Source organism: Hippoglossus stenolepis, chromosome 8 (genome assembly GCF_022539355.2).
Source record: "Hippoglossus stenolepis isolate QCI-W04-F060 chromosome 8, HSTE1.2, whole genome shotgun sequence".
NCBI classification, from domain to species: Eukaryota; Metazoa; Chordata; class Actinopteri; order Pleuronectiformes; family Pleuronectidae; genus Hippoglossus; species Hippoglossus stenolepis.
In genome coordinates, this window is record NC_061490.1 from 2,619,091 (window position 1) to 2,691,179 (window position 72,089).

General features: G+C 40.7%; 3 protein-coding genes across 5 annotated transcripts in view; 2 read left to right on the forward strand and 1 right to left on the reverse strand.

Moving 5' to 3' along the window:
• The window catches only part of LOC118114289 (furin-like protease kpc-1), a 173,044-nt gene extending 170,326 nt beyond the window's left edge, over positions 1–2,718 (forward strand). For both annotated transcript variants that reach the window (XM_035164652.1, XM_035164653.2), the window contains exon 19: positions 2,471–2,718. In XM_035164652.1, coding sequence (XP_035020543.1) covers positions 2,471–2,695 — 225 coding nt within the window. In that variant the 3' untranslated portion in view covers positions 2,696–2,718. The remainder of the gene's footprint in view (positions 1–2,470) is intronic.
• Positions 2,719–10,653: 7,935 nt separating this feature from the next.
• pou3f2b (POU class 3 homeobox 2b) lies at positions 10,654–14,243 on the forward strand. Its single transcript, XM_035164655.2, has one exon. The coding sequence runs from the start codon at positions 10,654–10,656 to the stop codon at positions 11,938–11,940; it is 1,287 nt and encodes a 428-aa protein (XP_035020546.1). The 3' UTR covers positions 11,941–14,243.
• Positions 14,244–21,881: 7,638 nt separating this feature from the next.
• On the reverse strand, positions 21,882–41,474 carry fbxl4 (F-box and leucine-rich repeat protein 4). 2 transcript variants are annotated; one of them, XM_035163415.2, is made up of 9 exons: positions 41,402–41,474; positions 38,973–39,609; positions 35,316–35,652; positions 33,074–33,318; positions 32,605–32,818; positions 29,709–29,780; positions 28,003–28,127; positions 27,154–27,341; positions 21,882–26,232 (listed from the first exon to the last, which is right to left on the reverse strand). In XM_035163415.2, the coding sequence occupies exons 1-9, from the start codon at positions 41,472–41,474 to the stop codon at positions 26,069–26,071; spliced, it is 2,055 nt and encodes a 684-aa protein (XP_035019306.1). In that variant the 3' UTR covers positions 21,882–26,068. The 2 variants fall into 2 exon arrangements, with proteins under 2 accessions (XP_035019306.1, XP_035019307.1); XM_035163416.2 differs by having other exon boundaries at positions 41,282–41,438.
• Between the last annotated feature and the right edge of the window lie 30,615 nt (positions 41,475–72,089).

Sequence of the window (72,089 nt, forward strand, 5' to 3'; positions counted from 1 at the left end):
ACAAGAAAAAAAACAAAGAACTTCACATAAAAGCCAACAAATTCAGCCCTGTCAGTCGTGGTATTTGGGGCAGCCAGAAATATGACTTATAATATAATGACGATACATGGTAGAAAAATGTCTTAGATTGGAGGTGGTCAAAGTAGACAGTCAGGGATTAATGATGGAATATATTCCATTATTACCTTCGCCAAGGGCGTTATGTTTTCATCCGTGTCTGTTTGTTTGTTGGTTTGGTTTGTATTTCGAGGAAACTTGGTGAAGGATACAGTATGGGTCTGCGAAGAACCCATTACATCCGGATTAGGGGGCAGATCCAGGATTTTCTTTTCACTTTCTTTAGCATTGTCAGATTGTATATTTTTTTACAGTTTTCGTGGATCTTGATGAAAAAAATCAGGCACATTTAGGGGGCTAATATTTAAGAATAGAATATTAATTTGACATTTTATTTTATTTTTAGAGGTGCAAACAGTCTGGTCCTCACTAGATGGATGAATGGTTGGGGAACTGAGTCCAGCTTCAAATCAAACAGGTGTTTATCTCCTGAGAAGAGGGGTGCACTTCCTGTAGGACAGGCCTGGACCACTGCTATGTTTATCAGTTGTTTGTGCCTGAGACCTGTTATCAAGTTCAGCAGCAAACTTCTGTCTCAACTCAATTTCAACCTCACTCTATATTTCTGCTCAGATTTGTTGCTCCTTTGCTGCTCTCCCTGTCTTACTTGTACCGTTCTCGGCTCTTTACCAGCAACGGCATACGTCGCCGTTTATTTTGGCGCTGGAGTTCTCTTTTCACTCCATGTCTTTTTATAGTTTTGTCGTTCATAGCGTACTCCCCGCTGTGCTTCTATTTTCATGAATGCTGTGAGAAATAATTGAAAGCGTCGTGTATGCTGCCGTCTGTTGCCGCGCTCTCACTTCCTCGTGCCTGGTAAATACTGTATCACTGAAACCTCTGCTGCAAGCTACCGGCTCAGGCTTCCTCGCAGCTCTGGGACGTTAAAGCTTGCTGAAAACTTGAGTCCAGATCAAATCGTAACTGGTGTCTAAATGTCACTCCTGTGGACAGAGACAGTTTTTGGTTGATTTCAAATTCAGCTGTTTGTCCCCGTCTTTTTCCCTGAGAAAACAGAGTTGAGTCAGTTTCTTTGAACTGTTCATGTCCTGTTTCTCTCCTCTTTTAATCCATGACATCCATAAGGAGGAGTAAAATGATGTCAAAGGAGTCACAGCCCCTGCTGCAAGTGGTGCTGGTGTGAAATACAACAGATGGAGGACCTCAAGGAGTCTTAACAAGCATGAACAATGTACCACAACAACTATAAATAAAATCATGGCTTTTTACAGTCAGGCTAAAGGGCTACTTCACAGATTTATCTCATGGGGAGTACGAGTCTGTAAAAAGAATAGAACATAATATCTTCTGTGGCTCCCGAAGAGCTGCTAGTGGGGAAAAAACTTTGATGTCATCAGATTTGGGGATGGAGACAGAAACCCTCCGTTAAATATGACATGACCTCTGACTTTCAGAAAGTTGATTGGATACTTTTACAGTTTATTGTGTCATTGTATGGGGGGAAAATAGGAGAAAACAATCAACCAATTAATTGATTATTTAATTACTCAATAATTTCACACCTTCCGTCATTAAGTGACTCCTCAATTACGTTCTGTCATCCTGGGTTTTAACCTCAGAAACAGGAAAATATGTGTGATTCTTCACTTTTTCACCTTTTATTCGTCTTTAACACAAATATGTGTTTCATCACCCAGATGTGGAAGATCCCTGGAAACTTATTGTGTTAACAAGACGCCAAATACAATTGAACTACATCATCAAATGGAAAAACCTACTTTAGTCAAGTTTCCAACCAAATGCAAATGAAACCAAATTTCTGGAACACGTGGATGGAATCAACATGTATTTAAAAAAATTCTGTGACCGTTTGAGGTTTATTTTTTCTTGCATGATTAACAGTTGACAGCGACTGTTTACTGTTCGGGGGAGTGAAGAGAAAACTGTGATTTTAAGAATAAGATACCATTTGGAACCAAAATGCCTGTGCTCTTTCTTTTCCACCTAAAACAACTGAGAGTAAAGTTGTTAAACAGAAAAATATTTGACAATGATTTGGATTTTTGGGATTATAAATATATTCTTTGCATCATTTTATTTTTCTTTATTTTATGTTCTTACTTTCCATATTGATCCTTAGTTCCAGCTTCTACATGTGAGCATTTGTTGCTTTTTCATGTAGCCTGATAGTAAATGAAGTATCTCTGGCAGTATGAAGATGTATTTCTGTGCTTTAGAAAAAGGGCCTTTCTGACAATATATTGAATTATTAATTAAACAATAATGGTGAAAATAACATGTAGATTTTCTGATCTTTAATATAATTGCTATATGTAACCCTAGATCAAGTTTTCTTGTGTCATTCTCTCATCACCCACTTCATTTCCAACAGTTACATCAGACGAATGTACGGAAGTCCTCCACGAGACCTGCTGCTGCTGTGAAGACATGTCATGAGACAGAGACCATTCCAGATGATGTGATGGGAGAGATCAGACCCTTACCACTGCAGAGTCTGCAGGATGCTGTCATGGTGGAGTTGCAGCCGTCAGACTCTTCAGATCCGGGGGGTGGAGGAGCTGTGAGCGGAGAGGCAGGGGACGGGACGAGGCAATAGGTAGAGAAGTGAAGAAACAAATATGAACCATTGTCAAATAAAGACTGTTGTTTTTCACAGTGCAGTTGTCACTTGATCATGAATCAACCCCATGTACTGCATCTTGACCGTGTGGCCTCACCTCTGTGTCAGCAGAGATCATTTATTTTAGATTCCTAACTTCTCCACAGCCACAGAAACACACACACACATGCACATTTGTCTCTCTATAGTTGTGAGGACAGTCATTGGCCTAATACCTCCCCTAGCTCCTAACCTTAACCATCACATCTAAATGCCTAACCCTAACCCAAATCTAATTCTAAACCTAAAACCAAGTCTTAACAACCTTTTGAATTTGTGAGGACAAGCCAAAATGTCCTCACAACGCGCACACACACACACACACACACACACACACACACACACACACATATAAATCCTTCCAGGAAAACAAATAGTCCCAGGAGCAGGTCTCAGCACTCATCTGTACTCTTCGTTTGCCTCGGGAAGTTGCAAAGGTTAGTGAAAGATATGTTTGTCTTTTTCCACTTCAGTGAAGGGTGAATTCAGCTCAGTGCAATAAGGAATGGATTACCCATTTATTAAAGGGGCTGTGTCACTCCTCATTGAGTTGGACAAATAACAAATTAATTTCTAGCCGCCTAATTTCTCTCTGTTCTCCACTGAATTTCCGATAACGTTGAATTGCAAGCCGTGTGAGCTCCCTCAACTTTTTATCAATTCATTAAAAATGTGCCACTGCGGAGATGCTACAGAGGAAATTCTGCAACTTTCTCTCCAGACGTGTCCTTAGCCACCCTAAACTGTACACAAACAGACCCAGTGAAGTGTTTCACAGAAATGAAGATGTTAAAAACACCAGCAACCAAAGGAAAAGTGTTGGAAAAAGTCAAGTTTTTGCCATTTTAGAATAAGCCAGGAACTTTTTGTCCAGTGCTTCCCAGTATGAAGCAAAGAATAATAGTGCCTTTTCCCCAGTCAACTGCAGGTCTGTAGGTAGTGGCGTTTTGTAAAGTAGCAGTAGTGTATTGACAGGGCAGTATTGATGTTTCAATTAGAGCAGCGTTACATAGTGCCGCAGCATGGTAACATGGTGCGTCTCCTGCCATCTGCTCTGCCTCCACGTCTGATGAACGAGGCACGTGGGGCTAATCGAGCCGCACATGAGCGATGGGACCACGAGATCTGTCTCACACACACACACACACACACCCACACACTTATCCTATACGCACGTCCTTATGCAGAAAAATGGGGGGAAGGACGAGGCAGAGCTCCTCAGCCCCGCTGTTCAAACAGCCTTCAGAAAGCTTGTGATTCCTCCCTTTCTCCCTGCACATGTGCCACAGGAGCAGCCAGCAGCTTATTTCTCTTATACAAGGAAACAGGCAAACGCACCAGACGCGAGTTAAAAATCTTCAAAAGCTCATCTGATGGAAAGACAAAAAAGGCAATGGCCTCTGCCAGGTTTTCTCGTGCTGGGACAGTCTGAAATAACAGTGTGCATTATGCCTGGCGTTACTGGCTGCCAAACCACACGAATCAAAGGCCTCATTGTGTGGATTACCTCGTTAATCTGTTGATGCCATTAAGTAGTATTGCAGGTGATAATGTGCCAGTTTTTTTTTCCCCCCTCTCTTCTCTTATTGGGGAGGTGTAGTGTTCGCTTAGTAATCTGCTTTAAACGCTTTCTGGGGAAGGAGACTTTCTGAAACCCAGCCAAGAGAACTCTGCTATCATGGAGAGCTTTCCCTTAATACAGCAGAGGGAACTGACTCACTGATGCAAACAGGGACGAGCGAGGGAGCTACACCCGCCCAACGCCACTTGTTGAAATATATGACTGTATGAATAATGAAAGAGGAAAAGGAAAGCGATATTACTAGAGCAGTCCCACAATGGCATCCATCACAGAAGTGCCTCATCGCTCTTCTTCTTCTTCTTCTTCTGTTTCCTCCTACAACAACTCCACGTTGTGCCTCTAACCAAAGCTGTGCTCTGCGCCTGCCTGAGCTCATACACTTTAGAGGTGAAACCAGAAAGAAAGAGAGGGATAAAGAGACAGAAAGAGAGAAAGACAGAGGGAAAGGGACAGAAAGAGAGGTAATCCTCCCTTTTTTCTGCTCCCCGGGGTGGTCTCTTCATCCAGGGCCTCAAAGAGGGACAGAATACACCTCCCTGCTACAATGGAGGGAACCCACAGGGCTGTTGCTATCTGTGTGTGTGTGTGTGTGTGTGTGTGTGTGTGTGTGTGTGTGTGTGTGTGTGTGTGTGTGTGTGTGTGTGTGTGTGTGTGTGTTGTGTGTGTGGGGTGCAGCTTTAAGCAGGCCTTTGAGTGGCCTAATTGCATTGGAATACAGCAGTGTGAGAGAGCTGGCTCAGATCACGGCGGGCTGCTGGAGGGGTTAGCGCCCGCACCTCGACATCCACACTCAGCAAAAGAGCCCCGGCACAATGCACACAATTAATGCTCTCCCTCTCGTTAACTCGCTCCCCACTTTTTGTCCTCTCCTACTTTCCTCTCATTCTCCTCCCTCTCGTCCCATATCTTTCTCTCCCTCCACCCTCCCCTCGGTGTGTCGTCACTCACCCACTGTATACAACCTGTCAGTCTGCCTCTCTTTGATGCACACAACAATTACAGTAAGAATGTGAGGCGTGGGTAGGCTTCCGTTATGTAAGACGGGAAAACGGGCCTCAGCAAGGACGTTTGATATCTGAGTAACTCATCTGAAATAAATAAAAAACACCAACATGACGTCTTATAGTCTGTGAGCAATGATCTGAGCTCGATGGAAAAGTGTTAAATGTTTTGCCTTTAACTATATAGACTTACAGCAACAGAGCTGACCATTCAAATAAACAGTTTTATATAAATTGAATAACATTGGTCCAGTTTGATTTCCGAGGTCTGAGCCAAACAAGTCAAAGTTGTTGCAGGTGGTTTAGCTGCAGAGCAAAGAGGAAACCGTTTAGTCATGATTGTTCCCTGACGATGAGACTGTAATAAACCAGTAATGCTCCTACAGGGATGTGTGGTGTCTTTATGGTGATAAATACTGAAGTTGTTAAGATCTTATTGTACTTACTTGAGTTTTTATACCTTACAGTAATAGCACGTTATTGAGAAATGAGTCTGACTTATTTTATATATAAATATATATCTCAACATTGTTCAACCTTCTCAAATATAACTATTTGCTAGTTTTTCTCAACTTCTATGATACTAAACTAAACGTGTTTGGGCTTTGGACGGTTGCTAAGAAATAACAAGTGATTTAAAGACATCACTTCCAGTTTTAAGAAATAGAAAAGCCCTACTTTGAAGAAAAGAATGTGTCTGATAGATTTCCCTTACGTTGTTAAAATTGCAATTACTTAAATTACTCAGCACAAGATCCTACTTAGCTTGAAAGTCCATTCTGATACATGCTGATTATTCATGTCTCCACATCATAGTTGTGAGTTGTATATTGGACGGTGTTATGCTTCAAAACTGGTTGAGCACGTCTTCAGTAGACCAGTGTGTAAACACCCTGTAGTGTCACACTCTGCACCTGCATGAACCTGCACAGTGACGATCAGACATCCAACTCAAGGAACAATAAACAAATCCTATTTTTGAGTGGAGGGGCCTTTAAATGTTCTACTTTGGGAATTTTTTTGTATTTCTCTATATTACACACTGCCAATTCCCAGTGGTGTTTGTAATGTCCCTGATTATATATACTATATGTACTACTTACTGTATCCTCCCTCAGCAGCCGACAGTGGAGAGTTCATTAAATGAGTCACACACACACAGACAGATTCCAGTCCCTCTCCTCCTCTGAATCCAACTGTCCTTGTCTTTAAATGGGACTCAGTGGACTGTGTGTGGACCAATCAATGCTTTTTAAAAACATATCATATTTAACCATCCGCTCCTTTGATTTTCTTCATTACACGAGCCGTGTCTTAATAAAATCTAATTATTTCCGCTCGCAGGACGCTTTCTGCTGAGAAATTGGCAGAGGGATGTGAGCTGATGTATGGGGAGACAGTCGCCTAATTAGAGCGTTAGAAATTGAATCTTTACAGCACACGGGTCATATAATTATCCTACTGTTAATTTAACGCTTACATTCTCTGCTGTTCATTTTTATTCCCTTAAATGTAGTTTGGCAGCAGCCCTCAGCGCTCCACGCTGGATTTTTACAGTAGAAGAGGAGGCAGCATGGTCCCTTAATCTGGCCCCTCTGAATGACTGAATAACTGAGGACCCTGCAGTCCAAATAACAAGGCTCGCATCATTTATGCATTGTTAAGCCCTGTAATTGAAACAAGCCATAGTTTGCATATTACACCATTAAAATAATGTGCTTTGCGTTTCTCCCAACACGACTATTTAAGCCTGTGTGGCGATGTGGTAATTCCTTGAATTACAGCCTAATTACCACAATGTTCTTTTGATTTGGCCGATTTCAATGTTATGCCACAATAATGTTCAATATTACCAGGATGAATTACTGAACCGTGTCTGGAAACTTTTCCGCGTATGACTTAAATTCTGGGTTCTGCGTGTGCCACCAGTGCAGCTGGATTCACATCCAAAAAGGATTATTAGCCTATGAAATGAGACCCATTAAAGGCCCAATCAGTAATGCTTAATTGAAGAGCTGGAGTTACACATGGAATATAAGCGTTGTGTGTGATTCTGTAGGCCTGGTTTATATGACTGTTTACTGATATCATTCATGTAAACAGTCCAACACGTTGTTAACTTGCGCTGTTGTTTACTGTTTATCCTCACAACAAAGGACATGTTAATTACAAATCATATGAATATATTATATTGAAAATATTGTTATGTTTGGGGGGTTTCTATGTTTTTCAGACACACAATGTGCCTTTAAAGGATGAATATAACATAACTATGCGTTTGTTTTGCAATTTGATGGCCATTAATTCACAGATAATTACAGTTTAAAGCAGCTTAAATGGGAAATGCTTTGTATTTATATAGTGTTTATGTGGTCTTCATGACCACTCAAAGCACTTTACAGTACAGTTAGCCATTCATACAGTGCATCTATTAGCAGCACCTTTTTTTTTCTATGAGGGGGAATCGGGGTTCAGCATCTTGCCCGAGGACACTTCGGCATGCAGATGGGGAAGACTGAGATCGAACTGCCGACCTTCTGGTTGGAGGACAACCGCTCTACCCGCCACAGCCGCGTGTGAAATCAAAATCCAACCCAGGTCATATAAAGCAGAGAATAGAGAACATCTTATAATTAGCACTTGTCCTTTGTTACATGCCGCTGTATTGTTCTCACACCTCACATGACGTGTGTCCCTGTGTGAACTTTTTGAATAAATTTACGATGCTAAGAATGATTTGTCTGTCTGCACATTCACTCTCTGGACTTTTCTGTTTTCACTGCACATTTTGAATTATTTTCGTTGGAAATATTTCTTATAAACTGCTTTTTTTATTGACTTTTAATTTTACTCCCAGGTCCAAGTTATTAAAGAAAAATGTTTAATTACAGTTTCAGTCATTTGCATAGTTTGGAAGTTATAAATTGTGGATATTGAAGAACAGTGTGCATTGATTTATAGGTTTAATTTGTGGGCAGTGTGTATTACTTTATTTCTGTAGGACTGAATTGTTATAGGCCTTAGACTAAAAGTGCTTTTTAATTACACATATACAGGAGGAATTATTAATACATCTGAACATTCACAATTAAGGGTTTGCTTCAGAAGTGGAAAGTTGGCGTTAGAAGTTTTGTTTGTAATTTCTTTTTTTCACACAGTTTGCTTTATCTCACTGGAGTGTGAGGAGCAGCTTTGAGGACAGACATAATCTCTCTCATCTTTTTCACTTGCTCGGGCCCTTTCTCCCTCTCAGGGCCCTGTGCTCTTTACTCCTCCCTCCTTTATCCCAGCGAAGGCTTTGTCCCTACACCAGAGAGCCTTTCTCTCTAAATAGAGGCCTTTAGATAGTCCAGGGACGGGTGTGGGGGTTGGAGGGGGGCGAGGGGCAGCGACGCAACCGCCGTTGTTTCATTTACCTCTCCCTATGGCAACCAGCAGTGGTCGGCCAGGAATGTCCCCTCTCTGGACAAAGTCCTGGTCCCCGAAGCTGACACCGAGGGGGACGACAGCTGGGATGGGATGGAAAGCTGCCCTCCTTACCCCTGGACCAGAGGCCTGAGTCTAGACTTAATCCTCCTCTACACTTGTGTCTCTCCTCACTTTAAGGGAATGATGAGTGGCCAAAGAGGTTTTTCACACACTATTAACTCTAAAATAGTTTGTATATACGACCAGAAAAATCATTTCTGAATCTCTTGGTGTTAAAAAGAATCCTGGAAGGATCCCAGTGCTGCTGCACCACGCTCTGCTGGTCCCACATAGAACCTATTCAGTGCTGTAAACAACCATTTAGAGCACACACATCTACATTTACCAAAGGAACATTGCAGGGACAAAGGCGCAAAAAAATAACTTTTTTAAAATATACATCTTTTAAGTCAGTCATGATACAAAATCTCAGCCCCAATCCGGGCACCTTCTTTCTTTCTATGTGTAGCCTCTCTTACTGAGATGGAGCTTGTAAAATTGACTTTACAGCCTATTTGGACACAAAACTTTATTTGATTATTTCATGGGATGTTTAAAGTTTTTAATTCAAGACATATGAAACTTCACTGTGGGGAGAAATATACAAGTCTACACTTTTATTTGTATTATAGGAAAGTGCAGCCAATTAACCAATTAATTATTTTTAAAAATGCAAACACACTAAAAAGAAAATAACAGACTGATGTTAGCACTCAGTGTAAGTGTCACCTTTTCAAATGACAAATGGCTCCATTTGAACAAACAATAAATCTTAAAACCTGCATCTTCTGAATGCAGATCAGGTGCAGTCAGGAGCAGGCTGCATGTCAACAAATGAGGTCCATGTACTGCTCAGTCGCAATTTAATCCAATTTATTGCTGTTTAATCGTCAGGACTTTTTATATTAAATAAAATTATTTGATTTAATCGTGTCTTCTTTCATCTTTTTACATGGTTTTATTCCTCTTACACTGTACTTTAGGGCTTACATCCAGAAAATCATTTTGAAGTTTAGGCTGTAATACAGTGTGTTTTTTATTTGCTGTTTTAAAACCAGTTTGAATAAATTGTATATATTATTATTACTATATAATATTATATTAAAATTATAATTATTTTGTCTCACACGTACATAACTGGCAAAAATGTCCAAATTTAAATCTGAACTTTAATAAGAGTAATGTAGCAGTAATGGTTGATTGATTCTCCTTAAGAATCGGGTTACATCAATAATTTAATTCACACACATTTACACACACACACATTACACTGCACAAAATAATACAATTGTATTAATTAATAAGCACACACCTAATAACGTCTCAGCAGAACTCGTGAAAACACTCATCTGTACTTTTCTGTCCAGCAGCTCCAGTTTGCAGCCTGACCTGTTGTATTCTGCAGATAAACATGAACATGCTCTGAAATCCAGCTTCCTTTGTCGCAAAAGTGGACGCTGTCTGATCACATCAGGATGTTGCACACACGTTTCCAGCATTTTATGGCATAAACGTGCGCGTAATCACAGCCAACTCTTAAAAACAAAAAGTAGCCCAATGATTAGACATACACATCAGAGGAAACCCTGCTCTCCACGACCTAGCTTGCACCCACAGCCAGAGTCTTGATACAACATGGTTATCAAAGTAAATCAACTGTATCTTACAGTTGCACTGCTCATCCCGGTGCTCCGTCTCCCCACGCTGCACTCCGGCTCTCCGCATCCACGGGAGCCTCAGCTCGCACCTCTCCGACAAAGAGAGTAGTGTTTGCGGAGACTTCCCCGCAGCCAATCGCCGTACCGTTGCCCCTGGTAACCACGTCCATCATCTTTGCCCGTCCAATGAGTGGCAGGGGCGGGGCGGAGTCCAGGTGCGCCTCGGCGTACACTTGGCAGAGCGCCTGGGAGCCGCCTGTGGGCAGGAGAGGATCTGTCAAATGCGAGGTTCCTATAATAAGAGCGACCAGTCCGGCTCCGAAAGTCATGGCGACCGCAGCGTCTAACCACTACAACATACTCACCTCCAGCGCATCCATCGTGCACTCGGAGCCTGGCAGCATGCAGCAAGCCACGGCGTACCGGGACGCACAGAGCCTGTTGCAGGGCGACTACCCGCTCCAGAGCAACAGCCACACGCTCAGCCACGCACACCAGTGGATCACGGCGCTGTCCCACGGAGAGGGAGCCCCGTGGTCCTCCAGCCCGCTCGGCGCGGAGCAGGACATCAAACCCACGGTGCAGGGCGCCCGGGACGAGATGCACAACTCCAGCAGCAACCTGCAGCACCAGTCGCGGCCGCCCCACCTGGTGCACCAGACGCACGGGAACCACCACGACAGCCGGGCGTGGAGAACCACCACCGCGGCGCACATACCGAGCATGGCGACGACGAACGGCCAAAGCCTTATTTACTCCCAGCCGGGCTTCAGCGTGAACGGGCTGATCCCGAGCAGCGGGCAGGGGATGCACCACCACAACCTAAGAGACAGTCATGACGACCACCACAGCCCGCACCTCAGCGACCACGGCCACCCGCCGTCCCAGCATCAGCACCAGCACCAGCCGGGGAGCCACCACGACCACTCGGACGAGGATACGCCGACCTCGGACGACCTGGAGCAGTTCGCCAAACAGTTCAAACAGCGGAGGATCAAGCTGGGCTTCACGCAGGCGGACGTGGGACTCGCCCTGGGGACCCTGTACGGAAATGTGTTTTCCCAAACCACCATATGCAGGTTTGAGGCCCTGCAGCTCAGCTTCAAAAACATGTGCAAGCTGAAGCCTCTGTTGAACAAGTGGCTGGAGGAGGCGGACTCCACCTCGGGCAGCCCGACCAGCCTGGACAAAATCGCTGCGCAGGGCAGGAAAAGGAAAAAACGGACTTCAATCGAGGTAAGCGTAAAGGGAGCGTTGGAGAGCCATTTTTTGAAGAGCCCTAAACCGGCAGCGTCGGAAATAATCGGCCTGGCGGACAGTCTGCACCTGGAGAAAGAGGTGGTGAGGGTTTGGTTTTGTAACAGGAGACAGAAGGAGAAACGCATGACTCCTCCCGGAGGAGCTCTGCCAGGGAGCGAGGATGTGTACGGGGACACGCCGCCGCACCACGGGGTCCAGACCCCGGTCCAATGAACTCAGCCGGACCGCTCCTCCAGGACTTGTTTATCCTTTTTATTTATCCCCGAGGGTATATATAAATCACTGGACTATGAAGCGATATAGTGGTGTTTTATGTATGATAGATTGCAGTGAGTACTCACACAATATCTGCAGTGAATCTGTGAGACACGGCGAGTGAGTGAGGGGAGGACAGGACATTTGTTTTCCTCTCCCAGAGCTAAAGGAACATAAGCCTGTGTTGTGTTCTCCGAGGATACATGGCCAGCACTGTGACTCCAGTCGACGCAGTTTCGAGGTGTAGCCCCCATTGTGTTATTGAAATCATACTTGACGAAAACAAAAGTAGAGGGAGGGGAAGGATGGCATACGTGTTTTTTAGACGACAGGCATAGCTCAGCGGTTTCCATTTGCCACTTTTTTTTAATTTTTTAAATCCAATTCAACATTTATTTTGTCCTGTGCGTAAAAGGGAGAGCAGAGGCGTTTTAGTTTTGTAGCTCTACACTGTGCGTCCAGCAGTGGATGGATAGATGGGTGGGTGGGTGTCGCAGTGGGGGTCAAAGGAGCTGCGTTAATGGAGTAAACTGGGGGCCAGTGGAGGCTGCGGCCCCAGTCCAGTGGAGTCCAGCTGAGGGTGAGCATCGGCCGAGTCCCATCTGTCAGCCAGGCAGCACAGAGCCGCTCTGCGCTGCGGGAGGAACTCTGCTGGAAGCTGCAGGCCATTCAGCTCTTATTTATTCTGAGAGGATGTGGTCATGGACATTATTATTATTATTATTATTATTATTATTATTATTATTATTATTATTATTATTATTAAGTTCACTGGCTGACCTCTCCAGTGGCCTGCAGTGCAGTCGGACCCTGACCAAGTATTACCGAGATATTCCATGATATTCTTCACAAAACCAGCGTTAAATAATATAAATAATATTAAATTCCCTCTGAGAGTTTCCCAGCTCAGGCTCCGTGGCGATTGATTTGATTATCTGGCACTTTTCCCACAACAGGATGGGCTATAGATATTAGCCTATAGATATATCTATAGAGATATATGTCAGCAACTCTCACAGAAATTTTGGATCCACTTTTGTAAATATTGTATAACTTTGAAAAGTCATGGCTTCATCCCTTTTTTGTTTCTTTCTTCACTGGGGCACTTTTTTGGATCGATGTTTTCAAAAACAAGCGGGCTGAGTTTTCAAAAATCCAGTTCTCATTCATAGCCTACCTACTGCCTTGTACTTGTGTGCTATTTAACGTTTTTATTTTTTATTTTGTTGCCGAGGTTATGCTCGTTTGCGGTTTTATAATTTTCTGTTTTAATTTGACTCTGAAGACGTGTTTTAAAAAAACATCTCACGTGGAATTAGTTTAATTTTGATCAATTGTCCGATGAGTTCTTTTTTTTTTTGTGAAACTACATTAGATTGTGTTTCCAATCAAATTACTGTCTGAATTCAGATTTAACATTACTGTCAAACCATAAATGAATCAGGACAAAAACAGCGAGATCGCCACCATGATTAGTGGGTTTGAAAAAGAAAGTAAATAATAATGATACATTTCTCAAATTTAAATTTCAAATCACACTTGGTGACATTCCAAAAATTGCAGCATATGATCAAAATTATTATTATTATTATTATTGTTATTATTATTATTATTATTATTATTATTATTATTACTATTATTATTATTATTATTATTTGTTCGTGAGCTTGTTGCCATGCGTTTAATTTCAGCCATTTTGTTTATCTTCGTGCTTTATTCTGGGGGAAATTGTTCGGAGAACTTTTATTTTGTTTTTTAATGAGATTGTAATTTATTCTACGGTGGGTTTTTATATAAGTGACACAAAGAGCAAGATATATATGAAATGACAGCGAAGAGGCTTTTGTTTTGAAGGGAAGGAGGGATACTTTGTTTTTTATTTTGTTTTATTTGACTTTAGTTTTTCCAGCGGCATTGCCACAGCCTGGACCGGTACAGTTAAATGTACATATACATATTTTCTCCGCACAGCATATTGTTATTTTTGTATTATTTTATCTTATCTTGTCTTATCCTTTTTTTTTCAAACACAGATATCCAGGGATGTGTTTTTCCTCTCTCATGTGGGAACAGAATTTCTCTTCTTGTTTTGTTTTTTCATGCCATTGAGATGTTTTCCTCGGTAGCTTTAATGAATCGATCCAAGTTTAAATTCACGTTGTGGGACGTAGACCTGACCTGTAGCAATCCGACGCCGTTTTCTTCTGGTTTTGGTTGAATCGCCTGCTGTTAAACCTTTATTTTTATTTTGTATGTTTTGATGGGGGTCGGGGTGGGGGGGGCTCTGTGGGCTCTGTCATATTCGCTGGATGAACTTGGGGTGAAGCAGAGGAGACAAATGCCTGTAGGTGTTTCATCACTTGACACATGAACAACGGACTTGCACATTTTTAAATAATGGGGTTGATATTAAACAGCTTTTTTCCAACGTCAAGGCTAAATGTATTTTTTTACCCAAACCTGAAAGATGATGATGATGATGATGATGATGATGATGATGATGATGATGATGATGATGATGCAGTGAGTTCACTGTCTGCTCTGCAGCTGTGGTGTTAAAAAAAAGAAAAAAAGAAAAAGAAAAAAATCTGTCTCTTGCTTTGAGCCCATTGGTCTGGGCGGAATTAATGGTGGGGAGAAAATCAGGGTTGATGAATGGAAGATTATGAGCCGATGATGTGTTGTTTCTGCCCCGGGCTGATTTTAAATCGACTGGCTCTGGCTGAGAAAACCTCCGCTTCAATGTAAGGTTAAATTAGGGGTTCCCAAAGTAAGGTGCGAGGACCCACAGTGGTCCAAGGGTGGGCTGAACGTGGCCCAGCAGATTTGGGTTTCACTGCCATTTCACTGAGACTTAAAGGTATGACTTTGTCTGTTGTATGCTCACAGTATTGGGAACTAAAAAACCACAAGCATAGAAATCATTTAAAAAAACCAACAACTATTAAAACTATAAAGTTGAGGTTTTGTTTAGTTTTTTTAAGACGCAAAAAACAAACAAAACTTTTTTTTATTTATTCCACGTAATAAAACAAGTGGTGATCATACCTTATTCATTTGATGGTTCATTCATATCAGTCTCAATCCAAAAATATAAGCTCTCCATCACATCAATGGCAAAACTTGAATGAGCAAGCCTCTTGACTTATCTGTGAGTCTACTAAACCAAACATGTGTACTCCCAATTCTGATACAGATAATGATAAATAAAAAGAAATAAAACAAAGGTTTTATTTCTTAAATAATATTAATCAATTTCAGAAGATAAAAACTTGCTTCATTTGGGACTTTTTGGGCTGTAAGTCTGGAGAGATTTACAGCCCAAAAAGTCCCAAACAAAGCAACTTTTTAATCTTCTGAAATAAATTCAAAAACCCAGACTTTGTGAGACGTATCATGGATCATTAGATTTAAATAACTGCCTCCTGCTATTCAACAAAACCTATTGTATTCAATTTACTCCATAATATTCCCTCATCACCACAGAAATGATCTGGATCAATAGATAAAGAAATACCCCTAAGAGGAAAAAGAAATCCACTATAATATTTCTATAGGGACTTATAGTGACAGTGATATTGACAGTGGTGACCGTGGTGGCATTTCCCCATTCTCCAGTGTGTCATTTCTCCATAATACTCCCAGAGGAATGTATGGTGTGATCGGATTCTAGTTGATTTTATTTTGAAGCTAATGGCCATAATGCACAGTCGCTATTTCCTTTACACCTCCTCTTTTGACTAAAAGATATATATACAAAAATAATGTTTTGCCCTCTGTGGCTCTTATAATAATATTAATTCCTATTCATTTCACCTCCGTTTCACTCCACAAACGGCCGGCCTCTGTCCTGATGTTTGCAGCAGTAGTGAGGAAGAAGAGTAGAAACTGAGATTTACAGTGCACACCTCAGCATCATTATTGATACATGAGAAGGATCACTTGGGTAATTGATAGCTGATTTCCCAATAATCATTAACAAAAAGCAGGGTGCTCCCTTGGATCATAAATCCATTGAACTGAGAGAATAAACAGAACAGACTATTTTTACTGGCTGTTGCGATGAATGATTTCCTGTGGGGACTTCATGTGTGACTATGTAAACATGTTTGTACTTGCAGAAGCTATTGACACTTTCTTTCTACTGTGGACAAAACCATGACATAAAAAGTTACAATTTTCTCAAGTGAAAAATGTGTAGGCTGGGCATAACGTTCCAATAATACACAGGATTAGAGCAGCCTATGTGGCTTCTTATTCAGAATGTGTAGTCAGCGGTAACATGCATTTTTCTCAGCCGACATTTTGACTTGAGGCCCAGATGTTCGTGAAATCATTAACAATAACTCTGTTGTTAATGTTCATTTCATTATTTAAACCCATGCTTTATTGTTTCATGTCAAAATGTCCCTATATGTTTAATTTGCCTCCATGTAGGCTGATAAGCACAGCTGATGTTATCTCTCTTTAATGCACTACAGTGGCTCCAGATTACAGCACAATACCACGCGATCCTTTCCACATGCTGTTATGTTGCTGATGCAGGGGAAATGAGACGCTGACCCTCTGTGCATCATCGTGACCGTTTGACCTGCCATTTGGACGCCTGGCATGAAATGACACCCTGACATAAAGGCCTCTCTCTGATCTGTGAAGTGGACCTTTGTGGAGCCCAGTAATCAAAAATAAAAAGTGTGCCCTCCTGCCCTTCACCCACTCTCTGGCAGATGCAATTAATAGCGCGTCGCGTTAATTACACCTTCCTTTTTATTTAGGTGACTTGAAATTTCCCATTAGGCTTCCAGGGAAGGAAAAAAAAAAAAACTCCACTGTTGTGGTGCTGAGGAGAAACAACAGAGAGGGGGGATAGTTGGTGCTCTAGCGCCATCTAGTGACACCATCACAACCCAAGAGTGAGTCCGAGCTGTCATGTTATAACACTGTGAGGACTGATTCAAACTTCAAATCTATAAAATCATTAAATGAGGACAGAATCATGTTTGTAAGAGTAGAGTTTGTGGTCTAATATTTTACTTTGGGGAAGTTTGCAGAATCAGATTTTATTTAGTATTTGATCAAAGGCAGTAGAAGCCTTCACAACAAGGTTAGCTGGTATTAAATGAATACAATAAGATGATGATTAAAAGACCAACACTATACACAGTCAATAGAGATCAAAGATCTTTGTAGCACTAAATCACACTTTCTCAAACTGCGTTCGATGACACAGTCCACTGTCAGTCCCTGTAGGACATATGGACATTTTGTGGAGCTGTTTTATAAGAAAAAAAGTGTCATATTTTTACATTGATTTCTCTGTTGCTATTAATCTCCCTGACACAAATAGATCAGACATCATCACATGATTATCATATAATTCTGAAGTAAAAATTACACTTTCAACATTAGTTTTCTCTTTTCAAATAAATTAACATAAAGATATCTTATCAAGTGTTTGCTTTTATGGACAAGAGCAAAACGTGAAACTTGAGAAATTCAACTCAACATGACCATGTTATGATTACATTTAACATAGTTATGAAATATTTTAAAAGATGAATAAATGGATACATAACTATAGGTTATATAAACATTAGAGAAAATATCACAGTCTCACAATATCCACTTAATCATTCATTAGTGTTTTTTGTTTGTCTGTCTGTTAGCAGCATTACACAAACACCACTAAACAGATTACCATGAAACTTGGTCAAAGGATGTGTGGATCTGGATCTGGGGACGAATCCAGGAATATTGGGGTTAGGGTTTGTTTTTATTTTATTTGACAATGAATTTTTGCAAATTTCGAAAGAAATAATATAAAGATCTCGATGCAAAAATCAGGCATATTTAGAGAGGTGTGTGTAATTAGCAGTGGGCTTGACTGGATTTAAGTGTGTTTAAGGGGCCTTGGTGGAGGTATGCACTCTACTGTGTGCCATTCTAGTTCCTCTAAGTGATAGAGACGAGCAACACATTTTGGATTTTATTAACCAACTCAAAATGTTTAACGGTTGGGAAGATTATAAATTAAAAAATTCTAACTTCTGGTTTCTGATTCTCAAACCTGAGAATTTGCTGCTTTTTTAATCATTGTGTGAATGTGAATTAATGGGTAAACAAGCAGTGAGCCTCGTTGTCAAACCACATTCAGACGGGTCGCAAGAGTAAATAATGTAATAAATGATGCCTGAGTTCCATTGAGCTGCTTCAGTTTCTGGGCTGTAGCTCACTGAGACACTCAAGACCAGAGTGAATGTAATAAATGACACCTATGCTTTTCCTACTGTGACAAGTAAAACGTTCTGCAGTAAAAAAGAGCAGTGGAAGACCTCACCTCAGGCTCTGAAGACTCGCAATGGCCATTTTAAACTGGGTTGTCACATTAGTAGACTAAACAATGAATCGTAAAATGATACGACAATCAATAATGACAATTATCATACAAGCAGCCCCAGATCAATAATAGGAGTACGATAATCATGCCAACCCATCACTGGTTGCAGAGAGCTTCTTACCAAACTTCACATCTCAGCCTCACAGTTTTGTGCCTGTTGTTACAAGGTGGCCAGATGAAAAGCAGCTAAATGTGAAAGGACATCTCAGCCTGTCGAGCCTGTTCAGACGAGCCGGAAACCACATCGTGCTGAGTGTCAGCTCCAACTGTCTGAAGAGTCTTTGACACACGTTGTGATCAGGTTATCACGAGGAGACCTGCACATCATCTTCTCTCCTCCCTGGCTTCTCATCGGTTTGTCCCGCAGCTGCTCCACAACATTATGTTTTCAGAGACAGAGTTGGCCATGCCTGCAGCAATAGGTGCTGTAATTAAGTGAGACCATACACCATATATATATATCAAGTAAAGCATACACATCCTGGTGTCAAGATGTGCTTAAAGTACCAATACTGACTCAGCAGTTTTAGTCCTGTCGCGAAAAACATTGTGTAATGAGCAGATTCACTTACTGGTAAATTACAAATTAAAGAGTGAGTACAACATCAAGCAGATATATTTATGTCCGTCCCTGAGAAACAACATTAATACCTAATCTTCCTCTGATCACATTATGTCATTGAACATTGTGTGCAGCTACATCATGTTTCAATATGATTTCCTGGGGTCTAATTAACTTTGAAAAATGAATGTTTCATTTTTGTGACTAACTTTATTTACCCCCCAGAGATCTTCATTGAACATGTTTGTACAAAGTTTCCCTGTCAAACATCATCTCTGAATCTTGTGAAGCTGAATCAGCCGTCTGTATCGATCACTCATTCAGCCTGTCTTTCTCTGTTCGCTCACACCTCCACCCCCCTGAGCGCACAGATAACAGTGATACAAGCTCACGGCCTGAACATAATTCCACCGTTTGACATTGTTGTTCTTCAATCTCACTCAGATGCATCGCAGCTAATTACACTTTGCACACTTAAGTACACAAATGCGTGTGTGCGTTCATTTGTAAACGAGTTATTGTTTAATTATAACTTCACATGAACTTTGCTGAGCAGTGGGGCGAAACGTGTCTCCCCTTCAGCACATAATTATTCAGGCTGTAATTGCTCGGCCTGTTTGTGAAACATGCTCATCTCTCGGAGGCCATCTTGTGCTGTGCACCGTTCAAACCCAGCACTCATGTTCAATGAAGGGGAATTACGAGTACTTTTTCAATGAGAATGCCTCATAATCAAAGCGCTGACCTTCCGGTTAGTGGATGAGCCGGACCCACTCTATCGCCTGAACCACAGCCGCCAAAATCAACACCTAAATGTGTATATTCTTTCCGCCTGGATGAGAGAAGATAAGTTATGGAAGCTAAAAAGCCCAACATCTCTAAATTGACTGGTGTGTGAAAAGCCGTAACAAGCCAAAGAAGTTGAAAACCTCTGGTCTCTGACACATTTCTGAAAGATGTATCTCTTGCTTTCGAAAAAGAAAATGACCTGTAAGCAAAAGAACAGGCAAAAACATGCCTTAACAGTGTTTTGTTAAATATCTGGTCTCCATTTTGAGAAACATTAGCACTGAATCTGCACCACCAGCATCTGATCAGGGTTTCGAAAATTGTCTCAAATGTGGCGTCACTTGTTTACAGTAATTACAGCAGAGTCTCACAGTCTGACAGTGTGCACAAAATGAAAACTGTTATCCTCGTGGATTTAGACATGGCTAAATAAACATATCCCCTGCCTGCTGCTTCAAAAAGCTACATATGGATTATAGAATTTAGTTGGATTTGACAAACTCAGTACTGACATTCTCCATATCCTTCAAAACAGAACAAAAATAACAAGATGTAGACACAGCAGCGCGGGGACTGACAGGGACGTCCTCGTTATTAAGAGTCTAAGGTGGGAAACGAGAGAAGGAACACCAAGCCACATAATGATGGGTATCACAAAGAGGCCTCCCTCAGGCAGGTCTGAGGCCTGTCGAGTCTCCGCCTGAGGACAAGGCAGACCACAGCACTCTGCAGACATGTCTCACTGAGGAGAAGAGTATTACTGTACTGGCAGGGTGCTGCAATATTTGTCAAGGTATGTTCATGTGTCACTTATGTGGTTTGTATAGAGAACAATATAGCACAGGGCAACCTTGCGCCAGCAACCCGTAACCCTCCCCTTGTTTAGATTTTAATGTTGGATTTATTATTCAGGAACAAGATTTCCATCCATATATTCCCCCCACAGATTCATCAGGCTACGTCTGTAAGCGCTTGAAAGACAAATAAAAAGCTGAACTAATTGCTGTGGATCCCCCCAGGATATATCAGCCTCACAGAGTGGCGTGACAGCAAGGAATCAAGCTGTAGCGCAGAGCGGAAAAAGCCTCCATGAATCACGTTTGCATCCGTTCTCGCGCGCACAGCAGCAGAGGCAGCAGCGGTGGTGTCGCTGGCTGAGGAATAATCATCGGGGAGGCAGTCCAAATTAATACTTCAGCCGAGGCCGCCTCGTTCTCCGTCATTAGGGCACATTACAGGGCCACAATATACATCATTAAACCAGGCATAAACAATTCATTAAAACACAGTTAAGAAGACAAACTAATGTCACGTCTCCCCGTGGTATTAATAAACTGTAAAATAGCAGAGGGTTAAGGACATAAAGGATCATTCCACCCCTACTGTTCAGTCAGTCATTCTGACTAAAGGCTTCTCTGGTGGTTGTGGATTCAGTAGACGACCATACCTTTCTCCCAGTCACACTTTACACTAGTCTTCTGACAAGGCATGACACAGTAACGCAATTCACATTTTTTTCGACAGTGATGGTGCACTGTGCACTAAGGCTGGAGAATAAGTTAGAAAGCCATATGAGCAATTTAAAGGGATAGATCATCCAAAAATAAAAATGCACTCATAATCTACTGACCACTATGCCTATGGAGGGATGGGTGAAGTGTTTGAGTCCACAAAACACTTTGGGAGTTTCAGGGTTAAACAGCGTTGCAGCCAAATCAATACAATTGAAGTCAATGGTGACCACTTCTTCAAACGTAAAAAAAAACTGAAAAAAAGATAAATATTGCTCGTGTGGTATCATCAAAGTGTCCATAAGCCCGGACATTCAAATTAGACTCGAAACGCCGTCATTTACACTGTGTGTTAGCCTAACTGTCCTCCGATATCCTCCTCTGGAGCTGCGCTAGCATGTGGATCACAGGCTTACAGACACTTGGATGACACCAGAGGAGCAGTATGGAGGCTTTTTATTATTTGTCAGTTGTTTTTTTACAGTTGAAGAATCGGTCACCATTTACCTCAATTGTATTGGATTTGGCTGCAACACTGTTTACCCCTGAAAGTGTTTTGTTGATTCAGTAGCAATGAAGAAAATATGTCCTTGACGGATGGCAAGAGAACTGTGGAGTCACAGAGCAACGAAGCTTTCAGTGTCGGTCATCAGTCTTCAGTTTATTTAAAATCTGGTGAAAGTGAAGCACCCGGTTTCATCATGACAGAGGCACAACCTTTTAACACAACAGTGGTGTTCGCGGTCATGTTAGCATCACTGCATGTCCAACCCATAGCACAAAGGCTGACCACACAGCCAGACAGGGAGGAGAGAAAATGTATACTCTTGAAAGAAAAGCAGGGTCGTCCCAGTCACTCAAGGTGGCAAACAAATACAACACATAAGTAATTATCTTAAAAATACTTGTCTTGGGCGGGCCAGAAAAACCCTGACGTGCGCACTTCTTAGCTTCTAGTCAACCAGCTATAATAAAAATGTTCATCCTCCGTTCTTCTTCCTCACTACTGCTGCAACTCTCTGGGGTAATACTTTCATCATCCATAAGCCCTCATAGAAACACATATTAATGCCACACTGTAAGCAAACCTTCTATTTCAAACAAAACCACTGAAAAAAAAAAATTTGAAAATTATACATTTCAACAGAACTATGACTTTAATGGTACAGTCCAGCCTTTTAAAGGTTTTTTCGTGAAACCAATTATTATATTGGATGATTTATATCTGTTGGATTTCAGGCTCATCCTGCACCAGGCTTCTGTCAGGACTTTATCCTAGCTTAGCAAAAATGATCAGCGATGTTACTAGCATCAGTCCCCCACCAGCATTTTTTTCTTTTCGTTGATGGAGCTAAATTACCCCGATTTAGGCAAAACAAATACCATTCTTATTACTAAGTTAAGCAGGAGATACTTTGTTCTTTTTAGGCTACTTAGCTTAGTGCAGTACATAATGCTGTTCCTTGTACTAGGATAATTGTAGAACTTACTTCTGTCCTTTGTTAAAAGATAAGTGTAGGACATATTAAAGTTCTTTGTGCTAAGCTAATTGTAGGACATACTTCTGTTCTTTGTACTAAGCTAGGCTAAAGAAGTCCTCCCATCCTCTGTGCTAAACTAGGCCAGACCTGCTGAATGCATTGAGGTGAAATATCATTCCTCTCATTTGACTTTGGGTAAGAAAACAAAATGCTGTATTTCCCAAATAGTACATTACAGTTTTTTATATAAGGATAATGATTTTAAATAGCATTTTAATCACACAGGGATCAATATAAATAAATATTGTTTTGCATATTAATTAACATGGCTGATATACAACATATGGCATATAAAGTGGTCAAATACAGCAGTGATACTAATGACCATGTTTCTGTGTATTACTTTGGTTGAAGGGCATAAAAGCAAAGCACTTCACTACAATCTATACCACAGGGACACCACACCACATTCAAACTGGAGTATAAGGCACAAATATTGACCAAACGCATGTGCTTTAAAGAAAACTTCAAGTTTTTTTTTTCCAGAAAAAAGTAAAGAAATGCTTTTCAAGCACTTCAGCCACATTGCAACTGTGACTTTATATATTACAAAAATGAAATAATTGATTACAGGAATATATTTGTCATAATCATATAATTAATGCAACATTTAACACCCAATGAGCTGTGATCTTTCCTGTGTGTCATTCACTTCAGTGTTAATTATCATTTGTGTTGTGTTTGTTGGTCAAGATCAACGCCTACAGCAGGTAACCTCAAAGCTGAGTCAGTCTTGTGTTACTATTAAGATGTGCTGGTTTCTGGAATAAAATATATATTGAAAAAATTCAAACCAGATGAAATATATAACCCCTGAGTTTCAGGACAAATACTGAGATCACATTGGGCATTTACACTGTGTCACTTTGACTCTACTCAGCTTCATTCACAGAACCCCTCCATCAGTTTGGTGGTGAGCACAGAAAGTAAGTGGCTGTAATCAAACAGCTTAATGTGAATAGCAAGAGGAAAAACATGCAACATCACAAAAGCACTTTGGAACAGGTGCTGTTCAAACTTGAGCTTTGGAGACAAAACTCTCAACATCACAAAAACCCAGGACCTCCAGCTACCTTAAAATAAAATCCAGTCCAAAACAACTTAATGACCTGTATGGCTTAAGCATAATCAATTATCAATCACTCTAATTACAATTAACATTGGCCAGGCTGACTTAAAAACCTGACCTGAATTTTTGATTTACTTGAGCCGGATAAAGTGAATTATCTCATTAAAAACTGAAGAAACACATAATTTTAAATTAAGGGCAGATTTAAACAGAAGTCAACCCAACACAGGTTACATCTACAAATTTAAACCAACATGTCTCAAGTTCAGTTAAGCCTTTCATTTCTCATTACGTGATAATCCTGGTATTTTTAACCGGGTCCAATTTTTGTGTCTAAATGATTTATAGGGACAATCCATCTGGTTGTTTGTCAGTGTCAAAGTGCATCCATTCAAAGTGCTCGTTTTTTCAACAATACACTGGATTGAAAAGATCCATACAGAGATCGACCTTTCTGTTGAAGAGCAAGATCCTTTTTGTTTCACCAGTAACAAGCTCAGTTCAAAGGCACCAGACTACAATGACAAAACAGTCAGTTAACCTAACCGAACACATTTTGACCAGGATGACAATACTGCCAGTCATATAGGGAAAATATCTGTGCTCGACTAAATTACAGCTTTTCTCAAAGGAGTCTGGTGGTTTTGAACAAAGTGCTATAAAAGCCATTTAAACTCTTTAACAAGGTCTATCTCTGTAGGGATCCTTTCCACAAAGTTGTAATAACAATCTGAGCCTGGGGGCAAAGACAAGCACTTTTGGTGAACATACTATGAGGCACACTACTGCCGATGATTTCCTTGCATATGTTTTGCAGATACTATCGGGATCATGCTCATTATTGGACATATTCCAAACATTTTTGTCCCTAATAATCATTTAGACACAAATTGATGGCAAAATAGTGCCCTGCTTAAAAAATTCTGGAATTATCCTCAAACACCTACCATGCCAAAAAGCTCAATCAACACGATCAGATTTATATATAATTATTATATCCATCTGCAAAGTCCAAAAAATACATGTTTTTAAATCAGATACATCAGACATGTCTGGTTGACAGATTAGTCAATTAATCAATTGGCCAACTGAGAGTAATTTCATTTAAAACTTAAGGTGATTGACAAACACAAAACAAAATGTCAAACAGTCAATGGTTTCAGCTTCAGGAGATAATTAGCTGGTCTTCTCTGTTCATACCACTGTAAAGTTGTTCAAGTGTTACTTCTTACTACTTTTATTTGAAATGAGTCCCTCTGTCTGCTGTTGATTTGATGCCCTGGGTGCTTTTCTTTTGTCTGCATTTGTAGCACATGTAAATCAAAACTCATTTTGTTCCAGTTTAGTTTTTCAAGTTCTCACGTTTCTGGATGACAACATGTTGAAGGTGTATCTCAGGCATGTTACTGTTATTTCAGTTCGAGCATGAGATTAAGCAGTCAGTTTGCAGCAACACATACCCAGCGATATCTGCATCTAGGTTTGAGTTGGCACAATCCACACAGTAGAGTGTGTGAAATAAGGCTGCGTTCACTGCCTTTAACACCCCCGTTACCTGTGAGCACAACTGCATCAAGTAAGAATTCTTAAATCAAAATCAAAATGACTTAATGTTGACAGGTGCCGTCAGAGTGACCCTCATGCATTTAAAATAGCTTGTTTGCAGCACATTCTGACAAGGCACTGACCAAGGCCCTGATCTTTAAATGTGTAACCAGCGAACATGAGTATGTGGCTACCAAACACAGGTTTTGTTTTTCACAGTTTTCATTAAGGGTGAGTTTTACACTTTTTTTTGTCCAATTTTGTTGCACTCACACAATGTTCATGGGAGGATTTCTCACATTGTCAGATTGTTTGTGTGTCTTGCATCCAGTAGGAAGGCATATTTTACAGCTTTTCTCTTGGCAATACGTAAGTGGTGATTGATATTTTTGGAAGATGCAGAATCTTTCCTGATAATTTCAAGTGTCCAAAAATATTAACAACAAAAAAAAGTCTCACATTTTGTAATCCTTTAACTAGCAGTCTGTAGTTGTTAGCATCCAGCCAGTTGATCCAAAAACCTCCTCATCCAGTCTAACTGCTTTGTTTACTGACCACTAAAAGATCTCGTCTGTGGCACAGATCCAGGCAGGTTTTCCTCCAGTAACTGACTCACTCTGAGGCAGTGTTTGCTGATGAGCACCTCCCCGCTCTTACTTCCTCTGCTGGGGATCACTGAGTGAAACTCTTCTTGATGGCAACGTTGGGGAAGAGGCCACAGAGCTCCTGGACGACCCGCATGTCTATCTGGGAGCAGAAGGAGACGTCCAGGAGGAGAAGCCGAGGACACGACTGGAGTAGCTTCTTCAGCGAGGCGGCACTCACCAACCGTGTACCTGTCCGAGAGACAAGTCACAACAGGGAAACAAGCATAAGCAAAGAAATACAGGGCAAATAATGGAAGTAAATGTGCCCCCCGAAAAATATGTGCAAATTTCTTATTAGAATAAACCAGACATGGACAGCAACATTTTAAACACCAAGCAGATTAGTACAAATAAAAAAAATGTCAGCTCTTGATACCAATTACAATTTCTAGAAATTACAAATCATAAACTCAAAAAACTGTACTCGATCAACCCTGGCAGGGCCTTCCTCGGGTGAGGGTGTATAGTGGTTATGGACGAAACATCTGATCCTAGGGTCCACTACAAACAATGGGTCCTAAAATCTAGAAAACCTAAAGGCAGGAAGGCAAAACTCTTTACTAGGAGAATATACAGCGCAATAAAGAAAACTGTGAATACAATCCAAATATGTAAATGTACAAAGCCTGGTATCATGACATCAAGAGTTCATACCCACATGTGCCTGTATATTTACAGGGCTATGACCAAATATCACAGGAGAAACTTGGACATTAATATTCTAAACTCAAAACGTAATGAGGAAACATAAATCAAAAGGCAAAAACAATATTTATTTTCCATGAGCATGGACACATGTAGTGCAACCATGCAAAAATATGTCCATGATTCTTTGATGTCCCTTATTCATTCATGTGACGATCAATGGCCGAGAACAAGGCAACAGTGTTGGAGTGATTCCATTATACATTGATTCTGTGTTCAGAGGTTGCTGCTGTGAATCTGCTGTTCACTATGACACCACATCCCACATTGGAAATGCTCTGCTAAATGTGAAGTTTACTTGACAAACACATTAGCAGCTTTAGTTGCACGAGCTATTAACAAATCATTAATAAATAACAAATGTTTGTGAAGGGATTTCCACATATGTGTGAGATCAGTGTTTACCCAGTATGTCGAGATGCTGCAGTGAGGGGCAGCTGGCGGCCAGCTCCTCTATGTCTGAGTCGCAGACACTGCGGCTGGCGGTGAGGAAGAGTTTGCGCAAGCGTGGAAGGCTGCGGGCGAGATGCTGGAAACATCCAGTGCTGCTCTGCAGCGTGGGACACCATCCCAGGTCTAACTCCTCCAGCATCCTGAACAAACACACACCAATTCACATGGAATCAGATGTGATCTACAACCTTTTCAGTTGTCTGTCTGTCTGTCTGTCTGTCTGTCTGTCTGTCTGTCTGTCTGTCTGTCTGTCACCAAACATTGGAAGTGCAGTGTTGAATTTGGTGCAATTTGGGCACGTGATACGTTCAATATAAATAAACTGAATAAACAGTTTACCAGTGCTCTGTAACACCAGCGGCTGTGAATTATCAACATTATTGACATTGCAGTTTTTTTCTCAGCCCTTAAAGCCCTTCTTCAACTTGTGACTTGAAAACGAAACACCACATTTCTGTATTTTTGTAAATCGTCTATTTACCAACAAACCATTTATCAGTAAGACAATAAAGATGGGAAAGGCACTGAGGCATAATGAAATAACTCTAATGTAGTGATTTTCCAAACACAAGGTGATCACTGGGAATATCTGCTGTCCTAACTGGTCACTACATTATATTTACATGTTGTGGCGTAATATGCCATCTGTGTTATTGCTTTACAGCACACAGCAGCAGCCCGACACTGCAAAAGAATGAAAACCTGATTAAAAAAAAGAATTTTGACTATGTTTGTTCGCCTCTTCAATGAGAAGTATACGATAAACATTTTCAATGCATGGAACAAAACTGCACTGCCTACCTGCAGCCAGAGACGAGCTCGGCCAGGCCTCGATCTGTCAGGTTTCTGCAACGCCACAGGTCCAGTGAGCAGAGGGAGCGGCAGCGAGCAGCCAGCATGCTGGTCACAACGTCACAGTCCTCAATCTGCAGGAGAGACAGTCAGCTTTAAACATCCATTTTCAGGGGTGTCTGTCTGCCTGTTCGTAGCTTCACTGGGATTCTTTGGAGGAAGAAATGGGCCCTCAGAGTATTAAATACTTTTGAATGGATACTATGTTTGTCTAAGTGACAATGTCAAGAAGGAGAGAGATTCTGTGGAGTTTACTTCCAATACATTAGATACTATAAAATGTCTGTGTATTTCATGCAGTCACAGAATTCAGGGATCTGCCTTGAGGATGCCATGACTGAGGACTTATATAAAGTTGATGCTGAGGTCCGAGAAAATTATGCTGTTAGGGGGAATGAAGTAATGAGCGTGTCACTACTTTTCTAACTGCCTGTCTTGTGTGTTTTGAACAAACTTTTGAAATGCAGCAACAATAAAAAGCTGAGTAGATGTATCGGCTGGTTTGAAGCACATAACCTCCCTCTCAAGAGGGAACAAAGCTCCAACAGAGAACATCATCATCATCAAAAAAGGAAATGATATAGTCTTTCAAGAAGTGATTTGTGTTTGCGGGAATGTTATTGTTCTTTGGTGTCAGGTAATGTTGGCCATATTTCATCCTTTCATCCTAAGATGAAAGCAAAGAAATGCAATTTAGCAGCCAAACAGCCAGTGTGGGCACCTAACCCACAGAAATAACAGCATGCAAAACATTTACCGTGGTTAGCAGTGGACGGTTATTAAAACTTCAGCTGAAGGAGTTGCTGTCATTATGTATTTCCATTCCATTAATGACGACACTTTGGGTCTTAAGAAAAAAAGATTTGGATTTCCATTCATATTCTATGAGTTGCAACGATCTAATTTGCATCAAATATGAATCAATTGGATGGAAACTCAGCTAATGACAAGGTGTGTGGTCGAGTTATTGAGTCACTTTGTCAGTTAAAGACTGGCGGAGTGAATTAGTGAACAGAGTGCTTAAAACAAGCACTCTGTTATATAAAAGGGACTAGTCCTGATACCGATTCTGACACCTGGACTTTGCATTTTCGTCGATACAGAGTACCGATCAGATACAAGTGCATTTAAATAAAAACAGCGTTATGCTACGAACCCTGAAAGGAAATTATGATTGCTATCATTGTTGGCCTGGCTCAGGTTAAACCATTTGAAAAACAAATAAATACAGATAATGATGCTATAGAACTTATTTTATCGTCTAGTTTCACCATCATAACTAAAAAAGAACAAAAGTGAATTAATCTAGGAAGATACAACAATCACTATCTTTAAATAGCTTGAAAATTAAGTCTTTCATACGGTGCATGTCGCACAAATTAGTTTGTAATGTGCTGACAAGCAGTTTTTACAGGGGAAAAAATTTGACAGCTCTTTACTCCTGTTCCCAGGGACTGCTGGATGTAGCCTTGACAGATCAGAACAGATTTTTCCATCTTCTCACCTAACTCTCAACCAGAAAGCAAATACATGTATTTAACAAAATGCTATTAGTTTATGTGGAACCTCAAAGTAGCAAATTGCTAATTTGTTTATTCTACTAATAAAGTTTATTAGTAGAATAAACTAAAGGAACATCTAGTTTACATTCTCACCCTCACACAGCTCCCTAGGTTGAGGTGCCTCAGCTCTATGCAGAAAGTCAGGATGCTCAGAATAGATGTTTGCTGGAGATACAAGGAGAAACAAAGTCACAGGGTTAGAGACTTATGCTTTAAAAGTAGGTGTCATTCATTTAAACTGAAACAGAAGCAACATGTATTAGAATTAGACTACAGCAGGTAGCAATAATGGTCAAAACAGCTGGAAAAGATCAATAAATAACTGCTTTATTGGAGCAACATGATCAACAACAGAGTAAAGCACTGATATCTGATCTGAGTGTAATTCTATAAAAGGTATACATCCAAATAACAAGATGTGTTTAAATAATGATAACAGGTCCGATCATGCCATCCTAAGTCCTTCCAAAATGATTTCCTGTCTGCTGCCTGGCACACTCAGGTAATATTTGCTCTATGTGAGGGAATTTAATATTGCAAAACAGATTTTTTTTAACTGCTCCTCACAAAGTCAGCATAGCAAGGACAGAGGTCTCTCCAGGGGAGCTGCAGCTAGAAGGGAGATATGGGAATTCAAAACTGCACCAGCCAACACATGAACCTCAGTGGCAGGAGAAAGTGTCAGACATGAAAGGAAAAGCCTCTTGTGTGTGCGTTTGGTGTGCGTACTCAGACTCGTCACTGGCATCTTTATAAACGCCTCTCTGCGGCGAGCTAGCCATTTAATTAGAACAGTGACAGGGTAATGACAGCTGAGATGTCGGGGCTTAAAACAGACACACAGCTCGCTCTGTCTGCCTGCGTACAAACAACTTGCAGCATGTTGCCTGGCTCCGCCGCAGAAACTCGACACTGCCTCGTGCTGCTCTAAAAGACAGAAAACACTGGAGATACGCTGAGGTGTAACACCAACACACAAGACAGCGGTTTTACCCGTCAGACAGGCTTGAACCTGCACATATGTAGTATGTGTGTTTAAGACCCCCTGAGCTCAGAGTTGTTCATGTTCACCCACTACATCAAAGAATTAACTGATTCCATCACAAAGCATATATCATCAAATAAGCAGATAGTGGAAATAGATATTAGCCCTCCACCCTGACAGGGCTTTCTAACGTTTTCATTCAAATTAAGATAAAAGTGTATGTATTTTTATGTATGAAGCTATTCATCATGAACTGAACAAACTGCAGCCAATGGCTTTTATCAAATGAAAGTTTTGTGAAAGAGTTTTACCTCTTTTTTGAAACTATCAAAATGACACTGACAATGTAAGCATGGAAAATTGTGACTTGGGGTGTTTGTTAATTTATGCAAGAGTCACGTAGAAAGTAGTGGTGTAGGAAGTAGCTACTCAAACATGCTACTTAAGTAAAAGTACAAATAAAGACAAAAATTACTCAAATGTACCACATTAACGTTTCCACTTAAGTAAAAATAAGTACTTCCTTTTAAATATACTCAAAGTATTAAAAGTAAAAGTACTTGTTGAGTCTACCCTATTCCCTAATGCAACAATCAACTGTGCCAACTGTAAAACAATTTTGATAAAAAATTGTTCAGTCTCTGTCATACTAATAAAGAATGCTGCATATAATGCTACTGAAAACATTTCATTGTCATATTAATCAATGGCTGAGTCTCAGTCGTGGTCTCTTTTGAATCCATTTAAGGTGTTTCTTCATCAGTGATGCTGCTGCTGCAGGAGGAGGTGGGGTCTAATGTTACATGCCTGTTCTGATTGGATCAGTGGACCAAATCCCCTCTCATTATTGATTACTTTTAAAAACACAAAAAACAATCTGAACATCTGGTAACGCAATACTTTGTAAAAATTAGTAGAGTAGAAAGCACAGATATTGGCCGATATATGTAGTGGAGTATAAGTGAAATCTACTAACCACTTAAGTAAAGATACATGAAAAAATGTAATTAAGTACAGTAAAAAACTAAATGGACTTCTTTACATCCCTGGTGTAAAGAATGGTGAGCTTGATGATGACCCATTCTTAAAATCACAAGGCTAAAGACCCCAAGCAGTCTTGGCTTCTTCTTGTCTTCTTTTCACAGATCAGACATGCTGTATTTTTTGCACCAGATATCATGCATGCTATTGAAAAATTTGGAAGGAAGGAAGCTGTTGGTAAAGCAGACCACTGCCATCTGCTGCCTTGTAATTTGGCATAGAAATATACAAATGAATCTGATCTTTGGTAAAGAGTTGAGGTAACTCTGTTTTCTTATGGTCTTGGTGACCAGCTGAAATCTGATTTGCATCTGTGTAAGAAGATTTGTGCAAATGAATGTACAGACAGCTGAATGACGTCGCTGTGGAAATATCTCACCCAGCTAACAAGTGCTGCTATATTTTCCTCGATAAACTACACCTATTAAAGTCGTTACATTTTTAGGGCCAGTTTTGATAAAACGCAAGAGGGGGAAGAACCATTTAAACAAAGTTGTGCATGACTGGACCACTGGACAGGAACAAGAGCACATTAGGAAGCCCATGAAACATTATAGACCTCTAGTTTAACCTAACAAAGTATTAGAATTGTCCAAAACACATTGTACTTTGTCAATTAAAAGAGCTAGTAGTGTTTCCCTATTGCTGAAACAAGCTCAAAAGTATATTCTCCTATATCATTGTTAATTGATTTATTCATTTCTATTATATTGGCTGATTTTACTTCTTCAGACTCAGACACTCTGCTGTAACTTCTGTGTGCGTTATCCTTGATAAGAATTAATATTGGCAAAAAATAGAGGCATATGAGGTACTTCTTTAAAGTAACTCCACAACATGTATATCTCTATATTACAAACAGCCAGGGCAACCAGTTAAGAAAAAAAGATATCAGTGGTCCTGCAGAAACTGAACAGAACAGATTATGTCTGCAGTTGAAAATGTGATTTTGATTGAGCCTACCTCTATTTTGGTCCGATAGAGCACCAGCCGGCGGAGGCGGGTTAGTTTAGAGATGTGAGTGAAGGCCTGCGAGTGCAGGCGGTCACAGGAGGCCAGGTTGAGCTCTTGCAGCTCTGGACAAGTCTGAGAGATGACCTCCAAACAGGCCTCATTCAGAAAATGGCAGCACGACAGCTCTAGACAGACCAAGCTCACACCACACGCCTTCATAAAACTGAGGAGGAAGATGTGGGGATAGAAAAGGAAACAAGATTAGTCCCATTTCAAGTACCTAGTCCTCCTCCCCCTTATTTCTAATAGTATTGCTAACATCTTTTTTCAGGATCTCTTCTTTTATTTTTTGGGGATTACTGAAAAAAATGTATACTTAGTATGTCCCTCAGTCAAAACTATGCATATGCTTATTCTTTTGCTAGTTTTGCAAGGTCATCTCCATTTTCTAGCACTTATGGGCCACTGACAGTCTGACCTGCTGAAGCCGGTCAGGGTGAGAGCGGTGCGGTTGCCAGTCCAGGACAGGTTGAGCCTCTGGAGGAGGGTGCAGCGGCTCTGCAGGTGTCCCAGGGAAGCGTCACTCAGCCGGGCCCAGTAGGGCTGAAGACTCAGTTGGGTGTACTGCAGCGGGTCACAGCAGTGCTGGTGCAGCAGCTTACAGCTCTGGGCCAGACGGCAGAGGTCTGGCAGGGCCAGGTGGCTCAGTATCAGCTGAATGAGCTGTGGACGGAAGACAAGGAGAGGGGTTAGAAGAGGAGAGGAGATAGGAAAGGGTAAGTTTTGAGAGGGGGGGCAACAAAAAGACAAAAGGTGTGACTGGAAAACAAGTTTTGCAAAAAACAAAGCATATAACAGAAAACTCAAGAGAACTAGGACCTTGTAGAGAACAGAAAACAACAGAGCAGAGTAGAGAATGTTAATTGTGTCCCTCCTACAGGCAGATCCAAATAGTGGTTATCTGGGACACAAAGCCCTGATTGCAGGATCAGTGGCGAGGTGAGCGGGCTTGTTTTACACTTTGTTCATGTACCTCTCAAAGTGTGTGTCTGTGTGCGGGGGGGTGTGTGTGTTGCAGTTGATTAACAATACAGTGTTCAAGCGGGTATCAGCCGACAGATAATAGCTATATTGTGTTTCTGAGACAAACCCACAACGGTTGTGAAGACTGCTGTTAATGTCAGCGGTTTGGAGAAGAGATAAGAGAACGAAAATCAAGAGCACTGCCGGTGTTTTGAAGCTCGCCTCAGACGACATGATGTGTCAGTATGGCATGAAAATGACTCTGTGTCCGTGAGTGCAAACAAGATCAAGTGTCAGTTCAGGCCCAGGCCACAATGTGCATTTGTTTTTGTGGAATACTGTTTAATGGAGTGTGTACAAACACAGGGTACATATAAAGTATATTGAAGTACATACTGCAAATTATTATTGCATTGTTATTATAAATTAAGATCATAATCTATTGATTAAAATCTAAGACTCGTAGAATCTTAGCTACTCAGCACAGTAAAAAGTTGTACAATTCAGTGTGTGCTTTTTATTTTCCTTAATTAATTTTAGCCAATGATTCCTATGTTTGTATGTATGTTTTTGTATCAATCGGTTCACTGTGCTTTAGTACTGTACTGACGTTTTGTGTCTGTGTGTGTGTGTGTGTACTTCTTCCCCACTATATAATTGAAACTTTTTTAATTCATTTCTACTACTACAAAATATTATTAAGATTCATTGAATCAGATTTGGTGTTCAATACAAGCATTCCCGTATTCATCCTTTTTGTTAATTTAGAGTCAGAAAATCCATATGCATGAGTTCCAGTTCGGATTTTTCTTCACTGAAAACATCACATTTCTACACAGTCAGAGTCACAACGGGGATCCAGGTAATAGCTTAGTTATTAAATTCTCCCACATTGCAGAGTGTCTCTCCAGCCAGACAGGAGAGCATGGGAGGTGCACTGAACAGCCTCGTGCTGCCCTACGTTTCTATCACCGTCTCCACTTCCATCACAGTCAGTCTTATGGTTTCTGCCATTTTTTAGACAAGAGTCAGTAGTAAAACTTCAGCTCTGTGCACTATGAGGCAGCTAAAATAAAGTGTGTACTGTGGACTCAGGGTCTCCTCATCTACCAACTGACTTTCAGGGAGCAGCTCTGAATAATATCTTAGCATAAATATCAAAGAGGCTTTCTTTCATGACAATATCCACTTGCATGTACATACAGATATTTTAAAACAAGTGCCAACTGCTAAAAAAGTTCAAAATGTAAGGCTGTGAAGGTGTTAGTCAACAGACGACTCTTCCACAACAGTTCTAATAATCAATTAATAGTTTCAGTCGGTAAATTAAACAATCAGGTTCAGAGTTTCAAATGACTTTCCTACTTGCCAAAAAACAGAAAAACTTGAATCTAGAATGGCCTACAGAGAGTGCATATCTCCGCCATGGCCCAACAGTAACCTTAAATTCTAGCCAAACAAAATTGCACGTACTCATTGATATATCAACAGCAGACTGATATCCTATCAGTCCTCTATCAATTTCCAAGGTTTCCAAGAGAATGATGCATGGATCTTGATGAAAGATTATGATTTTATGATCTGCATTGTTTTGAGCTATTAAAACAATGCAGCTTTATTAAATTTAAGGGGACTGTTGGGCCTTGAACGAGGTGTACGCTCTACAGAGTGACATTATAGTTCTGCTGTTTAATTACCTCATAGGGCAGCTTGTCAAAGTAGCCATTTCCTGTCCTCTGGTGCTTGATGTCACCTCCCTGTCTGAAAGGAACGCCCATGTCAGACAGCTCATCCTCGCTGTCACTCAGGTCACTGATGTCGATCATGGGCATCTTATACAGGGCCAGCATGGGCCTCTCTTTTACCCCGCGGAGAATAACAGCATCCAGCTCGGTGTAGTAATCCAGCAGAGAACTGTTGACCTCCAGACGCAGCAGGTTGGTGGGGAAGTTGATATGTTTGATGTTGGGGGAAAACTGGCGTGCCTGAGATGTCAGCACCTTGGTGGGCCCTCCTGACCAAAGCACCTCCCACCTGAACAAGAGAAAGTTTAAATGGCAGTTGCCCCATAAAGCTACACCATTCTTTGAGATTTCCAACTGGGGCCAAAATCTTAGAAGGAGATTGGTGCTGATTTGTGAGCACCAATCTACCTATAGTACAGCACACTTTGCCATTAAACCTACAGTCATTCTTTATAGATTAATGGATGTGCAATGGGAGCTTGCTACAGCCCTTCTTATGCAGGTTTATACCTGGGTAAATGGGAGGAAGACTTTGTATTTAACCACAAAATAAATGGTTTTCTAAAGAACAATATCTTGTGGGGACGGTACATTGATGATGTCTGTTTGTTTTGGTCTGGGTCTGAAGCAGAACTTCTGGATTTTTCATGCATTTTTTAATAGTAGTAACCTCAACATAAAGTTGTCTCTAGATTACAGCAAGGAGAAGATACAATTCTTAGATCTAACTATTTTCAAAGACAATCAAGGGACCTTGCATAAATCAATATTAAGGAAACCTACTGACAGAAATTCCGCTCTATATGCCAACAGTTTCCATCCAAAGTGGCTTCAAGAAAATCTGCCTTTTGGCCAGTTTCAACAAATACGCAAGGAAAATGAGTTTGAAGCCAAATTAAAAGAAATGGTGTCATGTGGTGTCATCCAGGAACGGGAATACAGTAACTCTATGCTGCGGAAAGCATGCACTAGGGCCAAACATCTAGACAGACAAACTTTACTACAAAAAACTGCCTCCAAAGTGAGAAAAGATAGAATGTTTTTTGTCACAAAATACAGTACAGAAGCAGAACATATTAAACTGATCACAAACAAAAATTGGGGTATCATTAAAAGTGATGAAACATTACGCCAGAGCTTCCCGAACCACCATTGATCAGTTTCAGGAGATTCCAAACAATAGAGGAAGAACTGGTACACAGCCATCTTCAACCTAACACCCAACATGAATGCTAGGGTCCAAAACCTAAGGGGTCCTACAAATGTAACCACCGCACAAGTTTTAAGCACACTAAGACACGTATGGACTTTACAACTCAAAGGTAGTTGCAAAGTTTCTTCATCAGGAGAACAAAAAGACTAGCAGAACAAAAATATGGCATCCACACAGGTAATGTCAACTCTCCCATGGCTTGACATTTTCTGGACTTCCTTAACAGTTATCCATCCACACTACAAACCTTTGGCATTGACCACATCCCTGTTTCCTTTCGAAAAAGTGAGGGACAGAGTAAACTGTGAACCGTGAACCAACGGGAAGATCTTTGGACCCATGAATCACAGGATTCAAAATACCCAGGCTTAAATGTGGATCTAGATTTGATTGTTTTTGTAAAAAACATTTGTTAACTTGTATTTTGTTATTTGTCTGTTCGCGTGTTTTATATTGTTCTTTGATACATTTTTTGTCATTGTTTACAAGTTTTATATTGTTCTTTGATTAGTTTGTGATTAATATGTTGAGCTAAACAGCACCATCTGCTGGAGGTTTTATGTGCCCACACCCTTTAGGCCACAACCCCATATCTGAGTGGCAGTTTTCCTATTGGCTTAATAGCACTACAAAAAGGAACCATAGAATCCAAGAACTTTATTATTGCAAATATCTTATTATGGGCTCAATAATGTATTTACATATAAATCAATTTATTTTATTAAGAAAGATAAGGCTGAAATACAACATATTAATCATGGATTACTCTCATTGTGTTGATTTTACCAATCAACGATTAAGATACTTTTTAATCTGGTTAATGACATGCAGGACTGGGGTTTGCTGATAGCCAGGTTCTCATTGGGTAAAAACATGATCAAGTTGGTTTCACATGAGTAAAATCTGTCTGTCCCCATTCCTGGTATTTACCCACAGCAGAGCACATGGTCTTCACAAGCTTCACAAGCTAATCCATAGTGGTCCATTTGAATTGCCCTCCAGGGACAAATAAAGTTGTATTGAATTTGAATTTATCAATACGATTTCAATTTTCTTCACTCAAGTGACTATGGGCTAAACAAATAAAATTTGATTGATTGGTTGAAGTTAACCTTTGAAGATTTTTGTATCACTGAAACAGAGGGTTAAGCTGATCGTAACAAAACTGCATTAACCATCAATATTTTTCCCTTAAACATCATTTATTCTTTATCTATGATGAGGTTGCTTGTCCTACAAAAGACCAAAAACCAATTTCACCCAGGGTCTATTCTAAATGCCCCCTCAGTAGTTTATTTGACTGGTCTGTTGGTGGTCTTGTTTTCATACCCGTTTAAATACATATTTAATCAAACTGTTAAACCTCTTGGTTTTAACTGATGGAAAAAGGAAACTCTGCTTGGATGCTGTAGAGATATGAAACTTGCTGCTTCTTTGTATAGGTAGTCCCCCATAAAATCTAAAGATGGTGAATGAAGACATAAGACCTGAAGTGGAGGCACTGCAGCAGGAAGTGAACGGAAAGCAAGCCATCATATTTAGTAGAGTCGGCAGATTTAAAATACAAAAATTGGATGCTTCAATATGTTTAGTTAATACTTTTTCCAGAGAAGCCAGAGAAGCATGCATCACTGATGAAGATATTTGATCTCAAAGAAAACATTGCCAAACACAGAAGAGACACATTGTCCACTCGAGGAGAAAAGATTCATCCAGAGTTTACTGAGCTGAACCTGCATGTCATCAGGGGCATTAATGTAAATACAGCACCCTGTGGTGTGCCATCAGCTGAGAATTTGTTCATAGGAAGATGTGTTCCCTCCTCAGGGCACAATCTGCAACATCTCAATGCAGCTTAATATGCCATTGTGCTGGTGGACCTCGGGTGCAGAAATAAAGTCTACTCTGGGCCTTTAATTAGTGTGATCAATCGTTGATTATTGCATGCCAATTAAATAATTGAAGTGATGGTGAAGTATTTATTTGTTTATTTTAAAAGGCCACAATGCTTCACAAAATACAGAAAAATAATCATTTAAGAAAATGCACTACTGCATAAACATGTCAGCCCTCTAACAAGCAAAAGTGTGCTCGTGAGTGGGTGTAGATTCTGTTATTGCCTCAAAACATATACAAATAAACCTGCATAAGTGAGTTCTGAGAAAAACCTTCACTAATTGGTGAATGAGGCCCAGTATTTTGTGAGCAAAGTGTTACAAAAACTAAAAATACATATATTACTGTATGTAATAAACCCCAATTAATGTCATATGAGATGAATGATATAATGTGTATCAGGCTGCAAGAACTGCTGGTGCTGCATGGTTTTCTTAAAAAGATTAATTCAATTAATATCTGACTGATGATGGTTTTCCACAACAGATGGCTGTTGTTACCTGACATCAGTAGGTGGATTCTGGGAGAAGGGGTTGTGAGAGCAGGCCAGGATCTGGACGATGGCTCCTGGGTAATATGTCTCAAGCACCTCCACTGCTGTAGGATAGACAGGCTCCTCAAAGCCAAGCTCAATATAATCCCGGCTGTAGAAGCCTTTAGGGGTGCGGCGGAAAGGTGGTGGAGCACTGGCACACTGTTCCCACCATGTCCCATATGCTCGGAATACAGCCGTCTGAGTGAAGTCCCCTGAGCTGGGGTACACGTTGGGTACCCCTGCCAAGTTCCACATGGTGTAGGACATGCTATTCTCACTGCCATAGTGAGAGCTGAAGTCAAGAACCTCCTTAGCATACTGCTCCACCTCCACACTGACCGGCAACACCGCTCGCTGCCCCGATTCCACGGCCCGTCGACTGGTCAGCGCCTCACCTCGAGTCCCACTCCTGGCGCGTCGCCGTAAACAGATATAGTAAAACATGCTCAAGAGGGTTAACATAGGTAGCTCTGGGGCTGGTGGAGGATGAGGGGAGAAACAGAGACTAGGGGGAGGAAGAGCCTCTGCCTGGTGGAAGCACACTGGTCTCAAGGGCTGGGGATGTACAAAGAGATGTCGAGAGGCCTCGCCACATACATGGCCTGTGGGTGAAGCAGAGAAAAAACATGGATAAGAGTGAGAACAATAAGACAGCAAGCAAGTATATAAACTTATGCTTTTCCATTTTACAAAAAATAAATAGTTATGTAGAAAGACTATATAAATATACATATTCAGCAATTTCAAAAATGGAAAACATTCAGGCTACATCCACACTTTTAGTTTTTAAATGGAGGGTAAATAAGAAGGTAAACTGCACTGATGAGAGATGACGCGTCCTGCAAACATGTATGATGTGCTGCCTTGGGTGTAACACGGTCTAGCTTAGCAAACACAACCTGACACAAACCTTTCTACAGTTCCCACAGCACCCCTGTCATCAAAAGGTAGACTGATGGGTGTGTCTATTAAAGACCATTCTTCATGCTAACAACATGCAGACAGCCAGTTAACATGACTGCATGTTTAACAGGTCCAACTTGAATGTCCAAAATGCATGCTAACACCCCAAATCATCAAAGCACCCTTTCCCCCCAGGCCTCAGTGACTAGGATCCTGCAGACAGGTATTCACACCATACCTGATGTCAGGCTCTTTAAGTGGCAAGACTGGCCTGCAGGATGCCAGGCACCTCAAGGTCTGGTGTCTGACACCCCACTGCCCTACATGTTTTGACTAGCACTTCATTTAGTGACAACCTGTGACTCAAACGTAATAAATGAAGAATCAAATTTATTGTTTTAACATTGGCTCCCAGTTTGTTTTAAGATTGATTTTAAAATCTTGGCGACTACTTTTAAGGCTCTTTGTGGTCTGGCCACAAGTTATATCTCAGATCTTTTAATTCCTCCATTACCTCTGTGCTGCTTGTGATCTGCCATCACTTCCAAAATATTGGCCGAAAATTAGGGGGGAGCATTTGCATCAGGCCCCGAGGATCTGGAATGAATTGCCTGATGAAATAAAGCTGTCTGAGATGGTGTCTTCTGTTAAATTTCAGCTAAAAACTTTTTCAGAAGACATATTCCTGAATTTACTTGGGGTGCCAGGTTATTTAAGTCTACAATATCAAATATTATTGTTGCCATAACTATTTATGTAAATCCTTCTGTAATTCAACCATTTGTTTTCTGTTGTGCAGCACTTTGTTCTTTGCGTTGACAAGTGATTTATAAATAAATGTATCACTATTATAATAAAAGAAGAGTCGAACCAGACATATTCTTAACAGGACTAACACCACCGCTACCAATCAGCCATTGATGACAGTTGGCTTTAGCGTCAGTGTTTTTAAAAGAACTGACGTGTGGCACAAGCTTTGAGGTTGTTTGTACAGGAAACGAAGTCACCCGGGGCCAGTCGGTCGTACGTTGGCTTCGCTTTATCAATGCTACAGAGGAATGGCTTCGCTCTTGAGCATCAGCTAACATGTCATCTCTTGTCTCGTTTGCTCCGATTGCTGATCTACCAGCGAACTTTCTGAAGACCCCGGTTCAATAACAGTACCAACACGACTTAACAAGCGGAGTGACACAAGCAAGAGAGGTGCGGCTGCTACCTTCCCCCAGCGTATGTTGCTGGTGTTTACGCTAAATAGCTAGTGTTAGCCAGCGTTAGCTAGCTGGTCCACAGACAGCTGAGCTGTCAAAACATGGCTGTTAGCCTCCATAGGTCGTTAAGCAATAGTTAGCAGCCAAAGAAGACGGGACATACGTCAGATTTACGGTCAATGAGGATCGATATATCCATTCGTGAAGAGCAATTGCTTTTCTTCCCGTTTCAGGATATCATGTTTTTCACCAGACCTCACTCCTGTCCTGTCCTGCCTTTTACCTTGTGATGCCTTCATGGACAGTCCGACAGCTCTAAACCCACTGCGCGTACTGGTCAGGAAAAGGCGACACATTCAAAATTCCCTATTAAACTTTATATCCCCGCTGCTGTAATAAACGGTGGATATATTTTGGTTTGCCAAACCACTACGGAAAAAGACAAACAGTTTCATGTCGTCTTTGAAAAGATTTCCTCCAAAATTGGTATCTGAATAAGAATGTATTGGGAGGTCACATTTTTGCAAAGAGTTACGTAGGAACTTTAAAAGCACCATCAGTTCCGTACAACAAATGATCAACATCCGGTCGGCGACTGTCCAGAAGGGTCCAGAAACAATCCCAGGGACTCCATCATGCGTGTCCCTTGGAATCATTTGACGTTGCCTAATTTCTTTACACTTCTAAAGATCTAGACACGGATTAAAACTATTTTCACCATGTCAACACATAATACCCGTATCATTTTGAGGGACTCCTAATGTGCCTGTTCTAAACCTGCCTGTTTGGAATGGACTGTTATCTTGGTCTGTGTTAAGAATTAAGAAGTCCTTAATTAATACTCTTGACTTGTCTTCAGAATTATTTCTTGTCATTCGTGAGTCCTCCTTAAACAGTTCTACAATATACTGTCACTTTCTATTGTTTGTGTGCAGAGCTTTTTATAAACAGTCTATGGTGCAGAGTGACATTAGAAACCTTTGTGTTCATCCTACCTGGTTAATCTGCGAAAAATATTTTATAGTCAATGTTTTTCATGAAATTAAACTTTATTGCTTTATTATTGTTTACGTGTGTGGTTTATATATAAGTTTGAATGATGTCCGGAACTGCTGTTATTGTTTTATTTAATTACATGTCGGCGGTTTTAGAGGTCTGTTAAGCGACTGACACAATCTTCAGACCCTAGTATACATTTTTTCTAAATAAAAGCTCTATTCAAAAGCTCAGCTCAGTATTTAAAGCACTGCACTACAGCAAGAAATCGAACGTTGTGCTTTTACTTTGAAGATAATTTTTCAAACAGGAAGTGATAGTGTGAATGTTGCTGCCATGATGGAGGGCAGCGACTGTGCTGTGACTGTATGCTGAAATAAAAATATTTTTAAAATGATCAAGATGATCTGGCGGCAATTTTGACCTGGAGTATGACCCAGTTGCTGACCACTGCTGAAGTTTATCAGAGAACGTAGAGGAAGACATGTTTAACTAGGTCCACAGACTGACTGTTAGAACGCTAACGTTAAAAATGTCCATCACCTCTAAATGTATTTATGTATGTAACAAACCACCACCACCACACACACACACACACACACACACACAACCTTGTACGTCTGTCTATAGTGAGGACACTCAAGTCTTAACCCTTAAACAGCCAAGAAAGTGAGGACTGTACATGACTCATCCCTCACCCCTTTGAAACAGACCCACACAGCTAAGATAGATAGACAGATAGATAGACCTGTCGATCTATCTGGCAGCAACACAGTAACAGTAACAAAACAAATCAGAGGAAAGAAAACACCACCCCACTCACATGCACACACATACGCACACACGTGCATGTGCACGCAAGCAGGCGCGCACAGAGTATATAAATAGTACCCAGCCAGATTTAGAGTTAACAAGATGATATGAATAGGTGGCTAGTGGGCATACTCTGTGATTGACAGGCTGGGCCGCTGTCAGCTCCTCCAGGCAGGCATCAGCGAGCAGCAGTCCTGCTACTGTCAGAGCTCAGTTCTGGTCCGCTGTGCCACACATACATATGCACATGGCCTAGCACACACAAATGCAAATGGGGATGGACACACACTTAAGCACATGCACAGATACATGTGTATGCACACACACACACACACACACACACACACACACACACACACACAGTTTTTGTGTTTTCTCTCTGTGTCCCTCTCACACACATACATGCACTCACACACTTTGTCCCCTGCTATGCCCCAGCTGTCAAAAGCCAGTCAAATAACAAGCATGCTGCTCTTCTTTTCTTCCTTTTTGCATAGAGGCAGAGAAGTTGGTAATTGCTTGTGTGGAACAGTATGTGTTTGACTTTCTCCCAGCTGGAGCATGGTCAGCCTGCGTGTCATGAAGCTCTGAGAATATCCATACATGCCTGCCCATCTCTGATTAGATTGAGGCAGTGATAGCCAGCCTTTCACTGTAGCTAACCTCCTGTTTTAATGCACTTCCACTTACAGCAGGGCATCGAATGGTATTTTCCTACTTTATGCACTCTGGGTCTGAACAAACACTGAGGAGTTATAGAACCTTATGATTTATAAATTGATTTTCATAGTACAGCATAATTGAACCTAGACAGGTCTATGGTCACTGCCATTACAAACATGACATCCAGGTGGCAGGACATTTATTATTCACATACATTTAAATATATCTGACTGTAAAACATGTTTTATGCATTTGGGCATGTCAGTAGTGCAAAACCTGAATGGGCAGTTAAAATGTGAAGTGGCAGAAGCTGAGAGGGGCCCACATATGATTGACAACAGGATCAGGAAAAGATTTACTTTTGTGTGTTAATCAGTCAGCGGAGGTGACTGTGTTGAGTGATAAAGCTGGGCTTACACACAGTAGAGTTTTGTGATAAATCCTAGCATCAGCATACTGACACATGCACACTGATAATGTTGTTGTGTTGTCATTGTTGTTATTGTGTCACTTTTTTATAGGTATTATGTTTACCATGATCACTATCCTCGTTAACTGTGTCAGCAGGGTAATATTTTCTATTTAGCATTATGCATAAAGTACCGCTGAAGCTGATGGGGATGTCTTTATCTCTGCCTGTATTTTAGTAACAAACTAAAGTACTGGCTGCTCAAGGATGCTAAAGGAAATATTGATAATCACCAATTTTTGTTGAGAAATATCATTCAAAATCACAAATTTTCAGATTTGCTATTTGAGAAGTCATGGGATCACCAAAGTGATTTGTATACATTCTTTGGGACTGTGAATACTTAAATTTAACAAAAATACTTTCAATAATTGTTGCAATATTTCAATCTGGACCAAGATTGGAAGGTCAAATAATTTGACGATCAAATCAAAATATGATAAATGCAATGACTGACACAAAAATTTGATGAATGTACTTAATTGATCCCAATTTGGGAAATTATTAAAATGTAACATTTACAGACAAACTGGAGGAAGAAATTAAGTCAAACTAAATGTTAAGTGACAGGCCTTTCTTAAAAATACTTGCCTAAAAACTCTTTCCAATATTTTACTTATTATATAATATTTATGTGGTTAATGTGGAATTTTATAGTTTTTTGGCATTTTAGACCCCTATGTGATGTCATCGGGACTTGGAGGGGGTGAAGCAGAATGTGGTTAAGTGAAAATGGTAGATGACTTTGACAGAGTAGTGAAATTGATAAATGATTCTCACCTTGTAAATTTAGTATTCTAGGCAATGACAAAATAAAGAATTCACACCTTAGTAAGACTAGAAAACAATTAGAACATTTATACAATATAATTATTTATCAGATAAATATATTGAGGTGAAATAGTTTTTGTTAGAATGTAGCTTCAGCCCAATTGATAAATTGAGATATATGAGAAAAATTAAGGTCCAAGGAACAAATTCATATAAAATAATACAGCGACCGAACAGAAATTATAAAAATGGTACAGCAACCGAACAGAAATTAAGGTCAGCAATGACAAACAGAAATTAAGTTCCGAGACCGAACGTAGAATAGAATGCTGATCTCAATATAGAACTTGATAAATGGTCAGCAAAGGACCAAACTTAGATAAAAGGTCATTCGACCGAACAAAAATTAGGTTCCAAAGTGTGAATATGGTATATGTATAGAGGCATAAAACGAAACATAGGTAATCGTAGGTTTTTTGAGTAGAAGCTGCTAATCCTTTCCTCCCGTAAGCCCTGGCTGATTCAAATATTGAATCAGCGCTAGAACATGGAAAAGAGGAAACTTGGATCTATAGGGGGCAGGCTTCTGGACAGATGCAAACAGGAGAGAGAATCAGCTAGAGTGTTGTAATGCCCAGGCACGTGCGTGCTGTAATACTGAAATAATGAATGATGCTGACCATGTGACGCTTTTCATGAAAGGCATGATGTCCTCACATGAGGAGCGCTCCATATTAATGATATTGACTACAGCTTGGTTGTTGCAAAAGACAGTGAGGATTCGGGTTTCCGGTGCTGGCCCCAGACATAGCATGACATGCGATGAGATGGATCTCGGAAGCAGCAAGTTGCAACTTGGGAAGGAGGGTGCCAGTGGCTTGCGAGCCACTGTCCTTGATAACCCCTCCAAAAAACCAACAGATGGAGCAGCATCTGTGAATAACAGCAGAGAATCAGAGGGATGCGCCAGCTCTTCGTAGAAGAAAGCGATGTCATTCCAGTGATCATGCAGATGGACCTGAAACGTAGGTCAGATCTGCGCCTTCATCGAGCGATAATATATGTAAATCTGACACGAGATGTGCTGCATATTTTTATATTTATTTATTTATTTATTATCTTTTATTTTATTTGTTTTCATCTGATGGAGGGACACCGAGGGATTGAAAGAGTTTAAGTTGGAGAGGGATGTTCCTGAGCTGAGGGGAAACTATCAGGAGGAATCATCCAGCAGATGGAGTACAGCAGGAACTCTCAGGAACACACGTCTCTTACAGTTGGTTAAATGCTCGGGCTGCTCTACACACGAAAATCAGGCGCACAGCAAAATAAACTTTGACTCCCACCGGGTGCCAAACGATTTCACTTCCAAGGATGTATGAGATGTGTTATGTCCCAAAACTTGTTCTGTGCCATGTTTTCCAGCCAACCTGGAGTTCCTCCTTCCCTTGTTTGCCCTCCTTACCTGGTACCTGCTGACTGGCCTTTTAAAAGCCTGAGAAGCTTCCAGCTCTCCCCCCCCCCCTCTCTCTGTGCAGCCAGGATCAGCATCATTGCTATCAGCCACCACTCTATGCTTTTTGTTAACTTTAATTTACAAACATGTTTTTGCATAACTTAGTCGTTGTTTGACTCCTCTATGTTGCTTACCTTGAGCCGGGTCGTAACAGATGATTATGAAAGCATCGGTTATGTCTGCTTTAGGAAGCCAAGCTCCTTGACCTGCAAACTTTATTCATTTATTTGCATTATCGACCAAGGCATAATTAGAGAGAGAGAGACTTTGGTGAATGAGACTATTCACGCTGGGAAGGGACCAGAGCCGGGAGCAGAGAGGTGGAAAATGAATCTCTTTCTCAAATATGTGGGATCCGGGATGGGATGCTCGATTCGGATCTGAACACTGAAGTGATGCTTCACTCTGGGGATGGACAAAATGAGGCTGACTAGATTAAAGTCTATGATGCCTTGGTGAGTGAATGACAAACATTACAAATATTCATTTGAAAATATACTCAGGTCAGTCTGGCTAGGGTAAAACAAATCATTTCAAGGATGCAAATGCAGAGAAGTAAAATTCAAGACACTTACGGCATGGGAAAGTTCTGCAAGAAACCTAGGCACCACCATCGCCGAATTTACTGCATGTTTGTTTTGAAAAATAAAATCACACAACCAGATGGGTCAACATGTATCCTGAAAAGCCTTGTATCCACTAGTGACAATATAATTTCAAATACTTATTTATACATACCTTAGTGAAATCACATTACGCTTTTGTCACGATGTACAAAGCATACTGTAAATTAAGAAATAGTAGGTTTTTGTGATGTAATTATGATTCCTGAAAAATAATAATCCCCCAGGAATATACTTTTTGGATATACAAAACTAAAAGCATGTCACAACAACTATGCATGAGTTTGATGTATGAATCTTTTATGTAGTGTAAAATTAGTTGCAAATAGTAGTGTGTCCAGAGGAATAATAAGGAAGACCAAGTATTAGCAATAACAATGTAGGGCATAGCATGCTATGTTATAACAAACAGATTATAGGACTACTATATTATATACTGAATACACAGCATCTTACCTTTCAAACAAACACCCCACAGTTGTTTGATAGACCTTGCTTTGGCAGGCCTTGTGGTGTGAAAAGACACACATTTCAATAAAGGAACGACAATAAAATGTTACTGTTCAGTGGAATAATTTAGAAATATCTAACCTGAACATCATCCACACCAAACATCCTCCCAGGCCCAGGGGACAAGGTCTGAGCAATGTTTCTGGGAACACAATGTGAAAGTTAAGAAATACTACAATTCAACCGCTTTTTTGAATAATCCAAAATCATGCAGAAAAACTGCAGTCCACAGTTGGAACAGAATTAGGCATGAACTTCTGTTCTGGCTCCTGCAAGTTTCAGAGCCTTATATTACAGATAAATCCCTAGAAATTTACGTTTGTTTTTATTATGTTGACCTGTGATGTAACTGGAAGTTTAAGGTTAAACAGGAAGTAGGAAGTCTAAGTAACATTTTTGTGAACATATAAATTGTAGAACAATATGTGGTGCATAAAAACACTAAAGTATATTTAGTTGTTAGCATAATGGCGCTAGCATTAGCACGCTAGCTGGGCAGTGTTAGCATTAGCATGTTAGTTTGCGTGCTTTAGCTTAGCGTGTTAGCTTATTTTGTCACATGGGGATTGAACAGTTAATTTTCTTTATGTGGAATGGGATTCTTTGTACCTTGCTGATGGTGGTTTGTATTTTCATGTTGCAGTTTTCACTCTGTTGAGTCTGTTGAGTGGCAAATTTGAATAAAGTTCATGAAGGAGAACGTTTTTAACGTGTCATTAAAGGAAGAGTTAGCTATCTACATAGCTGCGTCAGGGAAGCAGTGAGGGCCCAAAAAATTCCACAACAAAAAAAAAAAGGTAGACATAATGGGGAGAAGTGAACAGCCCCCTCCATATTTTAGTTTAATTAAAACAGAGCCATAGATAATAAAAAAAAAAGTGGTCTAAAACAGAACTACCAACTACTGAATGGTTTGGTGCGACAATCATCTCTCCAGCCAGTGCCACGGTGCAGATATAGAAATACAAGCTCCCTATCTTGTGGCCTCAGTATCTGTTAATGTTATGTGTTCAAATATAAAACAGACATCTTGACAAACATTTGTCAAACCGACTTTCAAGTTGTAGGATTTATATTATAAAACTAAAGACGGTGTTAAATGAAACATATATACACTATGTCTGGCAAAGAATAGGATCAGCAATTACCAACTTCATTTTACGGTAAACAAAAAATATCAAAGGCTGAACTCAATGTACTTACACATAGTGTCCAATGTCCAGGTTCCCATACTGGAAGGATAATCCACTGCAGATTTGCTGCATTTTCCTGACAAAGGAAAACAATAGTTAACTATAAGATATGAGTACTTTATTGGTACACAAATATAGATGACGCAATAACAAATGGATGAATCATTAAAGAAAAATACCGGCAGGTGTTGCATAGGGTTTAAAGAATATGGTGGAAAACAAATAGCAGTGACATGGCTGCTGGCAGCAAACACACCATCTAGTCTCTGTAACAGATGTAATTTGATAATCATTGTTACCTTCTCAGTAGCCTTTAGACAGCCGTTCAGGATCTGGCAGAATACAGACACATACAAGTAAATATAAAGTAACTGAAACATGCCAATAATAAAGATAACACGCATAAAATCCCCAAAAATCACAAGTATAGATACAGCATGTTCTCTATGCTTACCATCTCGTCCATATCCTCAGCCAAACCCAAACAAACCCTAACCCCAAAAATCAGATAGAGTGAGGACTATGTTGTTTACAAACGCTAGATGTTCTTTTGGACTTTGGGTCTTGTCCAGAACCTGTGCCTGCTGATATGCTGAATGATAGGCAAACTTGAAACATAAAATAAATACAATTGCTTGCTAGTTCACTTTACTTGTTTTTTCTGAATGTCCTGAAGCTCCTGTCCCCAGCACGCTCTGTTCGCCATAATCTTGTTGAGACTAGTGAAGTCCTCAACATCATTCACTTGAGTAAGAACTCACCCAAAAACTCATTAAGTTTGAATATATACAAGTCATATGTACAACCTTATGCCAATAAGAGCAGCTGACTCACAATCCTGTTGCACCTGACTATCTCTAATGTGGCCAAACGATATGGTGGGCATCACAGCTTGTGGGGGAGGAGCTGTTAATCAAAATGTTATCTTATTTTCCCAGAAATAACTACAGAAAAAACCAGGAAATCATAATAATATGAAATGGCATACCTAACAATATTCTCCCATCACTATCAAGCTGCATTTCCACATTTGCTGTAACAATCTTGTTATATTGTTCCTTGGCTTTGTTGTTCCTTGCCACATTGTAATGGTGCAGTATATTTCTTTGTAGAAATATGTGGGTTGAGGGTGTTGTCATGCTCATAAAGTTGTTTTTCCTCATCCCTGAGAACAGTTGATCCACACAATGGCTTTTGATGCAACCAGCAAGCTCAGGCACAAGCTCTATACTTCTGAGAACATCCCTCTCATCTTTGCTGTTTCTCTGGTGTAATACATCACTCAATGCAAAATGCTCCGATGACCAAGTGAGAGGCGTGGCCATTGTCGTCTGCGGGCACCTTGGGGTGAACTATACTTAATTATAATAACGGCATACCATCAAATTCCAATATTAGTTTTTTGCCAATTGACTTTATGTTGCCATTTAATAAATTGTCTTTGACCTAGTGGTAGGGTGCATACGTTTTGTGATGTGTGTCACTTGGATTTTTCTATGTGTGCTTCCTTTAATTATCACACTTGCTTGAACAAATAACTTATTTACTGATGACTGGATTATTGTTATTGAGGGTGAGTAGGGCTAAAGAATTAAAATATTAACGGAGAGCTAATTTGTAATTTTAAGATTATGTGGATTATGTGGTCATCAAAATTGTGGACACCGTCCTCCCACTCCTGGTACCTGTACATTAGGCTACAGTTCTTATTGTAGGTTGATATTCCCTAAAAAGAACATTTAGACCAAAATATTACATTCAAGCCTTTGAGACCAGTTGTACTTTATCTTTACCACACCTTTCTCACTTGGTGGATAATGCTCCTCTTTTGTTTGATTTGCATCCTGTTCTGTGTTGTGCTGTGGCGGAAGGCTTCCTTCTAAATCAGTGGATTTCACTCTCCTAAACATGTGCCTTTTTGTGGCAAAGAGGTGCCATTTACCAGTGGCTTTGTGTGCGCATGATTGCCTTGCTTTTGAACAAGGACAATGCCAGCTGTTCAGCTTGCTGTCATACTCTATCACAACCCTTCCAAACTTACTATAGTAAGACACCTCAGGCTCATACACTGAATTGTGATATTTCGTTTGATGGTCCACCAACAGTAAGGTGGACAGACAGGGGCACACCCTCAGCATCTGCCTCATGTTGCCGCTGTATGAGACTGGCCTTGCGCTCCTCACCAAACCATTTGTCCTGGACCATTGCAGCCAAGGCATCTTCTGATAGAGTCACTGGTGTGCAGTCTACACGTGGGCAGTACGGTAAAGACTGTAAATGCTGAACTTCAAAAGGCAGCATCCCACTCCTCACTGCAAAGTCAGCATTAAGTTGACATTGGTCAACCTCACACATTACTTTCTGTGTGGGTCCCCAAGTATTATTAATAACATGAATGGGTGTTGCTGGTCCAGAAAATGTATTTTTGACTGCAAACACTCACACACTTTTTTGAATCTATGCACACACTTTCCAAATATCTCTCCTTGGAAACTGCTTCAAAGAAACGTGAGTGCTTACGGCACACTTGTTTTGTAATTGCTCTTATTCAACTGCAGTTTACAGTGTGGACAAGTTACAATTACTTCCGTTGTTTGCCTTCTGTCGGAGAAGGGGCAGGATGGAGCTCGTCAGGGGGAGCAAGAGGGAGCTTGTCAGGAGCAAGCGGGAGATGGTCAGGAGCAGTAGGAAGCTGAGCAGGAGGGAGCTGGTAAGGGGGAGCAGGGTGCACTTTAGGGGGAGCTTGGTGCACTTCAAGGGCCTGCAGGGAGCACTTCAGGGGCAGCTTAAGTCACACTTCACAATAGTGAACTCTGAAAGCAAGGAATAACAGAACAAGTTATACAATTAAGTTGCTTTCATTATGAAAGGTAGGTGAACATTAAAGATATTCAATAAACAGAGAAATGAATCATGCCTCCGTGCCTCACTGAAGCATGGCTTTTTACATGCTTGTTGACCATGTAATGTGGATCCTTGTATTGGCAGAAAGGGCAGTGAGAAACACCAGAGCTGCATTTTGTTATTTGAGGACGCTTGCCTTCTAATAATACACCAATGTGTCTCTATTTGTCAAAGAAAAGAAGCATAGACAAAAAGGGCATAATTAGAAAGGAATAAAATAAGCAGCATGCATTTAATTTGTTAATTTATTGTATGTGTAGGTTATATACAGTGCGTTGCATAAGTATTCACCCCCCTTGGACTTTTTCCCATTTTGTACTGTTACAAACTGGAATTCAAATAGACTTAAATATACTTTTCCTATTTGATCAACACAACATGCATAGTACTTTGAAGGTGCAAAATACCTTTTATTGTGACACAAACAATAATGAGAACAAAAAAAGTTGACATCTGTTGGATGCAATATTCAGAGTCAATACTTGGTAGAACCCCCTTTCGCTGCAATTACAGCTGCAAGTCTTTTGGGGTATGTCTCTACCAGCTTTGCACATCTAGAGATGGAAATGTTTGTCCATTCTTCTTGGCAAAAAAACTGAAGCTCAGTCAGATTGGATGGAGACCGTCTGTGAACAGCAATTTTCAAGTCTTGCCATAGATTCTCAATTGGATTTAGGTCTGGGCTTTGACTGGGCCATTTTAAGACATTAACATGCTTTGATCTAAACCATTCCATTGTAGCTCTGGCTGTATGTTTAGGGTCATTGTCCTGCTGGAAGATGAACCTCCGCCCCAGTCTCAAGTCTTTTGCAGACTGCATCAGATTTTCTTCAAGGATTTCCCTGTATTTGGCTCCATCCATCTTTCCCTCAATTCTAACCAGTTTCCCTGTACCTGCTGAAGAGAAGGGTCCCCACAGCATGATGCTACCACCACCATGTTTCACTGTTGGGATGGTGTGCTCAGGGTGATGGGCAGTGTTGGGTTTCCGCCACACATAGCGTTTTGCATTGAGGCCAAAAAGTTCAATTTTGGTCTCATCTGACGAGAGCACCTTCTTCCACATGTTTGCTGTGTCTCCCACATGGCTTGTGGCAAACTCCAAACGGGATTTCTTGTGGTTCACTTTCAACAAAGGCTTTCTTCTTGCAACTCTTCCATAAAGGCCAGATTTGTGGAGTACACGACTAATAGTTGTCCTGTGGACAGATTCTCCCACCTCAGCTGTGGATCTTTGTAGCTCCTCCAGAGTTACCATGGGCCTCTTGGTTGCTCCTCTGATTAATTATCTCTTTGTCCGGCTTGTCAGTTTGGGTGGACGGCCTTGTCTTGGTAGGTTTGCGGTTGTGCCATATTCTTTCCATTTTCTGATGATGGATTTTATGGTGCTCCGTGAGATGTTCAAAGCTTGGGATATTTTTTTATAACCTAACCCTGCTTCATACTTCTCCACAACTTTATCCCTGACCTGTTTGGTGAGCTCCTTGGTCTTCATAATGCTGTTTGTTCAGTAATGATCTCTAACAAACTCTGAGGCCTTCACAGAACAGGTGTATTTATACTGAGATTAAATTGCAGACAGGTGGTCCCTATTTAATAATTATGTGACTTGTGAAGGCAATTGGTCGCACCAGATCTTTGTTAAGATTTTTATTTGTAAATAATTTTGAAATCCATGTAATATTTCCCCCCACTTCCAAATGATGGACTATTTTGTGTTGGTCCATTACATAAAATAACAATGAAATAAATTTGAATCTGTGGTTATACCATGACAAAATGTAGAAAAGTCCAAGGGGGGTGAATACTTATCCAAGGCACTGTATAAACTCCATACTTGTAACAGCCAGTTAATGGTCGTCTGCATGAATAATACACAACCAAAATTGAATACTGAGAGCTAACACAGCCAGACATACCGTATATTGAAGCAACACAACAAATCAAAAGTTCAGTCAAGCAGATACTGCACATATAGACCCATGATTACCTTTTAAAGAAGGCAAATTTGATTAACACATTGTAAGCAATAAGGTAACTTTAGATTAATTCACGTGAAAAATGGTGCTTTTGCTAACGTTCTGTGGGATTAATTATTCTAACATAATTTCACATAAATTGGTCATTTTAAATATATTACTGCACTGATCTAGCATGACCATTACATTGTAAATTATTCATAATGTCAGTGCCATCTACTTCCATTGTCGATGGTCTTTACAGAGCACGTGTTTTAAATCCAGCAGGTGGTCTTTGCAGAGCCAGTGTTGTAAATCCAGAAGGTTCTAAAGGAAAACTTGACAGGAAGCACATGTCCAATGTGGGCGGGGCGCATGTCCAATGTGGGCAGAGTCAAATAATTTTTAAGTTGAGCACCATCCTGAATTGCACACTGCAGTCAGGGGCTTCTTGAAATATCAGCAGACTGAGGTGTGTGTGGCCCACATACAGCTGGAGCTAAGCCGGCTGAGTGAACCTGTGCCTGGCTGGTTTGGCCGAGATGGCGCGACACCAGTGTTCGCTGGGCATGAAGCGGATGCTCCAGTGTTTTCGAGGGTTTTTAGACGAGTGTCAATGTTCTGCATTGTGAGGAACAGTGACTGCAGAGTGGTCGTCAGAATGTTATATGAAGCTGAAAGGGTTGCAGGAGTGTGGGACTGGGACGATGTGTTACTTGTCTTCGGTGGGGTGGTTTTGGAAGAAGCCACTTTGTTGGTCCTTTGCGGCCGCAAACAGATGCGGCGGGGAAGCCGCTGGAGTTGCTGGATCGTGCTCGGTATGGGATCTGCGAACATGTAGAATCGATAAACAGCTTACTTGAACCTGTAGCAAAGGGAATTAAACTGCTTTGTACCTCATTCCACTCACCAAGGGTTGTTAAGACAAGGATTAATCAAGTCTTCTACTCAAATTCGTCTCTTTGTTGCGGGAATCACCGTACCGCTGCGGTCCTACAATTTCCGCTGCTGCAATTGTCAAGACGCTGATGTGCAGCAGGTGTTTTATCAGGCTCAAACAGGAAGTCTCTAATTATCCCACAGCGGGTGATTTCTCATGCAATAATATCTGCCCCCTCCGCGAAAGCTACCTTACAAGGTGTGAGTCGCCAAATTAAATGGACAGCAAATTCCTAATTTAAATAACAAAATTCATACTTTGGAGAACATGAATAACAAAATAAACCCAACACAAATTATAAATCGTTACATAAACAAACTGCATAAACTAAGTCAAGTTAGCGGTCAGTTACACTCCCACCAAATCCTGATATAAACAATTCAACCAAATGTACTGTAAAGGATTTCTAGACCACATCTAACCGCCTAATATATCTAGGGGTGTAATGCATGTGATGTGCAACATGTTCATACTGTTCGCTCTCGAGTAGGACCACCAATTTCTGGACCGGTCTCTCAATGAATGAGGGTTTGGACGAAGGACCTTGCTTTATCGTTGCTTTCCGCTCCCCTGTTTGAATCTTGACCCGACAAACAAGACCGTCACTGTGTGGAGTTGCTCCAACCACTCATGCCAGTAGCCACTGATTGCTTGGGAGGTTAACATCTTTGCTGATGACTATATCATTTGATTTGAGGTTACGTCATGGTACATGCCATTTCTGTCGCTTACAGAAGTTCGGGAGATACTCCCTTTTCCAACGACTCCACAACAGAACTGATTGTTTGACACCTCTTTGTTGCATACAGATCCTCCTTAACAAACTTCCCAGGGGGTGGCAAAGGGACTCTGGACTGCCTCATGATGAGGTGGTTGGGAGTCAATGGCTCTAGCACCTTGTGATTGTCGATTCCATCCAGTAAGGGGGCGACTGTTAACAATGGCCATAGCCAAGTGTAGCATTCAGCACGTTTGTAACTGTCCTGATTTGGTGCTCCCATACACCACCTGCATGGCTTGCAGAGGAGGCAGTAAAGATGAATTCACTTTGTTTTTTTGGCTAGGAAGAGTTCTACTAGCTTGGTATCACATTGTTTAAGAGCTCCTCTCAACTCATTCCTAGCAACGACAAAGTTGGTAACTTGATCACAGTGAAGTTGGCGGACAGCTCCTCTGATACTGATGAAGCACCTCAAGTCATTTATTAATGCATCAGTTGATAGGTTTATCAGCATTTCAACATGGATGGCTCGAGAAGAAAGGCAAGTAAATATTAGACCATGTCTTTTACACTCCTTGCAAGCCTTTTTGACCAGAAACGGCCCAAAGCAATCCATCCCGCTATATGCAAAGGTGGCTGAAGTTTCAACTTCCTCTTCAGGGAGTTTAGCCATCCGTTGTACCCAGTAGGACGTCGAAGTTTCCTACATTGCACGCAATCACGTATCCGCCTGGTCACTAGCTTGATCCCACCAATAACCCAAAATCCATTTGCTCTGGGTTCCATTTGAGTCTGGCTTCGGCCCTGATGGCAGAGCTTAATATGGCAGTGAGCCAAGATCAGCGCAGTGATAGGGCTTTCCTTTGGAAGGTGTATTCGGCGTTTTAGTTCATGACTAAGAAAAGACTGTTTAAATCTTCCACCAACACAAAGAACTCCATCATGTAGGTTCGGGTCAAGGGGAAAGAGAAAACTTGAACTTGAAAGACTCTTACCCTTAAGGAGCATTTCCAACTCTTGGAGAAAGGCTTGCTGTTGAACAAGTTTAATTATAACTCAAGCAGCTCTTTCTCATTCTTCGATGGTCACAAACTCACTGTTAACCCCTTTTAATCCAAGCCTCTTAATACTTGCAACCACTTTGATAAGCTTTGTCCAAGAAGAAAACTGGCTAAGTCGATGGAGGATGTGAAAACTGCCTTAACTTATGGGTCACCAACAAGCAGTTCAGTTAACGGATTTGGCGTTGGATGTACCGCTTGCTCCCAGAGAAACTTGAACCCTGGGATCCAGCTTGAAGACAGAATTTGCGTTGCATGAAGACCTCTTGATGCATGATCAGCTGGGTTATTTGCGGTGTCGACATAATGCCACTGGCTGGGATCAGTATTCCCCCCTATCAGCTGGACCAGGTTCGCAACAAAGACATGAAACCTACTTGCATCATTGTTGATATACCCCAGCACCACCGAGGAATCTGACCAGAAGAACGTCTCATCAATTTCCATGTCGAGCTCATGTCTCAGCATGACACTTATTTTGGTTGCCACTACAGCCGCTCAGAGCTCTAACTTATGGATGCTTGTCAACTTTGTTGGTATGACTCTTGCTTTGGCCATTGCGAGGCTGCAATGAACTCTACCTTGGTCATCCTTGTACCTGTGGTACGAGCAGGCCACGTATCCCTTACTGCTGTCATTTGGAGTGATGTAGTTCTGTTCTGATTAGGTTGCCAAAGTCAAGTGGGTGTTAACATCTTGAAATGGGAACATCCTTTGTGCTCAGAAGACCAACCTTCCACTCCTCCCACCTTGGTCTCAAATCTTCTGGCAGGGGATAATCCCATCCAATGCCTCTGCGACATATGTCTTGCAGTATACACTTTCCAGTTAGGGTAAAAGGTGCGATCACAAAGAGCAGCTACAACTGATAAGATATCTCGGCGAGTTGAGGGCTGGTCTTTCGATCTGATATTGAAGCTGAAAATGTCTTTGTCTATTGCCGACCAAGTGCATGCTCCATCGGGATAATGTCCATCTTTAACTCAAAAGATTCAATGGTTGGTGCTCTTTCTGAGGGGCTAACGCAGTCCAGGACATCCTTTTGATTGACAGAGAACTTCTACAAGGGAGTTGATTAAGTCAGGTCCAGTCGATAGGGAGTCAGGGAGATGCCCTGGACTTAGCCATGCAGTCAAAGACTACTTAGGTTGGACTGGGTGCCAATTCTGCATCACCTCTCCTAATGATTTCCTCCATGATTGTTTTGTAGTGGTCATGATATTTTTCATTAGCCTTCAACTTCTTCTTCAAACACTGAATGTGAACAGTGACTAGTTTCTTGTTTTTTGGTAGAATAGGGGGACTGCTACTCTTGAAAGGGAGGGGCATTTCAAAGTGTCTGTCCTTCTGCTTGATGTGTTTGCTGAGGAACTGTATGAACTGAACATCCTCCTGGGATACATACTTGTCCTCATAGACTGTTTCATCTAAGTCTAACCTAAAGGGCTTTCCAACATCATTGACTGGTGGGGCAGGAATTTTCTTTACAGCAACTCGGACAACTTATCCACCGGAAAGCTACGGGTGTAGGCTTGCTTTAATTGGATGTGCTTACCAGAAGTAAGACCTCGAACTCCTAGCAGGTTCATTTTCACTGCCTATGACAGTTTCAAGCAGGGCTAAGCTGATGGACAATCATACCCAATTAGCAGTCCTGCCTTACACCCAGTCTTGAAGTGGTGGTAACATGTCTTTAGATGTCTGAGGTGAGGCCACATTTAGCGTTTCTCTTATTGGGATGTAAAGACTTTATCACGACTCTGGGTGTAGGCTTGCTTTAATTGGATGTGCTTACCAGAAGTAAGACCTCGAACTCCTAGACAGATACACTTACCTGCCAAGATCGTATCGGCAATGTCATTGTGCTGGTTTAGCTTCACTGGTTGAGGTCCACATCCGAGGTCCTGAATCAGTCTTCTAGAATGAATGTTAGATCACTCTGTCAGTAATGCCCAGGCAGGTCTTGTACTGATGACACCAGGACCGGGACTGTCTTGAGGTGGCAAGGGCACATTGGATTGATGCATGGGACGTGACAGTAGGGAACCTCTTGCTCGAGGCCGTTATCTGCTGAGGCAGAGACATTTTGTCTGCTTCCCTTGCACTTTCCTCCCCTCCTCATGCAAGCAAGTGGGATGTCTATGACCACACTTACTCACTTAAGTAATAATCGCCCTTTACAATCTTTGGTCTGTGTTCCTTCCTCAAGCAACTAAAGCAGAGGCGGTTTTCATAGATGAATGCCTTTTCTTCCATGGTTTTTGCAGTAAGGGGCACCTAGCAATGCCATGCTTTTCATCCTTGTAGACTAGACATGAGGGTCTTCCTATATTTGGACATTCAAGTGTATCTCAGGTAGCATTCTTTAATTAAACAGCAGTTGTATTGGGGATCTGACTCCTTAAGGTGCCTTTTCATCTGGGTTTAAAGTTCATCAATGTGGGGAGGTAATGGGGTTACAAGATATTAGGACCTCTTTGTTCAGAACGTTGTGAAACTTGTAGAGTGAGGTGGAGTTCAAGGATAAAACATCTTCTCACTTGGTAGAGGTTCTGATCAATAAGAGTTGTGAAGACATATTCAGTAGGAATTCATTGGATCGTCATTAAACGTTGTTGGCTCAGGTACAGACAGTAGGTTTATGCTGAGTGGGCTTTACTAGTGCTTGGGCCAGAGAGACAGTATCCCAAGATGTAAGTGGCTCTTAGAGGTGATATTAGCGTTGGAATGATGTGCATTTGGATTTAGCTGAGCTTTGTATTCCAGTCTCCTGGTGAGCAGCATCTGTTTCAGGATTTATCCCATTTCGGTAATACATTTTCAAGACAGCATGTTCTTACTCTAGCAGCTACTCTTATGGACTTCCTTCTCTGCCTTTAGCTGCTGCCCAGCTTTTTCTTTCTTCTTCTAGCTTTAATTGTTTCTCCTGTCCTTTATACTTCACTTCAGTCAACATAATGATTTCCATTCACTTTCAGTATTCTAAGCTTGAATGTCTTTCATTGCCTTTTTTACCTCCTCTTGCTTGGCTGCAAGTTCTGCATCTAGTCATTTACTAGAGCTAGTGGAAGTTGGAGGTGAGTGATCTGATTTCTGTGATGCTTCACCAGGGGCTGTGGTTTCCAGTTTTGTGGAGTCCAAAGACAGGCAATGTTCTTCCTTATTCAGTATTCTCACTCTCTCATACCCCAAAGGTAGATTTCATTATAGTTCCATCAACAATTTCTCTCCAATTACTCACAAGAGCAAGGATCTCTTCAGCCAGAGCAGAGCAGGTGTCCCATTTTGTAACAATATCTGGAATGGAGAGTTTGATTTGCATAGTGACTCACTATTGACGGTACGCATCATATTTTGTGATCATTTTTGTTGGATTTATCAAGGTCATCTGGAGAGCAGAGCGTTTTCAATTTGGTCAAATTTCTCCTGCTGAAAATTTCCAGAGTCCTAGGCCTTATAAATTGCCTTTTGTCCAGCTCTTGGACCTTCTCTGGAATTATTCTTTGCCATGACTTGGTCTATCTGATGTGTGTCTATGGATTTACTTGTTGCTGCTGCATGATGGCCGTTTTGTTTTGCTTGCATTATTGGTTGACTATCAAACTTTAATCTTTAAGTGGTGTGTGCAATATACCTGAAAAAACCTCTTTGATAGTTACTTTAATTCAGTAACTGGTACTACTGCTCTTTGACTCTTTAATCACACAATTCAACCAACCGTAGAAACACAGTGAAACACAGAAATATATACAAAATGTAAATTCATATTCAATACGACAGGATACAAGATAATCATTTAATGAAAATACAATACAACTATTATAAAATATCTTAATATCGGGGCAAATAACCTAGTCCCTATATCATAACTAATAATACACCAAATAAACATTAAACAAGCAACTACACCATGAGAGAAGTTTGACTGATTCATCCCAAACTAATCATGATGAATGTAGCTCATTCAAGTGAACATGATTCTGCGCCATCAATGTAAAGCAAAGAACAGTTGACCACTTTGAGTGGCTGACTCTACGCACTACCTGTAGCAAAGGGAATTAAGCCAGCACAGCCTCGATATTCCACTCAGCGAGGGTGTTAAAACGAGGGATTAATCCCAGTCTTCTACTCAAATTTGTCTCTTTGTTTCAGGAATCACCATACAACTGCTGTCCTGGGTTTCTGCAATCGTCAAGATGTCGGCGTGAAGCAGGTGTTTTATCAAGCTCAAACAGGAGTCTCAATTATCGGAGAACAGAACACATGGTATCACATGTTAAAATTCAAAAAAATATTGCCGTATAATGTGACATCATATTGTTTTCTCACTGATTCCTTTTAAAGATGTCCTTGTCTGTGTTAATGTGAAGTTTCAAAGTTAAGGCAGGCTGAGGCGACAAAGTGTTCTCCCATTTTTAAAAACCAACTGAGGAAATTTAGTATTTTAATAACACCTTGATAGTTGCTGCAGTATAGATTATATCGGCTGCAAATATTTATTCACTCTTAAATGACCTATGGCTGAGCTGGTTGGGTTTTATATTTTTGTTTGTTTTTATATAATCATACGTAGAACAACCCTACTACTAATAGTATTATTTAATATTCATAATAAAATATTAATATTTGATTTTGATAACAAATTTATTGAATGCCGAAAGGCACACCATTTATAGTATCACGTTTGATGCATTACTGTATTAATGATGCCCAGCGTGAGGCAGAGTACAGTTGGCAAAAATTCATAATTATGCAATATTAATTTGTTTTCATTTTTGTGCGCCAAATCAAGTGGAATGTTTATAGTTGATTTGTGTTGTGATATTGTGTGGTTGCAAGTTGTTGAGAAAGTTAATGTGATTGCTCTTCGTTAATATTGCATGCATCTAGCAACTTTCTCTAATTTGGCACACACACACACACACAGGCCTGCACGCATAACTCTTCACCTTATTAGCTCAGGACCCCTTTATGTCGTCAAGATTCCAATAGGGGGGCGAAGGTGTTATCTTCAAAGTGGCCAGCGCCATTTGGAAGCACATAGACACACACATGCATACTCTGCATACCTATCTTTGTTTATTAAGTACACCGTTATTAATTTGTGTTTTTATACTTTATTATATTCTCAATAAATGTTTTGCTTTCTAAATTTTTTTATAAGATGTTATAAGTGAATTTTCAACCTCACTGTCAGAACTCCACTTATCCTCTTCAACTTAGCTAACTTTCTATATGGCAATTTTGGTTATAGTTATTCATTTAATTATATTAATCAGAGTTCCAAATTTGTAGTTAGTACTTTTATGAGACTTAATCAATAAATTGGCTATCTTTTCCCTTCCTTTGAAGGTGGTGCTCAGTCTAACTTTAATCAATTAAGTATTGATGTAATATTAATAATATATTAATATTTAATATTTTATTTTGATAACCAAATTTATTGAATGTGGAAAGGCACACCATTTTATGGTATCCGTTTGATGCATTATTTTTGTACTTGAAAGGCAAAAATTGTGACCAAAAACTTTTAAGGGAAGTTTTAACCTATAACATTAAAGGAAATTCCTAACCTTGTAAGAAACAACTAAATATCAAGGGTAATACTTCATAGTTATTTCTTATTACCCTTGATATTTAATAAATTACAGTACCGAATGAGTACCAAATGAGGAAAGAAGTAGGATAGTGAGCCATATTTTTCTGCCCTATCAACAGAAACTGCTAGCAACAACAGTTGGAATTACTGGAGTTTAACTTATGCTGCTTGTAAATGTCAATCAAGGAGCATTCTTTGCAACACATACAAAGTTCTGACCACTAGGGAAGGGTTTTAAAGTAAAAGTGTACAAGTGCATTACATTAGACACCAAGGAGATAAGATGCTGTAGAAGGTCATTTCAAAACACTTTGGCTGGTATGCTGAAAATGAGTTGAATGCCCTTATGCGACTCAGGGACCATGGCCAACATGAGAATAGTCAGCCTTAACAGGCATTTCATGAAAACCAAGGAAGGAATTATATACTGGAATTTGAAATGCTTGACATGACCCTTGATGATTTAATCATTAAGACTGGTAGGCCACTGTATCTGAATGAGATTCAAGAAATCACACAACAGGCGTGTGGCTTCTCAACACTCTCATGAAATTACGTTTGGTACATCTGGACATCGGCCAGACAACATAATGTTGGTTAACCATAACGCTGGCCTTTCAGAGTGAAGCTGAGTTGATTTTGGTATGGCTTTCTGTCGACCAACTGACCACTGGCTATAAAATGCAAGATCCACATTGATTATAGGGCCCTGAAGTCGTTCTGGGCCTTCCTCTAAAATGAGGCTGGCAGACATGTGGTCTCTTGGCTCTGTGTAGCCTTCATGTTCTTTGGCGAAGACTTTATTCAGCAAGCTGCGAATTTGAGAGAATAAAGAATGGTGCGCTTGCAGGGTCAGCCAGAGGACAAACTGCTAAGATTCACAAATTTACAGCACAAACTTTTTCTCAATGTCGTCTGTTTCACTTAGGGCTACTGGAAGAGTGCTGTGACTATCGTAATGATGGTCATTCAACAACCCACAATGTACTCCCTTCTTTGTTGTTTAAAAGTATTGATGAGATAATGAGATCACTAATACTACGAGAATAGAGACATACCAGCCTTTGTTAACCTTTCAAGCAGATGATGAGAAGTAGATCCGGAAAAAGAATCACCCCAGATAATGCACTTTGGCATAGTTTTTTAAAAACATTTCCTCGGGTGTGACATGACCCAACAAAGGGCATTTAATGAAACCTGTATTACCAATGAAATGCAGACTGGAGGAGCCAGCAGTGAAGTCTAAGTTAAAGTCCCCAATTCACATGAAGGAAGCAGCCAATACTAACTTGGATGACTCGCATTCAGTTCAGGAAGAAACTGCCTAATTGCCAGTAAGGGCCTTGAATTTGTGAAACCACCAGTGAGCAAGAGCAGGGCAACGTACACTATACGCAGTGAAGGGCATCCTCTACTCAATTTGATGATGCACTTGCAGATCATAAAGAAACTGCTGCTTACATCAAAGCTGTACTCAGTCGGAAGAAAGCACCAGATAAATCTAAGCACGAGGAAAGTCCACAATTCACATGAAGGAAGCAGCCAATGCTTGGATGACTCGCATTCAGTTCAGGAAGAAACTGCTACTTGCACCAGTAAGGAGCGCAGACTGGCGAAACCAGCAGTGAAACCCAATAGCAAGGCAAAGTCTACTACGCATTGAAGTAGCATCCTCTACAAATTCAAAGATTCACTTGCAGATCATAAAAGACTGCCTTCATCAATGGATGCAATCTGCAGAAAGCACCAGAGAAACCCTAAGCGCAAGGGAAAGTCCAGAATTCACATAGAAAAGCAGCCAATACTAACTTGGATGACTGCATTCAGTTCAGGCATTGCTGCGTCGTCGTGCTGAATGCAATCTGCAGAAAGCACCACAGAAACAAACATGAGAAAGTCCAGAATTCACACATGAAAGCATCAATACTGAATTCCATTAAGTCACTTTTGAGTCATAAAGAAACTACTGCTGACATCAAAGCTGTATTCAGTGTGAAGAAAGCACCAGAGAAGCTAAGCACAAGGGAAAGTCCAGAAAACACATGAAAGAAGCAACCAAAATTAAATTCAAGTCACATTCAGTTCAGGAAGAATCTTCTACTTGTACCAATGGGAAGCAGACTGACGAAACCACCAGTGAAACCCAGCGCCAAGGCAAAGTCACTATGCGCAGTGAAGGAGCATCCCTCTACTCCTTCCCTATTTGTAGTTGCTTTCAGAAGATGGGCCGATTTCTCAAATCCTCGTCATATGTTGTAAGTCGTAGCAGATCAGATCGATTGAAGACAAGGAGAGCTTCCTGAACTCAGCCTCCCAGAGTCATTCACATCTTCACAGCTAGGTGTGAGAAACCTGCCCCTGGACCCAACTTCCGGCTACTGTTGGTCACTGTGTAGTCGTTATTAATAATGACTTATCAATGATGAGTTAATAATGAACTGTTAATTCATTCATTCATTCATTCATATTGGCTTCAGGACAAAAGAGACATGTAGTCCCAAATTTTTGCTACAAATGCTATGTACTATCTATTCACCAATACTATGTACCAACACTGCTAAAACTTTCCAAAAGGCAGCCACAGGAGAGTCTACCTTGGGGCTTCAGCACGAGCAGCCACGACACAGTCTTGCCAGATGCACAACAACAGAAGCCACAAACCAGCAAGATCGCTTCACTGGACTTCGAACAGCACCAAGCAGACCCACCCCTCTGTTCCCATGGACTGTTAACAAATCTGGACTAGTTAGTTAAAATAAGCAAAAACTGTTTTAATTAGTGTGATGTTTATAGTTTGATTTATGTTGCTGTGATATTTTGGTAATAAAAGCGTTACTGAAAGCGTTTCAACAAGACTGCTTGATATACAATATGTCTACTTGCATACTTAACCCCTTTTAATCCAAGCCTCTTAATACTTGCAACCACTTTGATAAGCTTTGTCCAAGAAGAAAACTGGCTAAGTTGATGGAGGATGTGAAAACTGCCTTAACTTATGGGTCACCAACAAGCAGTTCAGTTAACGGATTTGGTGTTGGATGTACCGCTTGCTTACCGCAGATACACTTACCTGCCAAGATGGTGTCGACAGCTGTCATTGTGCTAAGTTTTAGCTTCACTGGTTGAGGGTCCACATCCAGGTCCTGAATCAAGTCTTCTAGAATGAATGTTGAATCACTCTGTGTGTCAAGTAATACTTGAACGGGTCTTGTACTGATGACACCAGGACCGGGACTATGCTTGAGGTGGCAAGGGCACATTGGATTGATGCATGGGACGTGACGATGAGAACCTCTTCACTCGAGCCGTTATCTGCTAGGGCAGAGACATTTTTTGTCACTTCCCTTGCACTTTCCTCCACTCCTCATGCAAGCAAGTGGGATGTCTATGACCACACTTACTCCACTTAAGTATGTCGCCCTTTACAATCTTTGGTCTTGTGTTCCTTCCTCAAGCAACTAAAGCAGAGGCGGTTTTCATAGATGAATGCCTTTTTTCTTCCATGGTTTTTGCAGCAAAAGAGGGGCACCTGGCAATGCCATGCTTTTCATCCTTGTAGACTAGACATGGGGGTCTTCCCCTATATTTGGACATTTCAAGTGTATCTCGGGTAGCATTCTTTAATTAAACAGTTGTATTGAGGGATCTGGCTCCCTTGGGTGCCTTTTCATCTCTGGGTTTAAAGTTCATCCAATGTGGGGAGGTAATAGGGTTACAAGATATCCGGACCTCTTTGTTCAAGAACGTTGTGAAACTTGTGAAATTGGGGTAGGTTCCAGGTAAAACATCTTCTCACTTGGTGAGAGAGGTTTCTGATCAATAAGAGTTGTGAAAGACATATTCCAAACAAGGAATTTCATTGGATCGTCATTAAACGTTGTTGGCTCAGGTACGGGCAGGCGGTTTATGCTGAGTGAGCTTACTAGTGCTTGGGCCAGAGAGACAGTATCCCCAGATGTCGTGGCTCTTAGAGGTGATAATTGACGTTGGAATGATGACGCATTTGGATTTAGCTGAGCTTTGTATTCAGTCTCCTGGTGAGCAGCATCTGTTTCAGGATTTATCCCATTTCGGTAGTCATTTTCAAGACTGACATGTTCTTACTCTAGCAGCTGCTACCTGGACTTCCTTCTCTGCCTTTAGCTGCTGCAGCTTTTTTCTTTCTTCTCCTAGCTTTAATTGTTTCTCTGTCCTTTTATGCTTCACTTCAGTCAACATGGCCAAGTTTCCATTCACTTTCCAGTATTCTAAGCTTGAATGTCTTTCATTGCCTTTACCTCCTCTTGCTTGGCTGCAAGTTCTGCTTCTGCATCTAGTCGTTTACTAGAGCTAGTGGAAGTTGGAATTGAGTGATCTGATTTCTGTGATGCTTCTGAGGCTGTGGTTTCAGTTTTTGTGAGTCCAAAGACAGAGCAATGTTCTTCCTTATTCAGTATTATTCTCACTCTCTCCTTTTCGAGTCGTTCATTACAGTTCCCATCAACAATTTCTCTCCAATTACTCACAAGAGCAAGGATCTCTTCAGCCAGAGCAGAGCAGGTGTCCATTTTGCCAACAATATCTGGAATGGAGGTTTGGTTGCATACAAGTGACTCATATTGATGGTGCACCGCATCATATTTTGTGATCATTTTTTGTTGGATTTTATCAAGGTCATCTGGAGAGCAGAACGTTTTCAATTTGGTCAGAATTTCTCCTGCTGAAAATTTCCAGGAGTCATAGGCCTTATAAATTGCCTTTTTGTGCAGCTCTTGGACCTTCTCTGGAATTATTCTTTGCCGCGAGCTTGGTCTATCCTGATGTGTGTCTATGGATTTACTTGTTGCTGCTGCATCGAGTGACGTTTTGTTTTACTTGCATTGTTGATTTGACTATCAAACTTTAATCTTTGAGTGTGATGTGCAATATACCTGAAAAAAACCTCTTTGAGTAGTTACTTTAATTCAGTAACTGGTACTACTGCTTCACGGCTCTTTAATCACACAATTCAACCATGGCACCGTAGAAACACAGTGAAACTAGGAGGAAATATACAAAATGTAAATTCATATTCAATACAAACAGGATACAAGATAATCATTTAATGAAAATACAATACAACTATTATAAAATATCTTAATATCGAGGCAAATAACCCTAGTCCCTATATCATAGCTATTAAATACACGAATAAACATTAAACAAAGCAACTACACCATGAGAGAAGTTTGACAGTTAATCAACAGTAATCATGATGAATGTGACGCTCATTCAAGTGAACATGATTCACACGCCATCAATGTAAGCAAAGAACAGTTGACCACTTTGAGTGAGCGACTCCTACCCCGCACTACCTGTAGCAAAGGGAATTAAACCGCTTTGTACCTCATTCCACTCAGCGAGGGGTGTTAAAACGAGGATTAATCCAGTCTTCTACTCAAATTTGTCTCTTTGTTTCGGGAATCACCATACAACTGCTGTCCTACCGTTTCCTGCAATCGTCAAGATGTCGACGTGAAGCAGGTGTTTTATCAAGCTCAAACAGGAAGTCTCTAATTATCCCGGAGAACAAGAACACATAGTATCACATGTTAAATTCAAAAAAATATTGCGTATAATGTGACATGATATTTTCTACTGATTCCTTTTAAAGATGTCCTTGTCTGTGTTAATGTGAAGTTTCAAGTTAAGGCAGGCTGAGACATTCAGTGTTCTCCCCATTTTAAAAACCAACTGAGGAAATTTAGTATTTTAATAACTTACCTTGATAGTTTGCTACCGATATAGATTATATCGGCTGCAAATATTTATTCACTCTTCGTAGCCTATGGCTGAGCTGGTTGGGTTTTTATATTTTGTTTTGTTTTATATAATCCTTTGTAAGACAACCCTACTGCCTCGTCGGCAGAAATAAAAGTTATTATTTAATATTAATAATAAAATATTAATATTTGATTTTGATAACCAAATTTATTGAATGCCGAAAGGCACACCATTTTATGGTATCACGTTTGATGCATTATTGCACAACATTAATGATGCCCCGTGTGAGGCAGAGTACAGTTGGCAAAAATTCATAATTATGCAATATTAATTTGTTTTCATTTTTGGCCAACGCCAGAAATAAGTGGAATGTTTATAAGTTTGATTTGTGTTGTGATATTGTGGTTGCAAGTTGTTGAGAAAGTTAATGTTAGTTATGCTCTTCAGTCCTTCCTTGCATGCATCTAGCAACTTTCTCTAATTTGGCACACACACACACACACAGACACACGCATAACTCTTCACCTTATTAGCTCGGACCCCCGCTACATGTCGTAAAGATTCCAATAGGGGGGCGAAGGGTGTTATCTTCAAAGTGGCCAGCCGCCATTTTGGAAGCACATAGACACACACATGCATACTCATATACCTATCTTTGTTTAGTAAGTACACCGTTAGTAATTTGTGTTTTTATACTTTATTATATTCATAATAAATGTTTTTCTTTCACAAATTTTTTTATGAATGTTGCATAAGTGAATTTTGCCAACCTCTACACTGTCAAGAACTCCATATCCTTCAACTTAGCTAACTTTCTATATGGTAATTTTGGTTATAGTTATTCATTTAATTGTTAATCAGAGTTCCAAATTTGTAGTTAGTACTTTTATGAGACTTAATCAATAAATTGGCTATCTTTTCCCTTCCTTTGAAGGGTGGTGCCCCGAGGTAACTTTAATCAATTAAAGTGATTATGTAATATTAATAATAATATATTAATATTTAATATTTTATTTTGATAACCAAATTTATTGAATGCGGAAAGGCACACCATTTTATGGTATCACGTTTGATGCATTATTGCACAACACTTGAAAGGCAAAATTGTGACCAAAAACTTTAAAGGGAAGTTTTAACCTATAACATTAAAGGAAATTCTAACCTTGTAAAGAAACGACTAAATATCAAGGGTAATACTTCATAGTTCTTTCTTATTACCCTTGATATTTAATCGTTACAGTACCGAATGAGTACCAAATGAGGAAAAAGAAGTAGGATAGTGAGCCATATTTTTCTGCCTATCAACAAACTGCTAGCAACAAACAGTTGGAATTACTTTCGTTTAACTTGTCAAAGCAGCAAAAATGTCATCCAAAGACATTCTTTGCAACACATATAAAGTTCTGAAGCCACTAGGGCAAGGGGGTTTTAGTAAAGTGTACAAGTGCATTACATTAGACACCAAGGAGATAGTTGCTGTGAAGGTCATTCCAAAACACTTTGGCTGGTATGCTGAAAATGAGTTGAATGCCCTTATGCGACTCAGGAGCCATGGCCAACATGAGAACTTAGTCAGCCTTAACAGGCATTTCGTAACCAAGGAAAGTTATATACTGGAATTTGAAATGCTTGACATGACCCTTGATGATTTAATCATTAAGACTGGTAGGCCACTGTATCTGAATGAGATTCAAGAAATCACACAACAGATAGTAATGGCTCTCAACACTCTCAGCAAATTACGTTTGGTACATCTGGACATCAAGCCAGACAACATAATGTTGGTTAACCATAAACGCTGGCCTTTCAAGGTGAAGCTGATTGATTTTGGTATGGCTTTTTCTGTCGACCAACTGACCACTGGCTATAAAATGCAGATCATTGATTATAGGGCCCCTGAAGTCATTCTGGGCCTTCCTCTAAATGAGGCTGTAGACATGTGGTCTCTTGGCTGTATTGTAGCCTTCATGTTCTTTGGCGAAGACTTTTATTCAGCAAGCTGCGAATTTGAGAGAATAAGAGAAATGGTGCGCTTGCAGGGTCAGCCAGAGGACAAACTGCTAAATTCTGGAATTTACAGCACAAACTTTTTTTTTCTCAATGTCAAATCTGTTTCATGGGAGCTACTGGAAGAGTGTGACTGTCATGTCGATGGTCATTCAACAACCCACAATGTACTCCCTTCTTTGTTGTTTAAAAGTATTGATGAGATAATGAAGGATCACCCCAATACTACTGAGAATGAGGACATGCCAGCCTTTGTTAACCTTTTCAAGCAGATGATGGAAGTAGATCCGGAAAAAAGAATCACCCCAGATAATGCACTTTGGCATAGTTTTTTTAAAAGAAAACATTTTCCTCCAGATTGTGACATGACCCAACAAGGAGCATTCAATAGAGAAACCTGTATTACCACCAATGAGAAATGCAGACTGGAGGAGCCAGCAGTGAAGTCTAAGTTAAAGTCCCCAATTCACATGAAGGAAGCAGCCAATACTAACTTGGATGACTCGCATTCAGTTCAGGAAGAAACTGCTACTTGCACCAGTAAGGAGCGCAGACTGACGAAACCACCAGTGAAACCCAAGAGCAGGGCAACGTACACTATACGCAGTGAAGGAGCATCCTCTACTCAATTTGATGATGCACTTGCAGATCATAAAGAAACTGCTGCTTACATCAAAGCTGTACTCAGTCGGAAGAAAGCACCAGATAAATCTAAGCACAAGGGAAAGTCCACAATTCACATGAAGGAAGCAGCCAATACTAACTTGGATGACTCGCATTCAGTTCAGGAAGAAACTGCTACTTGCACCAGTAAGGAGCGCAGACTGACGAAACCAGCAGTGAAACCCAATAGCAAGGCAAAGTCTACTACGCGCATTGAAGTAGCATCCTCTACCAAATTCAAAGATTCACTTGCAGATCATAAAGGAGCTGCTGCTTACATCAATGCTGAATGCAATCTGCAGAAAGCACCAGAGAAACCTAAGCGCAAGGGAAAGTCCAGAATTCACATGAAAGAAGCAGCCAATACTAACTTGGATGACTCGCATTCAGTTCAGGAAGAAACTGCTGCTTACGTCAATGCTGAATGCAATCTGCAGAAAGCACCACAGAAACCTAAGCGCAAGGGAAAGTCCAGAATTCACATGAAAGAAGCATCCAATACTGAATTCGATAAGTCACTTGCAGATCATAAAGAAACTACTGCTGACATCAAAGCTGTATTCAGTGTGAAGAAAGCACCAGAGAAGCCTAAGCACAAGGGAAAGTCCAGAAAACACATGAAAGAAGCAACCAAAATTAAATTCAAGTCACATTCAGTTCAGGAAGAATCTTCTACTTGTACCAGTAAGGAGAGCAGACTGACGAAACCACCAGTGAAACCCAAGCGCAAGGCAAAGTCCACTATGCGCAGTGAAGGAGCATCCTCTACTCCTTCCCCTATTGTAGTTGCTTTCAAGAAGATGGGCCGATTTCTCAAATCCCTCGTCATGTGTTGTAAGTCGTAGCAGATCAGATCTGATTGAAGACAAAGGAGAGCTTCCTGAACTCAGCCTCCCAGAGTCATTCACATCTTCACAGCTAGGTGTGAAACCTGCCCCTGGACCCAACTTCCGGCTACTGTTGGTCACTGTGTGGTCGTTATTAATAATGACTTATCAATGATGAGTTAATAATGAACTGTTAATTCATTCATTCATTCATTCATTCATTCATTCATATTGGCTTCAGGACAAAAGAGACATGTGGTCAGGATTTTGATACAAATGTATATGCCTATCTATTGTTCACCAATACTATGTACCAACACTGCTAAAACTTTCCAAAAGGCAGCCACAGGAGAGTCTACCTTAGGGCTTCAGCACGAGCAGCCACGACACAGTCTTGCCAGATGCACAACAACAGAAGCCACAAACCAGCAAGATCGCTTCACTGGACTTCGCGAACAGCACCAAACGGACCCACCCCCCTCTGTTCCCATGGACTGTTAACAAATCTGGACTAGTTAGTTAAAATAAGCAAAAACTGTTATTTAATTAGTGTGATGTTTATAAGTTTGATTTATGTTGCTGTGATATTTTGGTAATAAAAGCGTTACTGAAAGCGTTTCAACAAGACTGCTTGATATACAATATGTCTACTTGCATACTTAACCCCTTTTAATCCAAGCCTCTTAATACTTGCAACCACTTTGATAAGCTTTGTCCAAGAAGAAAACTGGCTAAGTTGATGGAGGATGTGAAAACTGCCTTAACTTATGGGTCACCAACAAGCAGTTCAGTTAACGGATTTGGTGTTGGATGTACCGCTTGCTTACCGCAGATACACTTACCTGCCAAGATGGTGTAATGACTGTCATTGTACTGGTTTAGCTTCACTGTGGTTGAGGTCCACATCCAGGTCTGAATCAAGTCTTCTAGAATGAATGTTGAATCACTCTGTGTCAAGTAATACTTGAGCAGGTCTTGTACTGATGACACCAGGA

Excerpts from the sequence above, each read along its gene's own strand:
- pou3f2b (XM_035164655.2), top strand. The coding sequence starts at position 10,654 with ATGAGTGGCAGGGGCGGGGCGGAGTCCAGGTGCGCCTCGGCGTACACT.
- fbxl4 (XM_035163415.2), bottom strand. The coding sequence starts at position 41,474 with ATGTGTCGCCTTTTCCTGACCAGTACGCGCAGTGGGTTTAGAGCTGTC. Across the intron at positions 33,319-35,315 it reads TTGACAAGCTGCCCTATGAG|CTCATTCAGCTGATACTGAG; the intron begins GTAATTAAACAG and ends TTCCGTCCACAG. Across the intron at positions 27,342-28,002 it reads GAGCTCGTCTCTGGCTGCAG|GATGCTGGAGGAGTTAGACC; the intron begins GTAGGCAGTGCA and ends GTGTTTGTTCAG.